We start from the raw sequence: 72,089 nt of genomic DNA on the forward strand, positions 1-72,089 counted from the left end.
TGGTACTTTGGTGAAATCTAAAAGAAGCAAACCTTTCCCGGCTTGAAGAATTTGTCTAAGAGGAGAGGATTTGATTGTTGAGATTGTTTACCGGGGAAAAATCGCATTTGTGTTGTGCCGAGAGTCCGAACACCTTCACAGACACCAACGTAATCATGTTGGGAAGTGTGCGTGTCCCGTCTGTGTAGATTAAATACACACAGACACACACACACACACACACACACACACACACACACACACACACACACACACACACACACACACACACACACACACACACACACACACACACACACACACACACACACACACACACACACACACACACACACACACACACACACACACAAATCCTCACTCCCATGGAACAGCTTTCCCCCCCCACCTCACAAATCCTCACACCCATGGAACAGCTTCCCCCCCCACCTCACAAATCCTCACACCCATGGAACAGCTTCCCCCCCTCACAAATCCTCACACCCATGGAACAGCTTCCCCCCCCCCCCCACCTCACAAATCCTCACACCCATGGAACAGCTTCCCCCCCCCCCACCTCACAAATCCTCACACCCATGGAACAGCTTCTCCCACCAGCAGAACACTCACCAAGGAGGCGATTTGAGAAGGGACAGAAGAAAGTGAGCCTCAGGGGCAATGTACACTAACATAGATGGAATTACAAATAAAGCAAATGTGCTTTGAGAATGGGTACTAGAGGAAAACCCAGACATAATAGCCCTCACAGAAACAAAGTTAACGAAAACCATATCAAATGCAGTGTTCCCTCAGGAATATTATGTTAATGAAAGAGAGAGAGCAGGAAGAGGTGGAGGTGGTGTAGCTCTGCTCGTAAGAAAAGGCTGGGACTTTGAGGAGATGGTCATTCAGGGCTGTGAGGGTTTCAGTGACTACATAGCAGGTACTATAACAAATGGAATGCATTAGGCTGAATGCATTATTAGACTGCATGGTTGACAAATGGAATGCATTAGGAAGTGATGTGGTGGAGGCTGACTCCATACACAGTTTCAAGTGTAGATATGATAGAGCCCAATAGGCTCAGGAATCTGTACACCAGTTGATTGACGGTTGAGAGGCGGGACCAAAGAGCCAGAGCTCAACCCCGCAAGCACAAATAGGTTAGTACAATTAGGTGAGTACACACACACACACACACACAAACACACACACACACACACACACACACACACACACACACACACACACACACACACACACACACACACACACACACACACACACACACACACACACACGCACACACACACACACACACACGCAATAAGGGGACCAGAGGAGCCTGCAGGTGCAGTAACACAGTAGAAGCAGCCCACTGGGACCTCTCGTTCCCAGCATCACTACATCTCCGGACCAGTCAAACATAATGAAGTACGGCAACACAGTGCTATCCCTCCAAGCCACCGCGTTCTATCTTCTCGACCTCCAATACCTCCCTGTCAACCGTACAGACCAACCACACACACACACACAAGTATTCCTACATTCACCAAACATTCGAGGAAAATTTCACTCATCATTTTCTTTTCATCGTGTCTTTTGGAATAATTTACATTTAAAATGTCTGGTGATACGACGAGATATTCAGTGCGACAGGTGAAGGAAACGTTTTGAGCGAGTATCATGGCAGTGATAACTCCTTCAAAGGAGCATCGCAATGATATTATTGACGCTCGATGGGCTACAAAGCTTGTTTACATCCTTGGGGGGGGTGTTTTTCTTCCCGTTTGCACATTTGGAATATATAATTTTTTTTGTTCTATTGAAATGCCTTTCGCTGTCTGGGAGTTTATAAATGCTTTGCTCTCGGGAGCATTGGTTCTATCGCAAATATAAAATTTTAAATAAATCATTTATAATTCTTTATAATTTTCTGTTTTCTACTGAATGACACAGAAAATAGTTTTATGATGTTAGGAATGATATAAATGTATACAAATAAAATATAAATATGTAACAACAGCCAATTTCTAAGCTGTTTATGATGCGTCTTAAAATATTAATGAATTAAAGATTATGGATGATTAAAAGCGTAAATCAGACATTTATGTAAATGATTTTGGGGGAATATCTACAGGAGCAGTCTGGTACTGGACAACAGGCCTTCTGCAGTGTCTTTAACGTTTATGCTCTTAAATGAGTCACAGTGATATCAGAAGGAACTTCGTCAGCTTAAAAATCTTAAATAAATGGAACGAATTAGATGAGGAAGTTATCGAGTTAAATTCAATAAACAGTTTTAAACCTAATTAAGTTTCTGACTCAGGAAGCAAAAACCGACCGGGATTCTTCCTCGTTGAGCAAAAACCCTGCTTGATTAGCTGTTCAACATTCAGACAAAATATCCAGATAAGCGACGAATTTTCCGGAGCGACATTAGCCCAAAGGTATAAAAGGTAGCAGAGTTAAAAATCCCACCAGTTATAACAGGACATGAGAAAAAAATCTGTTATTTTTCCTAATATCGATTACCTTCCAAAGCTGTGAAGCTTTGTCTCAATCACCTTCATAAGTTCTCAAAATCGTTACATTCCAATCATTTGGGCTATAATGACTATAATCCATGTTTCAGATATCAATATTGAGCAAAGATGTTGTCAAATATAAAGTAATTCAACATATGAAACCATTGTAGTAGGGACAGGTTTATAAATTTATTTCGCCATTTGGTTTCCTGTGTAAATAAAAATGCCGTGAGCGTAAGATCTCATTTCTAACACTGTTTCATGTTTGAGTTCAGCTCTTCTTGGAAGGCAGGTGATCCCTGAACACGTCATGACGAGCTGCGGTACTTCGTTCGTCCTGGAGACGTCGTTCATTCTAATTATCAGGTCTACCAAACTATTCATTGACCGTCGTTATCAGTCATGTGTCCGTTAGCCATAGACCTCTTGCACTAAAAGCTTCTGTACAATTGCAGTAAATATTTAACTATGGCTTTTTAGTCAGCCCGAAGATTGATGCATGATTAAAAATGCTGCCAAGTGAGGCCTGGGAGTCGAGATGGACCGCTGGCGAACGTCAATCACAGACAGACTCTCGATCTGTCTTCAACATCCAGTGTTGCAGAAAAGAATTAAAATATAGACCATTCGAATGTTCTGGCCGAATATAATCACATATAAAATATAATTTCGTAATTTGGTTTTCATTATTAATTAAAAAATAGTTAAATGCTTTCTGAATAATATATACAGTATACATTCAATATGAGAGAATGTCCTGTGAGTTTGTCTGTCTGTTCAAAGTTGGAAGCCACACACTTGAGGTTAGCTTTATCCAAATTTGTAGGAAAAAGGGTCAGGAGTCGGGACGGACACAGGCTGATCGGGGTAGGCCTAAGTTAAATGATTTAAGAAATATTATTATATATTCATATCCCCCCATCCGATCCCGGTCAAGTGCGATATATGTTATGATGTCCGAAGACCTTTTCATCAGAAAGGTGTGATAGGAGAAAAATTACTGACTCCCAACGGCCTAAAAGTACCAGTAAAAAAAAAATATGATGTATTCAGATCTGGAACCTATGTGGACCAGACCACACACTAGAAGGTGAAGGGACGACGACGTTTCGGTCCGTCCTGGACCATTCTCAAGTCGATTGTCCTGTGGACAATGATGGTGGAACCTATGTTTATAAGCAGAGCAAAACGTCCACCAGACTGTGGGACACATTGATTGCCAGAATCCGGTTGGGTTACCGTTACCTGTGGAAGGTGGCTACAGGTGACGGTTCTCTCAATCCTGTGCACTCCAGGTGCAAACTCTGTGAGCAGGAACATGTGAGAAGAAAATGTGAGCATTATCTTGACACTATATCACCGAAGCCCACTTATCAGTCCATTTAGACCCGTTGGCATGGGGTACCTGGAGTTTTGCAATTACTTTATTCCCTCTCTCGTGTTCTTGAAGATATCCTCATATTGCTCCCAGAGTCTGCCAGTGCAGTACTACTTATCACATGCCTCTGTATGACTAACCATCCTGTGTGATGAGGATTTTTAGCATCACGTAGCTAGTTTTTAACACACTCTGTACTCCCCTTCATGTAGTCTAGAGTAGCTGCACAAATGCAGATATACCTAAATCTGTTGATAATAATAATAGTAAAGAAACACTTCCTTATATAAACGCATAACTTTGTTTCATTTTCCATAATGTTATATTTTATGAAATACAAGAGGGCCTAATCATGGGAGGGACGGGAGAGGGCGATAACGGGGAGTTGGGGGGTTGGGGATGGGAAGGGGGAAGAAAATGACGGGAAGGGAGGGCGGAGGACGAGGGAAAGGGTGATCAGGGGTAGTGAGGACCAGGGGAAGGGTGAAGGGTGACAGCCAAGCTGGAACGCATGCTGGCGACGACAGTACTGAAAAAAATTATAAAGACAAGACGTCAGAAGTCAAAATAATGAGCAAGAACTAAATTGCATTTTGAAGAAACTGATAAAAGTTGTGATGACTAACTGGCTCTTGCTTCTCGGGAAGCACTCACTGCTCGACCTTCCCGTGAGACATAAATCATCTTTTATAAGTTCCCTTCTCAAAAGTTACTTTTTCTTGCTTCATCTTCTGTGCCTTGCTATTTCACTGCCTCTATTTTACGATTAAAGTTCACTATCTCTTGCGTATTTGCATTTATTCCTTTGCATATCCTTCAGCTACATCAAAGCTAGTGAGAATTGAAGCACCAGAGAGAGGGGAAGTTGTCCTCCCTTCAGAAATATCCGCTCGACTGAGGACACTACTGTGTAGCAATACATGGTCATCACAACATGAATAAGCTAATCTTCATACGCTAATGTTTTATACTATGATAAAGAAGAGAGAGAGAAAGAGAGAAAGAGAGAGAAAGAGAGAGAGAGAGAGAGAGAGAGAGAGAGAGAGAGAGAGAGAGAGAGAGAGAGAGAGAGAGAGAGAGAGAGAGAGAGAGAGAGAGAGAGAGAGAGAGAGAGAGAGAGAGAGAGAGAGAGAGAGAGAGAGAGAGAGAGAGAGAGAGAGAGAGAGAGAGAGAGAGAGAGAGAGAGAGAGAGAGAGAGAGAGAGAGAGAGAGAGAGAGAGAGAGAGAGAGAGAGAGAGAGAGAGAGAGAGAGAGAGAGAGAGAGAGAGAGAGAGAGAGAGAGAGAGAGAGATGAGTCTCGCTTGGAAGATACACTTCCCACAATGTTAAAGCAAAATCTCACCATTGGAAAGAAGAGTAAACCTACGGAAGAGGAGCGACCCACAATATGACAAGACAGTCCCATCATGGGAGGGGATTCTTATCATGGGAGAGGAGCCTAATCATTCGTGAAGAGTCCCACCATGAAATAGTAGTCTCATAATAGAGGGGAGGAGCGTGTGACGATGAGAAAGGAGCATCCCACCATGGAAAAGACGCGTGCCACCACGAGAAAGGAGCGTTCCCATCATGGAAAAGAAGCGTCCCACCGTGAGAGGATCGCCCCAGCCAGACAAAAAGATTAGGCCGGCAGCGTGTGACGGAAGGTGCTTGTTGACCCAGCCAGCTAATATGAACACACGCCCGCCAGACTCCGCGCTCGTCCTATCTATCAGACAGGTGAGGTCACTACGCTAGCCAGTAAGCTTTCAGGAATTTCTTATAGTTAGTGGTGGGAGGGGGGATTATCCCCGACTGGCTCGTTGATGAGGCTGAGTCCTTCATAAATCCAAAATGGAGGCAAAGGTCTGTCCATAGGATTGCAGATCGCAACCAAAAAATGATTCTTTCAGCGACATATAGTTCGTCATGGAGAAAGAGAGTCGCATGTACTGGAATATAACCGATCCATGGAAGTGTGTTGCATATACTGGGATATAACCGCCTCATGGAGCAGATGAACACAGGCTCAGTACCGTTCTATGGAAAGAACTAAAGATAACACAGTCTCAGTAAGGCACACAGTAAGGCAGTCTCAGGTACTGGGACGAAGCGCTTTGCGTTAAGATGTTAAAAGTTAAGCTTCCTGATTCTGACTACCGTCTTAAGGGAAGCCCATTCTCGGTTAAGACATTAATGTGACGCCTCTCGTTCTACCTGAGTGGATTCGGTTAATTATTAATCATTAATGCTATTCCGTTTTCTCGCTACCTGAACCGTGAGGTTCATTTGTTTATAATTAATGACTTGGATTCGCTGTTAATTACTTCTCAGTAGTTCTGGGTTTAATGTTATAGTTAATCACTTAAGTGAAGTCAGTTGCACAGCTCCAGAGCGCAAGTAACTGCATTAATTTGGATTACGTCACATGCTGCAAGATAATTATTTCCCGTCAGCTTAAGCACAACTGTTTGTAAAAGGAAAGTTCACAATTACCAAACCATTGACGAATGCAGCCCCAGTTTCTGGTTCTTAAGAAGTGACTAATTCAGACACCACTACATAGTTCCCCACTAATTAAATAGACAGCTCATTTGGCTGTCTCTCAGCCTCTATAACGCTTCATCTTTGTATGCAACTGAGTGACTATTCACTCTTATGTCTTTAAGTCTGCATGTTATTTCTTCAGTTATTTATCTCTTCACTTATTAGTATATTTCTCGGATCACCTAATCATTGACATATTGATCTAAACGTAAACAGCAGACGCAGATATACTCAGAGAGGTATACAGAGAGAGGTATACCCCGCTTCTCGGTGTATATATAGTTTACTTTGGCTCTGGACTACTGATCCGAACTAAAGTATTCTTGCTGGTTCGTTAAAAAATGTTAAAAATATCGGTAAAGATTAATTGTTCTCGTAGAAATGCTGATTCATCTTATCAACTTTAGTGTAACTGCAGATTTATATAATAATAATTTGAGTTTAATTTAAATTTTGCAAAATCGACTCCCAACTTACGTTTCGTTATCATCTGTCAGCTAACGATCCCTTATCAAGTGTCAACTATTAAATGACGTTTCGTTATCAACTGTCACCTGCTACATGGTGTTCTGCTGTCAACTGCTACATGGTGTTCTGCTGTCAACTGCTACATGGTGTTCTGCTGTCAACTGCTACATGGTGTTCTGCTGTCAACTGCTACATGGTGTTCTGCTGTCAACTGCTACATGGTGTTCTGCTGTCAACTGCTACATGGTGTTCTGCTGTCTACTGCTACATGGTGTTCTGCTGTCAACTGCTACATGGTGTTCTGTTGTCAACTGTTACAGGGTGTTCTGCTGTCAACTGCTACAGGGTGTTCTGCAGTCAACTGTTAGCTCATTTCATTATCAGATATCAGCTGCAAAGCTGACGTTTCTATATCAGCTGTCAACTGACGTCTCCTTGTCCACTGATAGTTGATGTTCCACCTTTATCCCGGTTGAACACCTTATAGCAGATCAACTTTCCCCTGGCACTTACTTATGAACTATCAGGATAACATTCCCTTATCAACTGTCACTGTGTTTGAGACCCCATGCAACCTCTGCAGCTGACAACTGCATCTCAACTTTGAAACTAAAAATGAAACTTGGTTTCCTGTTCGACTATCAACTCCACAAACTCTTACTGAGGCGCTCGTAGGAGAACTATTTTCGCTGTTTGTAGAAAGCTTGAGGTGTTTGATTTTCATGTTAATAATGTTGAAACCGGGTTTAAATTATTTTGTATATGTACTGACTAAATTATTTTTAATATTGTAAAGTTAAATTTCCAAGTGTCTGATTGTTAACATTTTGATTAGTAATATCTTGAGTGCTAACATATTGAGCGCTAATATCTTGAATTGTGATTCCTTGAGTGTGAATATACTTAATGATAATTTTTTTGGAATGTTAGTAACTTGAGTGTTAATAAATTGAGTGCAAATATTTTGTAAATTTTGTTAAGATATACTTATATTTATAGGTTTCTTAATACAAAATATGTGTTTCACTTTCATCTTTCTTGAAGATGATGTAAATGATCGTTAATGACTGACAACCTCAAGTCTTCCCATCTTTTAAATACTGTATTTAATTAACAATGATATCTAGAAACAGACATAAGAAACCAAATAATTCCTTGCACGTTCTCCTAATACCATTATCTCCCGAGACCTCTGTAGAGCACATTTCTCTTTGATACGATACCGACTTGGACTGGTCGGTACAGCAGCGGTTTAGCTTCATGCTGGTCGGCTTTCGATGACTGAAGTAATTGGGCACCATTTCTTTGCCCCGTCCTCCTATCCCAGCTTCTATCCTGACCTCGTATCTGTTCAATGTATTATATAGTCACACTGACTGAGCGCTTTCTGTTCCTCAGAATAATCATACGTGACCTCTTTCCTTTTCACTTCTTAGTGTCTGGCTCCCTTTAAACCCCAAACTCCAGACCCTTTCTCAGTACTCTGAACATGAGCTTCCAACCCCTATGCCTTTAAGCTTCATCCTTCAACCACTTGTCTCTTTAAACCTCAACCTCCACCCTACAGTCTACTTACATCAGCCTGGCCTCCAGCACCTATCAACTCCTTACATCTGAGCATTTTTATATCTCCCATGCCTTGAGAAGAGCAGACAAGCACGACAGAATTTTTTTAAAAGATAAGATTGAATGTTGCTTAAACACTTTTTAAAGGTTCACAAGTAACAACAAAAATCTATGAAACAGACAAGCGTATATAGTCCAAATAAAAATTCACTCAAAGAAACCAAACGCAAACTGTTAAAAGTTATATTAAATGGAATAGTCTCCTATGGCTGCCACATAATAAGGATAGGGAGACAAGGGATTTAGCCTTGCTAATCAGGGAGAACTGGAAACTGGAAGATATGTTACTATCATATTGTGGAGAGCTTAATAGCTACATATCCGGCACCATAATAAAACGAGGGCACACATTAACTGTCTTGATGTTATATAACTAGCAATATGTCAGGATGTTCAGTGTAACCTACTAGAATGGGTTCAGGGTCGGTAAATCTCCATCACAGTCGCCATCACAGAATTTCCTCTACGGCCAAAATGTCAGATAGGAGAGACAAGGGTGAGTAAACTGTCTAAATGCCTTTAGCACTGCTACACCTGAGTCTAGTCACACATTGGAGACACATTCTTGAGTGTCTGGGAAGATATTCTAATGAAAGATGAACTTCTTAAAATAATGAAGTGAAATAAAAATGCTTCTTAAAATACTGAATTATTTCCAAAATAATGCCATCAAGCCAATCCCACAGCTGAAGCATGAGCTATAATAAAACTAACTTCGCGTCACTGGAGAACAGAAAACACAAGGGTGACAGCTAAGACAAAAGCATTCAATTTGACATAGGAAGGACATCAACAAGGGCACATACACGGAAATCTTTACATCAGAACGAATGAGAGGAATGTTACAACTGTTTTCGCTTTCATTGTCAGAGAAGTAAAGAAATAGAATGAATTAGGAAGTGGAGGAAGCTGACTCAGTTTACAGATTCCAATGTACACTAGGCCAGGAGACTAAACGGTTGGTAAATCAGAACAGCAATCGATTGAAGGTTGAAAAGCAGAGCCCAAGAACTGAAACCCAGCTACGACAAGCAGAGTTGGATGAGCACAGCAAGGTAATCACAAACAAAACAAACATTTAGATCAATAAACTGCGCATTTCTGCTCATGATTTATAGACCGCGGCAAGCCACGATCCGCTAGATATTCATTATTTTACGTTCATGTAACGATGCAATATTTAATGCCAAGTTTTGGGTGCTACACACGCACAGAGTCGCTGCCTCGTGGACTTAAATGACCCAGTAAATCACACCTCTGGAAGCCATTGCGGATGTGCATTATGTAATGAACATAAAGCCTCACTGCCCGAGGTGTCGAGGGCACCTTATACAAAGGGTAAATACACTTTGTTTTATATTATATTGAAGTAAGAATAATATTAGGAGAGAGAGAGAGAGAGAGAGAGAGAGAAGAGAGAGAAGAAGAGAGAGAAGAGAGAGAAGAGAGAGAGAGAGAGAGAGAGAGAGAGAGAGAGAGAGAGGAGAGAGAGAGAGAGAGAGAGAGAGAGAGAGAGAGAGAGAGAGAGAGAGAGAGAGAGGGAGAGAGAGAGAGAGAGAGAGAGAGAGAGAGAGAGAGAGAGAGAGAGAGAGAGAGAGAGAGAGAGAGAGAGAGAGAGAGAGAGAGAGAGAGAGAGAGAGAGAGAGAGAGAGAGAGAGAGAGAGAGAGAGAGAGAGAGAGAGAGAGAGAGAGAGAGAGAGAGAGAGAGAGAGAGAGAGAGAGAGAGAGAGAGAGAGAGAGAGAGAGAGAGAGAGAGAGAGAGAGAGAGAGAGAGAGAGAGAGAGAGAGAGAGAGAGAGAGAGAGAGAGAGAGAGAGAGAGAGAGAGAGAGAGAGAGAGAGAGAGAGAGAGAGAGAGAGAGAGAGAGAGAGAGAGAGAGAGAGAGAGAGAGAGAGAGAGAGAGAGAGAGAGAGAGAGAGAGAGAGAGAGAGAGAGAGAGAGAGAGAGAGAGAGAGAGAGAGAGAGAGAGAGAGAGAGAGAGAGAGAGAGAGAGAGAGAGAGAGAGAGAGAGAGAGAGAGAGAGAGAGAGAGAGAGAGAGAGAGAGAGAGAGAGAGAGAGAGAGAGAGAGAGAGAGAGAGAGAGAGAGAGAGAGAGAGAGAGAGAGAGAGAGAGAGAGAGAGAGAGAGAGAGAGAGAGAGAGAGAGAGAGAGAGAGAGAGAGAGAGAGAGAGAGAGAGAGAGAGAGAGAGAGAGAGAGAGAGAGAGAGAGAGAGAGAGAGAGAGAGAGAGAGAGAGAGAGAGAGAGAGAGAGAGAGAGAGAGAGAGAGAGAGAGAGAGAGAGAGAGAGAGAGAGAGAGAGAGAGAGAGAGAGAGAGAGAGAGAGAGAGAGAGAGAGAGAGAGAGAGAGAGAGAGAGAGAGAGAGAGAGAGAGAGAGAGAGAGAGAGAGAGAGAGAGAGAGAGAGACAGATGTGTGTGTGAGTGGACAAATGTATTTACCTCACCAATATGCTCTGGTCTTAATTACAGTATGACATTACCTGATGAGCCGCACATAATGTTGCCACTTACTATGGTTACTCCTTGCCATATGACTGCTTCGGTTTCGTCAAGTAATAAGATAACTATCGTGGTTTACTTAACGAGACCACTCGCAAAATATTAATCAAAACCAGCAATCAAATGCACTCAGGTTCATTAAAATATTCAATTGTGATTCTCCAAGTTCAAAATGCGTTTTGATAACGAATTATATTATCAACCAAACATTAAGTTCTCGTTGTATATACGGCTGAGTCGGGGATTATATCATAGCAAGAATGGCCTGGTCTCGAACTTTCACAACTGCTATAAGACCAGTAGCGACACAATAATTAAAGGAACTAAGAACTCTGGTAAAATTTTAAAATTATTTACAATTGCGATTTATCCTTGCATGTATTGTTAGAATACGAAAACCGGTGTTATTTTCAACAGGAAGGATTAAAATACTCTCTCGATTTCCCTAAATTTATTTAAATTTTGTCAAAACACCAATAATATAATATCCTCTCTGGAACGTTAACAAACAAATAGTCTAAATACTTTTTTAGATTTAAATTTTTCTGTCCTGACCCCACACCCTCCGATTTGTCCTACACCCTTCCGATCTATAGCGCACTTCTCCGTTCTGTCCCATGGCCTTCTGCTCTGTCTCACATTCTTCCGTCTTTTCTTGCATGCTTCTATCACGTCCCACACCCTTCCGCTCAGTCCTACACTCTTCCGTTCCACCCTACATCCTTCCATTCTGTCCCACACCTTTCCGTCCTAATCCAGCACACTTCCGTCCTGTCCCACACCCTTCCACTCTGTCCCTTTAAGCCTGAATGGTGAATATTTCAGGCGTGAGTGAGAAAATGAGGACGTGATGAGTGCATATCTCCCAGTGAGCGTAGTGATTAACGCCCTGTTTCCCGTGTTTGTTCAGCATCTCTCACCGGTGGAGTGGTCGAAGTCCCTTCCCAGACCAGAGACGTGAAGACAAGGGTGATTCGGAAGAATCATTACATTAATTTAGCTGTTAATTAGCATAATGATCGTCGAGGCAAGTCAATCTTTCATCAGGAGAGGACTGAATACATTGGGATTTGGTAGAGCCGATTGTAAATATCAGAGAATCCATTAAGTTGCTTCTCGGCTGAGCTATTAAGCGCACCCGGAGAGGTCGTAGTTCTCCAACTGCTGCGAGGCACCACTGGCCTTAGTTTCACGTGGAGAGGCTTGGAGAATTCTGGTAGGCCTTAGTGAATCTTGGAGAAGCTCTAGCTATCACCACGCAGATTCTTGGAGGCATCTAAGTAACCCCTCACTAACTTGGACTGACTGTGGTATATTGTCTAGATAGCACGTCTTGGCAATCACTATCCCATCACCTAACATTCTGTCCCAGTCTGGTAATCTCCAGCGCACAAAGATTTTTTTCTTGATTACCGTGATTATATCCGGTGCAAATTGGCAATCTACGACTCGTATTGACTATATCTGGCATAGATAACTATAAAGAGCCATTGGCTATTCTGACACAACTTGCCTATCTCAGGTTAATATTGACCATATCTGGCTAAGATTAGCTATTGCATACTTTGACTATCCCTGACGCTCAGCGGTTACCTGTAGTTATCCTTGATTGATAGTCCCACTATAATCTCCGGGGCGTCTTAGCTTAGTCACGACTATCTGGCTCTTCTTGACTAAACCGGAGCTTTCTCTGGTTCTCCTTGACTAAACCGGAGCTTTCTCTGGCTCTCCTTGGCTAAACCGGAGCTTTCTCTGGTTCTACTTGACTAAACCACAGCTTTCTCTGGCTCTCCTTGGCTAAACCGGAGCTTTCTCTGACTCTACTTGACTAAACCACAGCTTTCTCTGGTTTTCTTTGACTAAACCGGAGCTTTCCCTGGCTCTCCTTAGCTAAACCACAGCTTTCTCTGCGTCTCTTTTGCTAAACCTTTACTGTTCAAGAAAGAACTTGGCTAACCTCTTGGTTTTAGGTTTTAACCTAACCTTGTTTCTAACCTTTAGCTAACTATCTCACTGACTGGTCATGCTTTGGCTCAGCCTGGCTTAACGGCAAGTCAAGTTTAGTGATCAAACTTAAAAAGAAAAATCTGCCAAAATTCAATGGAACATTTAAGTTATTGCATTTAATTAAGTTCTTTTGCTGTGCTCTGCTGCTAAAAGCAATGCAGAATTGACTAACCTTAAAGTATCCTGATTTCAATCTTTTTAATCTTTTTTTCTTAGAAAGAGTGAGGCTAACTTGGGGAATGTATTTTGTAATCATGGGAGGGATGTTGGATACAGCAAAATGAATAATGCATTGAAATGTTTTGTAAATGAAGTCAATTATAAGTATATAATCATTTATGAATAAGTATTTGTATTTGGATTGGTTTGATCGGTTAAGAGGAATTGTTCCTTGTGATTCATTTTATCCAATGCATTTAATTAGTTTCGTAGAAAATATATTAAAGGGAAAATTCCATTTATTTGATGGAATTATTTGTATTGATATTATTATCATTACTGTATTTTCATTTTGATGTTGCTAGACATAATTGTACGTTTTTGTACCGTTATCCGTAGCAGAGTTAATTTTGTTCTCATTTCTATATCGTTGTTGGTGCTTGTTTGTGTTTACTGAATACAATTTAGTTTCAATAACTGTTTATTGATGCTAGATTTTGTTGAAGAAACTGCATATTTCGGTAGCCAACCTCCTGCCAGAATAAGTTTCATAACTTTACATTTTGAATGTTACATGCGTCTAAACTGCTCCGTTTGTGCATAGGGAACGTCTCCTTGAAAGTCAGTCATGAGGCTCGCTGTTTGGTAGTTTACTATTGAGGGAGGCAGTTGCATCGAAGTTAAGGGAAGAGAAATATACATTTTTGTTGATTTTGTAAAAAAAGAAAAAGATAGATAAACCAGCCACATATATGTTTGAGAGTCTACATATGTGTCACTAAGATGGATGCTATATGATTGCTTCTCTCCAAGATATCTGCCGTGAATTTGATCTCAGATCAAATTCCTGTTCATAAGTCTATGAACAGAAATCCACATTGGTACATAATGATTGAAAGATAAAATATGCTAGTTTTTAAGTGTTGTTCACGCAGATATTGTCTTCCTGAGGTTAGTAGTCTGATGACCAATCAGCTGAGGAATAAAACATGAGAGTAGGGGGGTGGAGGGATGGGTTCATACACCAGCACCGGTGAAGAATGAAACACGTGAGGGACAGATATGGATATGTTTATTGGTAATGTTACATCACCTTACATCTTGTAAAGGAAGGAAGACACCTGTTCTTATGTACATATTGTGGGACCTTCACCGTGATTCTCGCCTGTGTGTGTGTTTGTGTGTGTGTGTGTGTGTGTGTGTGTGTGTGTGTGTGTGTGTGTGTGTGTGTGTGTGTGTGTGTGTGTGTGTGTGTGTGTGTGTGTGTGTGTGTGTGTGTGTGTGTGTGTGTGTGTGTGTGTGTGTGTGTGTGTGTGTGTGTGTGTGTGTGTGTGTGTGTGTGTGTGTGTGTGTGTGTGTGTGTGTGTGTGTGTATGTGTGTGTGTGTGTTTCCTTGTATATATGCATTTGAGTATGTACGTGCTCGTGTATTCGTGCATATACGTGAGTTTAAATGAGCGCATGTATGCTTATATGCGTGCATGCGTGGAATTCGTGTGCATGCCCCCCACAAAGAGGGGCCACCCCGACGGCCACTTACCCCCGGGTCCCATCAGGAATAAGTGGCCGGCGAGGCGGAAATTAAATATATATCATGGTGGGGTATAAAATTTACGGTTTTATTCCCGACATTACACAGTAACGCGGGAGAATGGCTGCCCCAGACCCTACTTTAATATCAGCCACAAATCGCCTACGTCTGGGATTTATTTCTTACAACTCCTGCCATAACCTGAGGCGCGAGATACCAAGATTAAATACAATGTTCCGGTCGAGGGTGAGGTAATGGGGAACTTTTGTGTTGCGCCGTGTTAACCTTAAGATAAATAGATATATATATTACATGTCAACCCTTACGGGGTGGGGCTCAGGGCTCAGAGAGGCTGTGGTGGATAGCGAGCGAGCAGAACTGTTTATATATGCAGCCCCAAGCTGTTGTACTCGTGCTGGTTGTCCAACCGAGCACAGGTTGAGCTGGCAACGTATGTTTTGCCATTGTCGTTATTTAAGGCTAATTACCTATGTGCAAAATTTAGTTTGGTGTGAAAACAAATAGGCAACAAATTAACGCTCCTTTAGAAATGATTTTTCCCAACACTTTCCGGGCCTGAGATCCTGTTTACAACCACGTCTAGAACTCTGCACACATGTGACATCGAGTCCCGTCATGAATGATATTAACAGTCACTTGGATTAATTAACCCTTTTATAACATTTGGTGAGTACTCAATATCTTTCTCAATAACCCTTCAATGCTTTGATTCATTCATGTGTATAAATCATCTCAATATACTCTACTATCCATAATTTCTGCGTGATTAATGCCACCTGGTGTTTCTGAAAAATATATATTGTAGGTATTTTCATTCACATATCATACCTCAGGAAAATATGTCCATTATACTTATTAAAAAAATATCCATATTTAAAAGAAGCGGCCATTTCTACAAGGAGGAAAGTTCATGCCATAGAGGTTCATCTAGCCACAAACATATTTCATGTACATTAAATTATATGAGACAGTTACACTTACACATATATGAGATGAGCTTAAGTGTGAGATATGACCTACACCACCTCCTCCTCCTCCCTCCCTCTCTCTCTCTTTCTCTCTCTCTCTCTCTCTCTCTCTCTCTCTCTCTCTCTCTCTCTCTCTCTCTCTCTCTCTCTCTCTCTCTCTCTCTCTCTCTCTCTCTCTCTCTCTCTCTCTCTCTCTCTCTCTCTCCCCTCACTCTTCTCTTTCCTCTCACAAATCTTCACTTTCTTCCCTCATTTTTTCCTTTGTCTCCCCTCTCCTGTCTCTTCCCTCGCTCACCGGCAGCCCAATGGTCACTAGAGATGAACTTCGTCTAAGATTAATTGATGACTCTAAAGTCCTCGAGATCAAGATAAATACCCAGCCTCGACCTTCCACGTTCTTGCATAAGGGCGTAATTTGCAATTAAATGTGATGTAATAAAAAATAATAAAGAATCTTAGATTCTTGGGTCCAATAACACACACTTGTTATAATCTTCATACATCCGATGACTAGTAATAAGAACACCCTCAGTATGACCCTAAATTACAGCAGTCTTTCTTGCAAGGATTCCAGAGTTTGTGCTGAGCTGGAAGAGATGAACACCAATGCATGCATAGGTCCAGTTAACCGTCATTGAATGCGCAGGTCCAGATCAAAAATGCAATTTCAAGCATTTAGTGTTACAAAAAGATGAATCAAGGGCTGAAAATACTAGTGCAATTCAAGTTGCATATCTGTGCATTTTTTAATCGTTCTAGAGTTTGAACACTTCTGCTGATTTCACTGAAAATTTATTTTCAGAGATCAATTATATATTTTGTCCTGAAATTTATTGTTTCTCTTGAGTCAAATAGACTGAAATATATATATTAAGATGCTTGAGAGATATCCTGGGTCGCCGTCAGACTATGTATAGCAAAGAGTTAAACATTACAAATAGTTAATTTTGACAGTATACAAATTTGTTTGTATAAAGATGGTAGAGGATTTCCTGTTATATTATTAATCGAAGTGTATACAACCACTGGTCAGTAGTCATATTACAAAACTCCGATGTTTTGTGTAACTTCCAAAATTCCTGCCTATATTTTAGATGAGCAATGCAAAGCACTTAGCGAAGCTAAATTAAGATTGGGCAGTAAAACATAAATAGAAGTATAAAGATTCACGGTTTTTATACCTTTAGGGTATGCCACATGATGAATGTAAGTTTTTTTGTAGCTCTCCGAGTAAATTACACAAGTTTCGCTACAGCTTTCCGTTTGTGTAGCATAGCCCCCTATGGCCCAATAACGAGCAATCCGATTAACATGTCATTGACTTATTTTTCAGCAACAGATCTTGCTAGGTCGACCCGAATCATCAGCGGGACTTTAATTAGTCCCATTCAGTAAACATTAAACTAAGAACCAAGAAGCTAAGTGTAGGAAATGAGCCTCATCTCTTAATAATTGTTTATATATTCATGATGGCGGTTCCTCTTGAGAATATTAATTTATTTTCGAACAGGATGACTATTGCCGTGACTAACATCTTCATAATGTAGTACCATAAAACCCATATTAAGTTTCGAACACTTCACGTGTTCATCATTACATCTAAGAAAAGGAACACAAGTAAACAAAAGATTCGCCAAAACTAACTCATTTAAATAAAATTCATCGAAAGAGGCAGCAAATTACAAGGAGTCCAAAATACATAAAAATTCAACTTACTACAATGTAACAGAAAGCATTGACACTTAAATATACAAAACAAAAATCACAAATGGAATCCTACTTACATGATTGATCTACCAAAGTAGGAATTGACATTTATGAAAGAAAAAAAAATACCACAAACACTTATTTGAAGTTGTACCTACAAAACTATAGCGATTTTAATTATTTATACAAAACCAAACGAAAATATATAAAATATAAACCTCTATTAAATACTTGAAAAAGTAAAATATTACACAAAAATTATATTAAATCGTTTTTTATATCCAACAGTCAACAAGATAAAGAAAAATGAACCAATTATTACATGCAAAATTAATTCCTGGCAAATAAAATACACACAAAAATAATCAAGGGGGAACTTTCATAACATATAAAGAGTGCACAGTTGCACCACTGAGGTACCGATGTTTAACAAAGGCCACTGATATTTGATATGTAAAGACTCCGTTATCCTCATTGATACGTGTTCTTACATGTATCAACATTTTTTAAATTAGAACCATGAAAACGGGTGGTTCATTTTACGAGAGTAATTCGTGATTTTAGAAAATGTTGACTTTGACAGCGTCAAACCTGTCCTAAAAGTCACCCATTTATGTTCCCATATCCTGATTAAAAAGTTCGTAATCGAGCTGTCAATATATCCAGCTTTGCAGCTGCAATAGTTGTATAAATATACGAAACTGGAACATAAATGGGTGGACACCTTGTCCTTAAATTTGGAGTCCGATTAAATATTATTCATAGTGATCAAAATATATCTAAAATCCACTTGAGGATAACATTGTTGCAGCAATTTCCTCAGTTGATTCCTGAACGAATAGCTAATAAAACTATAGAAGGGCAGCTTCATATCACATATCTTATTTTTTACCGTGGTAATCTAAATGGCTGGACAATTTTTTTTATATAAGTTTATCTCAAATGAAAAAGGGTAGCCATTGTCTGAAGAGAATTTCGTCAGGGAATTTATCTCGAAATCAAAATGGGACCAAGTGGAACATAAACCAAAGACACAATTTGACTAAGTATTTTTTGCATTCTTCTTTAAGATCTAGGTTAAAAGTTAATGGAAATTTAGACCTACACCCGTGAATGTTGGTTTTCTTTACACATAACTGCTAAAACATATAATATTGGCTATTTTAACACGGAGAAATAACAAAGAGTTTGTAATTTTCTCCTCTGCAGTGAAATTTATATTGTGGTGTTGTGCATTTAGACAGTCATTAAATTTATGATTTCGAGCAATATATTTAACTAATATAAAGTGTCGTTAAAATATCTTTTATAAAAAACGGGTTTAAAATCAAGAGGATATTCCAGTCACCTCTTCTCGTGAAAATATAAAACTATAATAGCAAGTATGGGTCACAACGGAGACCCCATTGCAAATCCATCAATTTGTTTAAAATATTTGTTGTCCAACCTAAGGACTGAGTCTTGGAGTGACAGATCCAAAGTATTCCTAAACTATTTTCTATTGAAACCTGAACAAATGTTTGTATTATCAAACAAGTGACCAATGCCAATTGGACTATTTACAATTTGCTTCCTTGTTTGATATTTTTTGAAATAAGTTAATTGTTTAGAATCTTTTGTTTAATTGTATTCAAAGTTTTAGGATCTGATGATGAACACGTGAAGAGTTCGAATCGTAACGTGCTGTTTTAAATTAAGGAACTAATTTAAGACGTTCGCCACTGCAATAGTCATTCTTTTCATAACATATATATATATATATATATATATATATATATATATATATATATATATATATATATATATATATATATTATATAATATATATATATATATTATATATAATATATATATATATATATATATATATATATATATATATATATATATATATTATATAATATATATATATATATTATATATAATATATATATATATATATATATATATATATATATATATATATATATATATATATATATATATATATATATATATAATATACATTCATTGAGCAAAAAAAAAACAATTTACATCTGTCTGAAAGACCCTGACACTGTACAAGAAAAACTAGTCCTGAAAGTAAGGTGGATCTGAGGAAACGAACAAATCCTCAAGGGCCGTGACGAGGATTCGAACCAGCGTCCGGGAGCATCCCAGACACTGCCTAGATCTGAGGAAGTAAGTATAGGAGAAGAAAGTAACGAAACACCAAGAAAATAAAGTTAGAGCAAGGCTCTAAACAAACATGAAATATAAAAGGGTGAAATAAGAATGACAGCGAACGCAGTGAAAATAAAACAAAGATTACAGGAAATGCATAAGAGGTAGGTGGCGGTGCACAGAGAAAGGAGGGACATAAGTCTTACTCATTTAGGAAGTGTAAGAAAAGGAGAAACGCAGCGTACTGTCACTGAGCAACGGACACTCAAGCGTTTACAACAGCGTGTTGTGAGGCGGAAACCACCGTGACGTCAGGCTAAATTATGAAGTAGGAGCACACGCGAGAGAAAGAGAGGCTGAGACAGACACGAAGAGAAAGAGACAGACACACAGACAAAAAGGAACTGTCACAGAGACAGACTCAAATGGCAAGAGAGAGAGAGAAACAAAGACGAAGAGAGAGACAAAGTGAGGCAGACGCAGATAGACAGATAAAAAGGAATACTAGCACAAAGAGACAGAGACAAAGAGAGACAGACAGACGCAAAGAGACAGACAAAGAGAGATTGAGAACGATGAGAAGAGGCCAATTAAACGTGGGGTGAAGGGGACGATAGAAGGATTAAGCAAGGGGAGAGAAATAAAACATTAATATTAACTGGTATGACAGGGAGTCAGTGATTATCATTAGATTAGTAAAGTCTTCCATGTTTAGAGAATTTGACTACTGCAGCAGGAGATGAACACGTGTTCTGGTATGCAGAGTTCTGCAGCAGGAGATGAACACGTGTTCTGGTATGCAGAGTTCTGCAGTAGGAGATGAACAAGTGTTCTGGGATTCTCAGTACTGCCGCAAGGGATGGAGATGTTCAACAATGTGACTCGACAGTTATGTGGGAGACAATGAACAACGTCAGTGTAAATTATTATAATCTCGACCCAATCATCTCATGATCTTCTATGTGTTTCAAGCTTCAACATTTGTAAACTAACATTGTAACATCCCATCACCATTATAACATCAATGCTAATCTCTCACCGTTAAGCCAAATGTATTTCTAACCCGTCACAAAACTGCTATATCATCACATCACACGGCCCCAGCGGACAGAAACCCTTATTAATCGTCAATTTGTCTTCATAGAAGTTGACGCAGACCAGTACCGTCACTCAGGAGATAATGGCAATACACTACCAACATCACTTCACGTCGCTCTCACGCCATGAGACTTAGCACTCCATTGGTATTAGTATAATATCAGTGCCGCTACACACTCGACCCCACGCTAGGTCAAGGAATGTCAGAGGGGGTACACTCCCTATAGTCTCCAGGGGGTACGCTCCCTATAGGTGCCAGGGGGTACGCTCCCTATAGCTGCCAGGGGGTACGCTCCCTATAGCTGCCAGGGGGTACGCTCCCTATAGCTGCCAGGGGGTACGCTCCCTATAGCTGCCAGGGGGTACGCTCCCTATAGCTGCCAGGGGGTACGCTCCCTTGCCGCCAGGCCGTTATATAATTCATTATAGTATCGCACTCCCCTACCCTGCCGGAATCTCAGGAGAGAGAAGCACCACACAGCGGCTCAGCAGGAAGAAAAGTGCCATTGGAAACGGTGTCACGTCAGGAAACAGCAACTAGAAAACAAAATAACAGGAGACAAGAGACTGTCAGAGCATGCAGCACCGAAGCAGGGAGCGCTGCGTTTACAGCAGACAGAAGAGCTTCATATAAGGCAGCAGTAGGCGGAGGGAGATCTGCGTCACGATGCTATGTCAGAGGGGCTCTGTTCTCATCGTCACCGTAGCCAGAAGAACGTCACAGCAGACAGCAGCAGCAGGGAGCAGTAAATCACATGTCAGCGCAGACATAAACAGTAAGGAACACAACGTCACAGCAGACAGGAACAGTAGGAAGCACAACGTCACAGCGTCACAGCGGACAGGAGCAGCAGTAGCAGCAAGGAGCACTGCGGAGATGAACCTGTTGAAGAGACAAAAGAGAACTAATTACTGGCTGCAGAATTATGTAGAAGGAATTTTATCCATTGGTACACGTGGACGACTCTCGCCACCCAATTTATTTATCCTTTCTCGCCAGAAAATTCAATTAGAACCTCACAATATTGTCGTCAGCCGCCGCCTCTCACTCCTGACCCCCCATCCTCCACCCCCTCCCTGGTCGTCAGCTGGGGGCTGAGCCCTCCCTCTATCCCCTGGTCGTCAGCTGGGGGCTGAGCTCTCCCTCTACCTCCCTGGTCGTCAGCTGGGGCTGAGCCCTCCCTCTACACCCTGGTCGTCAACTGGGGCTGAGCCCTCCCTCTACCTCCCTGGTCGTCAGCTGGGGCTGAGCCCTCCCTCTACCTCCCTGGTCGTCAGCTGGGGCTGAGCTCTCCCTCTACACCTTGGTCGTCAACTAGGGCTGAGCCCTGCCTCTACACCCTGGTCGTCAACTGGGGCTGAGCTCTCCCTCTACACCTTGGTCGTCAACTGGGGCTGAGCCCTCCCTCTACACCTTGGTCGTCAGCTGGGGCTGAGCCCTCCCTCTACACCTTGGTCGTCAGCTGGGGCTGAGCCCTCCCTCTACCCCCCCTGGTCGTCAGCTGGGGCTGAGCCCACCTGTCCTTTTAGACGTGCACAGACATTGCGGCTTGCAACCTTCCAGTTTAGGATCCAAGTTGCTGCATATTTGCATATCACGACTGATTTGCAATACTGATGATCATTTTTGTTTTAAATTACTATTGGGTTTCAGTTCCTGAGCCTCTGTCTTTGGCATGGAACGTGTTTCAGATCTTGGGCGACAGCTCGAACCTTTCACCAGCTGGTATGAGAGATAATTTATACACAATGAAGAAGCTTTATTGTTGGTTGTCAATTGTAATATTATTGCTGAGCAAATCTACTGACTCTCAAGCTTAACATTACGTTGGGTTGTATTGGTCTTCAGTCCCTGGGACCTCAATTTCTTCACAACAATATATATATATATATATATATATATATATATATATATATATATATATATATATATATATATATATATATATATATATATATATATATATATATATATATAAATATAACCCACCTCTTCGCCCCCTCCTACTATGTACCAACAGCTTCCTTCCCCAACCATTCCCCTTTCCCCCTCCCCAGTCCTCCCTCATTAAAACCCTGTTCATGCACCTAAGGTAATCCCTCAGATTAAGGTAACTCCTGCTGTCAACGATGACTGTCCTTCCAATTAAACATCCAGTTACGAACAGAGCTTCTAAATCTAAACATCTAATTAACAGCCAATTAAGCCCTTAGTTAATTATCAAGTTGAACATCGCATTAAATATTAAATTAAACATGCCATTAAGCATCCACTTAGGCAGTCAGATAAACTTCCAGTTAAACATCCAAATATAACATGCAGTTCAACTTTCAGTCCAACATTCAGTTCAACAGCCAATTTAGTATTGCGTTAAACATCCAGTTAAACATACAACTAAATATCCTGATCCTGGGTCGAAATGTCACAATAGGACAGAAGCGTTTAGGTAACGTTTCCCTTCACCAGAAACCTCTTTTTTCCCCAAGCCATAAATATACACCCGGGTGATTGATAACTGGTGTAAGGTAAATCTTGGGAAAGTCAGAAGTTGGTCTGTTAGCCCCTCGAGGAGCAGCCTAAAAGCCTACCTGTTCCCGACAATCGGAAACAAAACAAATCAATAAATAAAGAAATCGCAATAACACGAAGGAGAAATATTTTGACATTAGGTGGGATACGCAACAATTAACGAATATTTGAAGGAGGTGAGTATCTCAGCGCAGCTCCTCCTTTCCTCCATCTCTCCCTCCCTCCTTTCTCTCCCTCTCTCTCCCATGCCTCGACCCGTGACTTGCAGACAATACCCCAACTATTTGCTATTTGCAATATTACCAAATTAAGTTTCGTTGCCTCTTTAAGAAAAAGGGAAATTGTATATTCACATTAATTCATTCGCTTTGAAAATATTTTGAGAGAAGAGAAAGAGCATGTATGGAGGGGTAGGGACAGATGCTCTATCAAGGGGCAGGTGATATAACTAGGGGCCAAGTAGCCAGAGGTTTTATGTATATACACGTGAAAGTCCTAGTTAGGGGGCAGGAGAAAACCAGGTGGCCTAAGGCTTCACCTACCCGAGGAGAACTGAACTACACTAATGGGCCCAAGGGGCTTCGCCTCCTAGAGAGGATCTCAGCTAGAGCCAGTGAAAAGGAGCAGGCGAAAGCCAGGGGGCTTCACCTACCTGAGGAGAACCAGCCGAACTCAGCGGGTTGGGGCCAGTCAGCGTGGATGAGCGTGACGTTGGCTGTCTTGTGATAGATAGAGGAAACCTGCACCTGGCAGGTGAGGACCATCGCCCCGCGAGCCAGCCACTCTTCCGTCACCGTCACCTGCAGCTCCTGATGGGGGAGTGAAGGAGTATGGGGTAAGTAACAGGTAACACAAGACAAGTATTAAACGTATCTCTCACTGGCACCATTCCTTAAAGGTCTTCAAGTGACGCTCCTGAGTGTTTAGGTGAACAGTGAACAGTTCCTCCTCTTGTTACAGTAGCTATAATGGGAAGAGGAACAAATAACAATGAACAAGTAACACCAATGACAGGAAAAATAAGTAACAGTAAATAAACAATAGTGGCGAGAGAAGGTACAAGCTACATTGACAGGTAGAGGAACGAGCAACGATCACTAAACAACAGTGACGAGTGGAGGACCAAGGAAGAGTTACTAGAGGAGGAACAATAAGTAACAGTACTGAGTATAAGAACAAATAACAGAGACGAGAATAAGAGAAAAAATAACAGTGACGACATTAGGAACATGTGACAGTGAGGAGTGCAGAAAATGAATGATAAATGGAGGACTCAAGAGTTGAACACATCTTAGGACTTAAATAGAAAGTTTGTCTTGTTCATCAGAAAGAAAAACATTGAAACAAAGAATGAAATAGGTTGCCCCGAAGACCGGTGCTCTCACTGACCATCCTCACAGTGTGTCAGTCGTAACATTTGAAGTGGTTTTGTCTCCTTAGAAGCGTAAGAAACCGAAAGCTAAATACTGTAATCATCAAACTAATGCCCTAAGCGTCAGTTCTATGGTGTTCTATGTTACAGTAGACAAGAGTAAATTCAAACGAGCTAATTGATAGCATTAACATTGATGAGTATTAAGTGAGGAGAGGTTTGGTCTTTATGAAGTATTCTCTTAGCTCTGACGTCGGTCAATCGGTCCTGTCAACTAATTAGTCGGATTTTGTACGTTATGGCAATTAGAGTTACAGATGGAACTTACTATTACAAGTAAGGGCCTCGGTTGACGTGGAAGGAAGCTTCAGTTGATGAGGAGGGAAACTTGTGCACCATTTTGAACGCAAAACTTTACTTGTATTTGAGATTTGCAAATATTCGAGTTTACGAGGTCGTTAATTTTTTTGTAAGTTCAGAAAATTGCCTGAGAAAAGTTATGAGGCGAGGTTTAGATGGAAGGAGAACGAAGGTCACAGGGACAAAGTTTGGTAAGAAGAGCTTAATGACAAGAACATAAATTCCCCGAGAAATACACCGTCTGGGGATATGATGAGTGGTTGACAAATACTTTCTCAAGGAGAGCCCGAACGAACCAATTGGGACTTAATACTTTTTTTCGGGGGGGAGGGGGGGGGGCGTTGGATGGGGGGAATGAGAGGTAGCGTGGTAGAGAGGGAGGGGGGGGGGGGGGTGAATGATGGTGGGGCGGAGAATATTCCATTAATTACTTACAGAGACTTGAATTCGTTCGCCGCGTCGGTCAGTCTGCAGGGAGCGATGGTGGGCCAGGGTGGGTTCCCTCCCTGAGTTGACGATCCAGGTGATGTCGGCGGGTGGGTCAGACTGGCCCACCTGGCACCGGGCCACCACCACCTCCCCGGGCCGCACCCTCTCGTTCTGGGTCACCCCCCAGACCTCAGGGCCCCAGAGAGGCACGTCTGGAGGGCAAGATGGTTAGGGTACAGAGGGGAGAGAAAATTGAGGTCAGTCGAGAATTGTGTAATATAAAATAATAAATTCAATTAATAACTCAGCGTTAATTATATATATCTTTTGATAATTACTTGATATATACTGTACAGTGTTAAGTTAATATGTTCTCTCTTTCTCACCCTGCCTCTCTCACTATCCAACACTATCTTCATTCTGTATCTCTTTCTTCTTTTCGCTTTCCAATTTCGTTCATTCGTTTTCTTTAATGGCGTCACACTCAGAAATCCTTGTCATGTTCACAGCGTCACACTCACCCACCACCGTCATGTTCACCGCGTCACACTCACCCACCACCGTCATGTTCACCGCGTCACACTCACCCACCACCGTCATGTTCATCGCGTCACACTCACCCACCACCGTCATGTTCACCGCGTCACACACTCACCCACCACCGTCATGTTCACCGCGTCACACTCACCCACCACCGTCATGTTCACCGCGTCACACTCACCCACCACCGTCATGTTCATCGCGTCACACTCACCCACCACCGTCATGTTCACCGCGTCACACTCACCCACCACCGTCATGTTCACCGCGTCACACTCACCCACCACCGTCATGTTCACCGCGTCACACTCACCCACCACCGTCATGTTCACCGCATGGTCGTCCGTCTCGAAGAAAGGTTTATCGCCCATCACCTCACACCGAAAGTTGCCGGAAGTCTCCTTCGACACCTTCGTCAGCGTCACTATCTCTCGCGAACTGCGGCTCTCCTGCGGGAGGTACAGAGTCTTATGGCTTCCCTGAAGGAAGGATAGAGTCTAATTACCTACCTGAAGGAGGAAGTTTTACATAGATGGTGAAGTCCTAATCACATTCTGAAGGAGACACAGCTATTATTTACCAGCATGAAATAAGAGGTTTCATTGATTTCCAATAGAATGTACAGAGTTTATATGCTTCCCACACACACAGGGGGTACACAGTCTCAATGCGTCACACACACACAGGGGTACAGTCTCCATGCGTCACAGACACACAGGGGTACAGTCTCCATGCGTCACAGACACACAGGGGTACAGTCTCCATGCGTCACAGACACACAGGGGTACAGTCTCCATGCGTCACAGACACACAGGGGTACACAGTCTCCATGCCTTCCACACACAGGGGTACACAGTCTCCATGCCTTCCACACACAGGGGTACACAGTCTCCATGCCTTCCACACACAGGGGTACAGTCTCCATGCGTCACAGACACACAGGGGTACAGTCTCCATGCGTCACACACACACAGGGGTACACAGTCTCCATGCCTTCCACACACAGGAGTACACAGTCTCAATGCCTTTCCCACAAATGAGGCCGAAGCTCTATCGCCTGGGCTATGAGACATCTAGCAGGAGCCTATGAGACTTCTTGTAAAAATTGTACTTCTACACGACAAAAGGATCTGTACCCGGTTTCACAAAGCAGTTACGCAAGTACTTACGATCGTGTACATCTTTCCCCAATTTTTGACGGCTTTGTCTACATATATTAAACAGTTTAGAAGCATGAAAACTCCCCAATCAACTGCTGTTATTGTTATAAACACCCTCCTGGTGCTTCGGAGTTCATTAACTATTTAATATTTCTAAACAAAGCCGCCAAAGATTGTGAAAAGATGGACCGGTTCGTAAGTATTTGCGTAACTACTTCGCGAATCTGGCCTCAGGGCCTTATAATATTCCAACATAATGTTCAGAGTTACACCGCTTACTGAAGGTTCGGGGTCTCAGTGCTTGCCTTCACGTGTTCAGTTTTAGACATTTCTCATTGAGAAATATATGTGTGAATTTTGTTGTCTTCTATTGACTGGTCAGAGTTTTATTTGTTTCCTTCAGGTTACCAAAATTTATATATTTAGGTATTTATTTGAAGCTGTAAGTGATACTCAATGAAACGACAGTATCATTATATATATAAATGAGAAAATATTTGGAGTAGGGCAGTGGAATCGAACTCGCGTCTTAGATCATCGCAGACGCACTTATTCTCGTACAGGTGATAAATATTCTTGCAACGTTCTTGCCGGAGACACATGTTCATATTTTTTTTCAGAGAGGCGCATAATAAAAAAAAATCTTTCTATATAAGATACGTAAAACAATATATTTTGCAATTAGTCAAGACTTAATAATAAATTTACAGATACTGTAAAACTTTTTTACAGGAAGCTGAGAATTCTATCCCCTACAAAAGTCAAGTTTATATATCCATTAAGCGGTGAACAATATTATAAATTTTAACACTGATTATTATATATTTGACTTTCATGGGGTAAATAACGGTGAAATCTGAGCATTTTCAGCTAAGATGATAAATTGTTTAAGTGCAGCTGGAGGAGGAATCATCATTGGTAAGGTGGCTGCGCGCCCTTTTAATTCTCCAGGAAGAAGTTCCCACCTTAATATTATGCTCGACAGACACAGGCTCTCAGATGCATTGGGCGAAAACAGGTACCGATGGCACAGTTGCCAAACCTCACGGTAGTATTTAAGTATATTTGAATACTACTGTGAGGTTGGCTGCGCCACCTGCCTGATCAAGACTGAAGGAGATGTAGGTACCAGCCACACAATCGACTTGAGAATGGTCCAGGACGGACCGAAACGTCGTCGTCCCTTCACCTTCTAGTGTGTGGTCTGGTCAACAGAGTGGATATGTATGTGTAGTGCCACACCAGTTGTCTATCATTCTTTCAGGGGAATATTTTGATTCCATCTGGAGAACGTGTATGACTGTCAGAATTATGGGCCTGAAGTCTCCTTTTCCCTACTACCGGGCACTGACTTGTGCCAGCGCCCAGTCGTGATATCATTACTTAGCATTGATTTGCATGCGAAATCTTGGAACCTATGCATTACAGACAATCGAAGGCATAGACCTCATGCAGATATGCAGATGCCGGGCAGAAACCGCGAATAAAGTGTCCATTTGTTCACTATTAAGTCATACTAAGGCGTTGGTAAAGATAGCTGTGCAGATCATGAAGCTATCATTATTTTTATGTGCCTGAAACTTTGATCCTTGAGGATGGCTATAGTGGTAGTTGGCAAAATACTCAACTCAAAATCAATTTACAGTTTAAATAACATTTAAGGAAATAACATATTTATTTCTAAAAAAATAATTAAACAAAGTACCGAGAGAATTATTCAGCTTGGAAATACTAATTATTACATTTAATACACTTACGTCGACATTGATATGAGGGAGCGGATAGACCCGGATGGGCGGGGTCCTCCTGGGGATGTACTCGTAGAACTGGTTCACATCCCTGTACCACTTGACCGAGTAGAGCGGGTCGGGACGGTCGGTGCTGTGGTGGTATTTACACTCGAGCTTCACTGTCGACCCAGATATCACCACCGGCGGGACCTGTACTCCAGACACCCGCAAACTCCAACCTGGAGACACACGGGACTATGACCTGTCATTCATGTTTATAAATGAAATACTTAACGCGTGACAATTAACGTCTTTAACAGGTGAAATAATAATTTTTTTTTAAGCCGGGCTATGGTGCGTACATCTTAAAAACATCAGTACAATAAAATAAACTTCAGAAGATCTATTGGTTCATTCAATTCAGCTGCTATTTATATTCATCCAAATTCACTGAAGTCTATGCTTGACACATTCCAGTGATCGTACGTCTATTATGCTATCTTGTAATTTTAATTAGTACCCTATTTGCACACCAGTATTTACTCAGGTAAATACCTGAATCTAATACAATTAATATCATTATTTCGCGTTATATATGGATTGATTAGTTTAAAACCTTAATTATATCTCTATTTTTATACACTTTTATCCATTTATACAATTCTTCGTCCTAATATAGAGTAAATAAAGCTTTTTAATCTCTCTTCAAAAGAAGGAGTTTAATCCCAGAGATTAACTATGTCATAATTCACTGTATGTGTTTAAGTTAAATTATGTCCGTTCTTTAGTACAGAGACCAAACTGATATACATTATCTAAATGGGCACAAACAAGGAAGCTAAAGCGGAAAAAATAATATTACAAGTTTTATGGTAACGCTCCGTACGCAAATTAAGCATCATTTTCTAAATTAAACGAATAAACTCTATTACACTAATGTTTTTTGTTTATACAGCGATAGAGATAAATCAATCGATAACTTTTTCATGAGAAAATAACCGAACATTATTGATTGAATGAATGCCGGTTGAGAGGCGGGTTCAGAGAGCCGAAGCTCAACCCCAACATGCACAAGGAGGTGAGAACAGTTAACACCGGGGGATGACTGGTCGCTCGCCAATGCCCGTCTTATAGCGTGCCATCCTGATCGATCTGAATAGAACACTCAGACGAAGGTCATCCGGGACTCACCGTTGGCAGCAAGTCCCACAAGGAGCAGGAAGAGTCGCAAGGCCGCGGCGCCCCACTCGTGATCCAGCGCCATCGCGTAGTTGACCACTCTGGAGCAGCGGCCTCGTCTCCGCTTGCACATCACCGTGCTTGCCTCGCCCTCCTGCTCTCCTGCAGGAGTTTGAGGAAGGAAAGGGCATGGTGAGGCATACATAGTTAGAACATGTTGTAATACTACATAATAATTGCAAGGTGTGAAGGTTATACGTAATTAATAATATCAAACTCCACTGAGATCTGATTAAGACCTTTTGGCTCCCTCTGTAAGCCTTTTTTTGCGCTTCCGCTCACAGGATGAGTACAGGATACACAATACTCTAAGCCGCCACCAGCACCAACAGTCATAGTGCCAGACACAAGGCACAGCTCTTCCCGCAGAAGTGTGAGAAAAGAGGGAGTAGGGAATGTTGAGAAGCAAGCAAGAGCACCTCTGTGGACGTCTGGGTAGGAGGCATTATGGGAAGGGTCGGGAGTGTCTGGAAAGAGGAAAAAGCAAGTTACAAGTTAAACTTTAAGAAAGCTGCTCAAGGCGCCTGAGGCGGAAGGCGTTGCTTGGAGAGAGTTGTGGGAGGAGAGCTGGAAAGGTTTAATGAAGTATGAATGAAATATCCTGACAAAGCAATTATATATTAGGCATTATATCTGCGCAGTTAATGGGTTGAAAAAGAGAAACATATCTAAAATATTTATATATTTTTAATGGAAAGCAGTGCTTTTTCTGTTTATATATAACAAGACCTGTATTAATGTAAGGTTGCTCTATGTTTAATTTCGAATTATTAGTAGTATAATAACAAGACGCTATCTCTCAATTACTTTTATTATAAGTTACAATTAAAATTTTGTATTGAGTTAGCTTCAATTATTTCTTCAAGCTAATTTCATTCATTTGCAACTCCTACAGAATTAAGTTCTTTCTGGCATCTCAGTGACAAATGTGCATATTGTTTCAATCTGTGCCCCCCACCTCCAAAAAGGATTGCCCAATCTGGCATTTCTTTTTGACATCCTGGTAAATTCCCATAAAATTTCGTTTGCTTTTATCAAATTTTCCCTGTTCCTCACTTCCTCCTGTGTGGTGAGGACTGAATCCATTGGTTCCCCCAAAACCTCTGTTCTCTCATGTCAAGAATGAGTCTCGTTGAATGTCTTTCCACTTTTAAGAATTTCCTTTTGTATTTTGTTCAGGAAGGAGTTCAGTGCCGTGGCAAGATGCTCAAGAGATGATGTCACATGGATATATATGGTTTGACAGGATTCTTTGATCAAATTACTGAAGTCTTTTCACTCGTTGTCAAGTTCGAATTTTGCTTCCACCGTTGTTCTCCTAACGTTCCTAATCCTCTGGTGTTAGATTTTGAGGTTACATATATATCCCTTTCTCTCCTGGGGCCAGATTCACGAAGCAGTTACGCTAGTACTTCACGAACGTGTACATCTTTCCTCAATCTTTGACGGCTTTGGTTACATTTATTAAACAATTTACAAGCATGACAACTTCCTAATCAACTGTTGTTATTGTTATAAACAGCCTCCTGGTCTTCGGAGCTGATAAATTGTTTAATAATTGTAAACATAGCGACCAAAGATTGTGAAAAGCTGTACAGGTTCGTAAATGCTTGCGTAACTGGTTCGTGAATCTGGCCGCTGGTCTTTCACATTATCAGACACTGGAATCTTCATTTCCTACATTCTTTAGCTAATGAACGGAAACCAACGATCCATTTGAGTAATATGAAACGTAACACTGGCGAGTTTGAGAGGAAGAAATGTAAAGTCGATGTGCAGAATACTGATGGTATAATTTCTTGAAGGTTCACCTTAATTAATGGGGAAGGATCATTAGTTACGAGACCCTGGTTAACCATTAGGAGAAAAATCCTAATTACATTTCACAAAGATTATCAGTTAATTGGATGCATTATATTATGTATATGATTATGTATATGTATACATTTAATAATCTAATAGGGATCATATATATATATATATATATATATATATATATATATATATATATATACATATATATATATATATATATATATATATGTATATATATATATATATATATATATATATATATATATATATATATATATATATACATATATATATATATATATATATATATATATATATAACTGAAAACTCACACCCCAGAAGTGACTCGAACCCATACTCCCACAACTGGTATGTACAGGGACGCCTTAATCCGCTTGACCATCACGACCGGACATAAGGAAGTGATAGCCGAGGCTATATGAACCACTTCATATTTGATAAAATGCTATGCCCAAGATTACCATCCGAGTGCCGGCGGGGAAGTGGTTCATATAGCCTCGGCTATCACTTCCTTATGTCCGGTCGTGATGGTCAAGCGGATTAAGGCGTCCCTGTACATACCAGTTGTGGGAGTATGGGTTCGAGTCACTTCTGGGGTGTGAGTTTTCAGTTGTATATAGTCCTGGGGACCATTCAGGCTTGTTTGCATATATATATATATATATATATATTATATACTTATATATATATATATATATATATATATATATATATATATATATATATATATATATATATATATATATATATATATATATATTAGTATATTTTGGTAGCAGTCTTTCCTGTAGACATATATTATTAAATATGACCGAAAAAGTAAGATTAATAATTCTAACACGAATTTTCTCAATCTCTCGTACATTTCTTTTCACTGTTGGAGGTAAATCAAAATATCAATTCTCCAAAATTCATTTTTATTTCTAGTCTGACGCGACACGAGCGCGTTTCGTAAAACTTATTACATTTTCAAAGACTTTAGTTTACAAATACACAACTGAATAGAACTTACGCATCTCCGATTTTATATCTACATTTGAGTGAGGTGGATGGGGTGAGGTGGCATTAATAGGGTATTAATTTCATCAACACAAGACAGAACAAGAGGTGGCATTAATAGGGTATTAATTTCATCAACACAAGACAGAACACGAAACAATGGGTATTGAATAGAAGTGTTTGTAGAAAGCCTGTTGGTCCATATTTCTTGATGCTTCTATATTGGAGCGGAGTCTTGAGGTGGGTAGAATATAGTTGTGCATTAATTGGCTGTTGATTGCTGGTATTGACTTCTTGATGTGTAGTGCCTCGCAAACGTCAAGCCGCCTGCTATCGCTGTATCTATCGATGATTTCTGTGTTGTTTACTAGGATTTCTCTGGCGATGGTTTGGTTGTGGGAAGAGATTATATGTTCCTTAATGGAGCCCTGTTGCTTATGCATCGTTAAACGCCTAGAAAGAGATGTTGTTGTCTTGCCTATATACTGTTTTTTTGGAGCTTACAGTCCATTTGTACAGTTTGGAGCTTATATATATATATATATATATATATATATATATATATATATATATATATATATATATATATATATATATATATATATATATATATATATATATACAGAGAGAGAGAGAGAGAGAGAGAGAGAGAGAGAGAGAGAGAGAGAGAGAGAGAGAGAGAGAGAGAGAGAGAGAGAGAGAGAGAGAGAGAGAGAGAGAGAGAGAGAGAGAGAGAGAGAGAGAGAGAGAGAGAGAGAGAGAGAGAGAGAGAGAGAGAGAGAGAGAGAGAGAGAGAGAGAGAGAGAGAGAGAGAGAGAGAGAGAGAGAGAGAGAGAGAGAGAGAGAGAGAGAGAGAGAGAGAGAGAGAGAGAGAGAGAGAGAGAGAGAGAGAGAGAGAGAGAGAGAGAGAGAGAGATATCCACATAAAATACCTAACAGAGAACCAAAAATCTTTAGAATATAGCAATGGTCGTAAATTTGGCTGCTAGTGGCACTCACTGTTGGCCTCATAATATCCCGCAGACGCATTATGAAGACGTATTTTGTAAGCTGAAATACGTTCGTAATTTACCCAGGAGTAACTTATGCTCTGTTGAGACTTTCTGACGCAATTTTTACTATTTATCTCCTGCTTGTGGTTCCTGTGATATTTATGCGAGCAAGAAATTTTTAGTGCATTATTTCAACTCAACGGAATTAACTTACATCATTTTTCACTTTGTCTTGCCAGATCTAGTCGTTTCTAAAATTAAAATCCAACAATAGTCCCCACCAGCATATTGTGGCAGGAGTTGATAGAAGTTCTGTGTATTGGACATCAACAATATATAATGTTTTTTATGGGAAGTGTTTAATATGACAATCATAAATGTTATTAAAATTTATTATTAACAATATCAGTTGTAGCAGTTGTAGTATATCTTGCAGCAGTAATAAAAACAGCAGAATAAATATTATCACTGGTACCAATAGTAGTAGTAGCAGTCGTGGGGTAGTAGCAATAATAGTAGCTGGGAATCCGCAGGTATTGAAGTATTTACAGAAATAGTAAAATATTACTGTCAGTATCAAGTTGCATCATAGCTGTAAGATCAGCTAACGAACACTGCTTTCAGGAAATTAGACAAAGTTTTATTTAAGAGGAACAGTTAACTTGGTGTGTTAGGTCAGTCATTTAGCATGCACATCTAGTCTAGAAAACTGAAAAAATTCCAAAGCTTCTTAACAGAGCCGAAAAATGAACTAATAAAAATAGTGTATAAATAGGCAAATAAATCCCCAATCTAACATCCCTGAAGGGTAATAGTGCTGGCGGAGAAATTGCTGAAATACAGACCAGTAAGAGGCTCAAGGATCAGATAGGAAACAAGAGAACCTGAGCTTGTGATTCTGGTTCTCTTGCCGCTTGAATTACAAGTTATTCGAGAGAATTATTACACCTACACATATACAATCATAGACACAGAGAGAGAGAGCGAGAGAGAGAGAGAGAGAGAGAGAGAGAGAGAGAGAGAGAGAGAGAGAGAGAGAGAGAGAGAGAGAGAGAGAGAGAGAGAGAGAGAGAGAGAGAGAGAGAGAGAGAGAGAGAGAGAGAGACATACACACACACATATGTGTGTGTGTGTGTGTATGTGAGTATCTCTTAACACATACACACACACACACACACTCTTAACACTTAACGTATGTATGTATGTATCTCCTAACAAACACACACACACACACACATACTCATGGGTCTCGCGGCTGAGTGGACAGCGCTCGGAAGTCATAGACCTAAGGATCCGGGTTCGATTCCCGGCCGAGTCAGAAACAAATCAGTTTCGTTTACCTGATTCACCTAGCAGTAAGTTGATGTCTTGGAGCTCGATAACTGGTACGGGCTGCTTCCTGGAAACGTGTGTGTGTGTGTGTGCGTGCGTGTGTGTGTATGTGTGTGTGTGTGTGTGTGTGTGTGTGTGCGTGTGTTAAGAGACATATATATGTAGTAGACATAACAGAGAAATAAATCGACTAGATAGATAGAGTCCAAGAGCTAATAGCGCGATTTTGTAAGCACAAGTAGTAAATGCACACAAACACACTATTGCAAGTTTTATATCAGTAATCACCAGTAATAATTGGGACTCGTTCATATGTAAATTCTCAAATCGACACATTGCTAACTAAAAACAGCGGCATTTTATCAGACGACCAATCGCAATTATGAATAATATATGAATCCACAGACTGGGTTTTCAATGACGTGAAAATTAAATCGGCTGGTTTTTTTGTCTTTATAAATCGATGTGTCAAATAAATAGCGAATCCATTAACAGTGTCACATCACTTGCATGGTGCGTTATCACCCTAGTATCATTCACAAATTTTGAAATATACAAAACAGGAAGTCGACATTGAGAGAATGAACCATTTGTGAATGATGTTAATTGTCTTTATTCTGTGGTTATTTGTTAAAGGCGTGTTTATATTTACACATTTACTTAATTGTCGGTGTATCATTTATGTTTGGTTCGTTTATCTTACGCGAAAACAATCGTGGGAACTGATTCATCGCATTAAACTAAGAATATTAGGCTATTAGCCGAGCATGTCCCTGTAAGAAAAATCTAGGTGAATACCTCTCAACCCCCGCCCCCCCCCCCCCCAAACACACACAAACACCCACGCACACACACACACACACACACACACACACACACACACACACACACACACACACACACACACACACACACACACACACACACACACACACACACACACACACACACATGCAGGAGTCTAGCGGCTGAGTGGACAGCTTTAGGGAGTCGTAGTCCTAAGGGCCTGGGTTCGATTCCGAGCCGAGGCGGAAAGAAATGGACAGTTTCTTTCACACCTGATGAGCCTGCTCACCTAACAGTAAATAGGTACTTGAAAGCTAGCCAGCTGCTACGGGCTGCTTCCTGGGGATGTGTACTCACCTATTTGTGATTGCGGGGGTTGAGCTCTGGCTCTTTGGTCCCGCTTCTCAACTGTCAATCAACTGGTGTACAGGTTCCTGAGCCTACTGGGCTCACCTCACACACACACACACTACTGTGAGTGTGTGTGTGTGTGTGTGTATGTGTGTGCGTGTACTCACCTATTTGTTCTCACCTATTTGTGCTTGCGGGGGGTTGAGCTTTGGCTCTTTGGGCCCGCCTCTCAACCGAGGTGTACTCACCTAATTGTACTCACCTAACTGTGCTTGTGGGGGTTGAGCTCTGGCTCTTTGGTCCCGCCTTTCAACTGTCAATCAACTGGTGTACAGATTCCTGAGCCTACTGGGCTCTATCATATCTACACTTAAAGCTGTGTATGGAGTCAGCCTACACCACATCACTTCCTAATGCATTCCATTTGTCTACTACTCTGACACTGAAAAATTCTTTCTAACGTCTCTATGGCTCAATTGGGCACTCAATTTCCACCTGTGTCCCCTAGTGTGTGTGCCCCTTGCATTAAATAGTCTGTCCTTATCTACCCTATCAATTAATCTGAGAATCTTGTATGTGGTGATCATGTCCCCTCTAACTCTTCTGTCTCCCAGTAACGTGAGGTTTATTTCCCGTAGTCTCTCCTCGAAGCTCATACCCCTCAGTTCGGGTACTAGTCTGGTGGCAAATCCTTGAACATTTTCCAGTTTAGTCTTATGCTTGAGGTGTTTATGTGTGTGTGTGCGTTCGTGTATTAGAGAGAAGTATATGTAGTTGATACCTGTTTGATGGGGTTCTAGGAGTTCTTCTACTCCCCAGGCCCGGCCCGAGGCCAGGCTTGACTTGTGAGAGTTTGGTCCACCAGGCTGTTGCTTGGAGCGGCCCTCAGGCCCACATACCCACCGCAACCCGGTTGGTCCGGCACTCCTTGGAGAAAACTATCTAGTTTTCTCTTGAATATGTCCACGGTTGTTCCGGCAATATTTCTTATGCTCGCTGGGAGGATGTTGAATAACCGCGGACCTCTGATGTTTATTCAGTGTTCTCCGATTGTGCCTATGTCACCCCTGCTCTTCACTGGTTCGATTATAATAGATATAATAGAGGAAAAATAGATTGTTTAGAAAGGCGGGGTCCAAGAGCTAATAGTTCGATCCTGCAAATACAAATAATAAATACACACACACACACACACACACACACACACACACACACACACACACACACACACACACACACACACACACACACACACACACACACACACACACACACACACACACACACACACACACACACAAAGACCAAACGGACCAAAGGGACCAAAGACCAAAGACTGCAGGACCAAAGAACCAAAGCTCAAGCCCTGCAAGCACAAATAGGTGAGTACACACACACACACACACACACACACACACACACACACACACACACACACACACACACACACACACACACACACACACACACGTATAAATTATGTGGCAGAGGAAATATGCCTAATTATATAACAATAAAAGAAGATGATTACGGGAGACTAACGAGATACATGAAAGCGCTTCAAAGATAGTCGGAAAGATGTTTGCTGGACCTCAACTGATAATTAGAAAATAATTAAGACAGAAGCTTGTGAAAAATAAACCTCTGGAACATTACCGGTTCATAGGACCAGGATGCTCTTAGAAAGTTATTAACCACCTATGCTAGAATGTTTGTACTAGATAATGCTATGAGTCGGGAATTGAAGTATCCATATATAAACAATACAAAATACAAAAGAAAGTTCAAAGATTTTTCCAGAAAACTGAGTGGACACGCATGTACTGCGCAATGTAAGTAGAGGTCTAAGAAAAGACATGTTTGCAATATATAAAGAATCTGAAACATGGACAAAACGTTAAAAAAATTAGATTTTTAGAATTTAGAATGATAGGTCGAGAGAGCAGAGGTAGAAAGAAGGAATTCAGATGAGTCACAGAAATGTGAGAAAATACCTTCTTCAGTGTAATGAAGTGCAAGTTGGGAAGCATCATGAGAACTTGTGGTCAGAATCAAGTATTAAATGAGGCAATTGAATAGCGAATTGCAACTTAAATACTGTTTTTCAGTATATTTTCAGTAGGCTCAGGAATCTGTACACCAGTTAATTGACAGTTGAGAGGCGGGAGCAAAGAGCCAAAGCTCAACCCCCGCAAGCACAAATAGGTGAGAACAAATAGGTGAGTACACACACACAGACACAGACACACTCACACACACACACACACACACACACACACACACACACACACACACACACACACACACACACACACACACACACACACACACACATATACACAATGTTGTGTGTATGTGTGACGTGTTAAAAGCGAGCAGACGCTTTTCCTTTACATGTTGTATGCACACACATTCACATACAAACACACCTGTTTTGTATTTTATATTTTCTGCTCGATTGATTATGCTCTTCACTGCTGAATATATAATATTTTATATAGGCTTCACATCAGTACTGGTTGAAACACCAAAATATATAAAATGAATAAAACTTTTTTTTTTATTTTACCAAATTAATTAATATCCTTTTCAAAAGCTCATTACAGGTTCCAATTTAGAAATATTCTTGATTTCGTAGGAGAAAAGGAGGTTTGAATTTATTCCCAACATAATAAATAAAATATTTTATAATATAAATGCATTGGGAGATTATATCATGTTTAAAATTCTTAAATACTGGTTTTACATCAATGTAGAACAATTATTATGAAAATGGAGCTCATTATTATTACTGGAGAACTAATTATGGGAACTTTATGCCTCACTGAAACAAATAATGGCATTACTGAATAGGATTCCACGGCCATTTGGTTTGTTCGTTTAGTATTGAAAACCCCCTAAGAGATTCTCGCCACCATAAGTGCACAACCCTCCAAGTGCACACCCCTCAGAGGTTTCCTTACACCATAAGTGCATAATACTCCCAGATTTCCTTACACCAAAAGTGCATAACCCTCCAAGACTTCCTTACACCATAAGTGCATAACCCTCCAAAATTTCCATACACCATAAGTGCACACCCCTCCAAGACTTCCTTATACCATAAGTGCACAACCCTAGGAGATTCTCCCCATTATAAGTGCACAACCCTCCAAGATACCACGGTGATGCAGGGCGAGCACCAGTGATATTGAAAGAGATGGAAGATAGATATAGAGACAAAGGGATATAGGGTGAAGGCCGATTGAGGCAAGATGAGAGCAGGGTGATAGAGAAACGCTGGGTGAGGCAGAGTGAGATAGAGTGGGGCTGGGAGAGGAAGAGTGAGGCAGGGTGAGGTAAGGTGAGGCAGGGTGAGACAGGAGAATCAGGTGGCAGCACACTCCCAGGCAGGTTCAGCTGCTCTGAATAACTCATCATTGCTACGATATGTTCCAGTTTTTAGTAGCGAAAAATTCCTTCTCTGAAATATTAAACTGGGGAAAGGATCTAGAGCAAGGGTCTGGGAGAATGGTCTGGGGGAAGAACCTGGGGAAAATATATGTTGAAATGATCTGGGGGAATGATTTGGAGGAATGATCTGGGTGAAGGATCTTGGGGAATGATCTGGGGGAAGTATCTTTGGAAAAGATCTGGAGGAACGATCTGGGGGAATGATCTGGGGAGAATGATCTGGGGAAAAGATCTGGGGCAATGATCTGGGGGACTGATCTGGGGGAAAGGATCTGGTGGAATGATCCTGGGGAAAAGATCTGGGGGGAAGGATCTTGGAAAGGATCTGGGGGAAAGATCTGTGGGAAGGATGTGAGAGGGGTGAATCTGAGGAAGGATCAGGGTGGGAGGTAAGGGGTCTTACAAACTACAACACGACAACTGCCTAAGTCAAGTGAAGGTTCACTACTACAAGCCATCTCTGTGAACCCTTCATGGACGCCATATGATCCTTTAGACTTGCATCTAAGACAGTGGAACAAAACTATCAGCTTCATTGGACGAACCAAATGAAATACAAAAAAAAAGTTATTGATGAAGGAAAGTTAGTAACCTTACCCCAATAACTCTAATGACCTTCTAAAATACTTGAATGATGTCTTCCAAATATATATATATTCTCTAACAAGGACTCAGAATTCCCCACTGAGTTATATCTTCTGATTCTGCATCCTCAGCAGCGCATTAGTCGTCACTGGAGGAGGAGGGGGGGGAGAGGGGGTGGAGGGGGGGAAGGGGGGGGGGGAAGTTGCGGTGCAATAAGACAGCAGAAATAACACATATATCACCGTTCTTGTTGCCAGATCCCGGTGACGGACTGCTTGAACCTCAAGTTCCATAATTATCCGCACAGCGGAATTTATACTTTATGTTGGAGTAAGATGGAAGGCTTTCTTGTCTTATAAGCACGGATGTGACAAATATATATATGAATGTATATATATATATATATATATATATATATATATATATATATATATATATATATATATATATATATATATATATATACCCCCTTCTCCATTTCCCTACATTGCTTTAACAATCACTAATATGCACTGTCTTCATCACTGTAAACACTGTCTCCTTATCTACAATCTCTGCCACACCCTCCCCATTCCCTCTACACACCTGCCCTCTATCCCACCTACACATTCTCTTGATATCCCCACCACAAACTCTCCCTAAGTCTTGTATACACAACACATTCCCTCCGTTTCTGCCCCCACATACGACCTTTCTCCCGTCACTTCTTTCCTTCCCCACACACGCACACCCATTCCCCAGTCTCCTCTCTCCCTGCCCACACACTCCCTTCTCCATCAACGTAACCAAAAAGTTGCACCTAGATTGCAAATCTGTTATGTGAACATTTGTTTTGAAAAATCAATATTTGAATTTACTACTAGTTTTAACTAGTGCTCGACACCATCTCGACTGAGGTCTCTGGGTAGCTAAAACTTGACCTGATTGACCTGATTTTTTAAATGACCTGAACGTCTTTGGACGTTTGGCTAAACATTTGACATCCACAGACTTCTTGTAGGGCAGACATTCTCGAACATCGAACAGAAAGGCATACTCTCTTATAAATTGAGAAACAGCTTTTCAAAGACCCGCTTAACTAGCTCTTGTGTTATGAAAGTTTTGGTGTAATCATCCATTTACCTGTGCAACGGTTACGACTGCTTAAGGAGTCATCAACTCACCTGTTCAACAATTACGATTGCAGGTGTCATCAATTCACAAGTGCCACAGTTACAACTCCTCAAATATTCACGGCATCCCTTGGGGAAATACCTTGGGGGAGCATAATCATAACGATGTCTAATGATTTACGCCACGTGAGGCAATCTGCCAGACATATAAAAGTATGCTATAAGAATCTTCGTTTAGAATATTGTTTAATACCACCTTGATACAGGGTGTTGGTTTCATCCGAAAATTTGGTGCAAATTATAAACTTACACATATATTGGGTCGTTTCTTCACCTTCAGTCATTCATGTATTATTATAATTTCAGCTTGAAAATGTTCAATGACACCACTTCTATTGTATTATCTATAAACTAGTATTTACCCATTTTTTCCCCCAGTGCTCACTTATATAAACACTTAGTACAAGAGAACCACTGAACATGACTTTTGATAACTAAAAGGCGGAGCCCCGAAGCTGAAACTCAGTCCCTAAGGTCACACACTGGTAAGAAAACACATACTCACAAAGGCGAAATTAAGAACCGCTTTTGGCTCTCATGCGAACAAAAAATGTGGATGGCTTTTTGCCCAAAAATTTAACTTTTGTGTCCGATTTGTCACTGCCTTGTGTTTCCCATTTGCTATTTTTCCTCACTGTTTAAAAGTTTTTAATTTAGTTTTTATTCAGTGTATTTACGATAATATACAACGCGGCCCATTTTAATTACATTTTTTCCTACAATTAAGGAGAGTAATTATGAGGAAATAAATCAAATTAAACTCTGAATGAGCTACACACATGCCTCAGTTATATCATATCTGTGATACACTTCTCTATACTATCTCTGGTATCTCTGCCTGTCCCTCTGTCTGTATCTCTGTCAGTATGACTGTCTTCGTTCTCTCTGTAAAATTAAGATTATGTTCATTAGGAATGGTGCTGAAGGTCCCAATGATTCTAGTATCTACGGGATAAAACAGGAGCCAACTGTGTCTTTCAGAGCTTCCATATGTTAAGTTGACGATCCTATTTGCGTATATATGTGTTTTTGCAAGACTGTTCGTTCCCAATACGTGACAGCCTAGGAATGGCTGGAGTGCTGTTCTTGAGAATGGCACAGTCAGCACAAGGCTGCTGTCAGCAGAGTCTTGTGACTCTGCTGACACAGTCAGCAGTCTGACTGTAATGAATCTTCTCGCCCCATTTTCCAACTTGTCCAGAATTCGTATGTAAAGGGAAGAGGAGAGGATAAACCATTCCTAAGAGAGTTACATAACTTATATCTACTAAGCACAACAAGAGAGTGAACGACAATTCGTTTATTTATGATATCCGACACCAAACGTGAACCAGGAACACTGATTCTCTGAACAAAAATGCTGATAACTGGAGCCAAGAGTGCTGACTCCCTAAGCCTGGAGTGCTGACATCTTGAGCAAGGAATGCTGACACCCACTTTACACAAAGTTCCTGCCTCATTAAGGGGTTAAAGACATTCAATCTACGAAATTAAAAATGTGTATACATGTTTGTTAAAAAATGTTTACACGCATCAAATAATTCGTGTCTTGATTTATTAAAATATTTTTTTGTAGACTTTCATTGGGATTCGCTTTGCACTGGTCCGAGTAGAAAGCGAGTCCTGCTCGGGACTCTAAAATTCCGTGAAGGAAGTCTTTTTCCTTCTCTAAAAGTCTCAGGAAACGGTAACATGCAATCGATAGTCTTACCGTAATCCACTAACTTGTCGTAGAATCCCAAACGGTTTACAAAATATTTAGTAAGAAGAGGAAGATGAAACTTCTAATCTCACTCGGTCTGAAGTTTTGGCTCTAGACAAATGATGAGGTTGGCCCCGGACTCACGAATGAAGTTACCCCAGACCTGTTAACATGGTGGCCCCAAGGTCAATAAATATAGTTGCTCCAAATCAATGAATGGGATGGCTCCAGATTCACGAATTGGGTGGCTCCAGACTCACGAATAGGATGGCCTCAGACTCACGAATGGGGTGGCCTCAGACTCATGAATGGGGGCCCCCAGACAAATGCCTGGCATGGCCCCCAGACCTACAGACAGGTAGACCAGAACTGCGAATGAGGTTTTGACAAACTCTCCTCCAGAAGTCCAGCCACTTGGGCTGGACGGTAGAGCGACGGTCTCGCTTCATGCAGGTCGCCGTTCAATACCCGTCCGTCCAAATGATTGGGCACCATTCCTTCCCTCCGTCCCATCCCAAACCCTTATCCTGACCTTGAATATGGTTCTATATGTGAGAATAAGTGAACCAATATGTAAGAATAAGTATTATATGAGAATAAGACACTTGGCAATTCCAAGTGCTATATAGTCGTAATGGCTTGGCGCTTTCTCCCTGATAATTCCCTCCCCCTCCTGCAGCACCCGCACTATGAATAACCATGGTGCCCTTGGATGCGACCTAGTGAGTTACGATTCCTTGTCTGCATATGCGGCAAGGTCACTCATGTTCGCTTGCTTCCATATCACTCGCGTCCACATGAAGTGTACTTACTCATGTGCACGTTCAGCAAGGTCATGGCGTTTGACTCGTAATCTTACTAAAAAATTATTTTCTACTATTGTTGAACAAACAAGAGAATTTTTACATAGTGTCGGGGGGCACTAGAGTTATTTTGAGCTAATTTTTTTGTTAATATTTTTATTTTATTTTAATCCGGAATGTTTTTGTCCTTGATGGAGAAACTGTGATTTAAGATTAGTGCACTTCCATTTGGCTAATAGCTTAAGGTTTTGGTACAAAGACCAAACACACACTTGAAAATTATATGGAGATACGAAGGGAGCAAAAATCAATAAACAGGAGGATTTAGAAGAATGTACTTAGATGATTTCGACATATTGAACACATGGATTATGATAAACTAGTAAAGAAAGTGTATATGAGTGAATTCAAGGATAGAAACAGAGAAAGACCTTGAAGAACGTGGCTGTATATGGTGGGTGAGTGCAGGCAGGCGGGAAGTGAGTAGCCTGTATGCAATAAACATGGCAATTCACGAGGAGCACTGCACTTCTCATCTTATTAAGCGGTGGGTGCTGTATTGGACGACTGCGGGAGGTTGTTATTGCCTGTTTGTCTCTGGTGCTGTACTTTATTGCAAAGGATAAATGTCTGGAAGAGAGTGTTTTTTTATATATATTTTAATATCTATAGTGTTCTTTTACAATATTTTTCCAATTTCCTCCTGATTCATGTCTTTCCTACTCGATGAACGTGGCAAACGATGCAAACGGAGTAATGACAGAGCTTTTATGGATGAGTACAGGACCGAAGGGAATCACAACACCTAACAAACTCGAGAAAATGGTATATAGCAATCAGAAGAACAACAGAGAAGCATTAAGATATTAATATAGTATTCAAAATCAAAAGCTAGCCCAAACTGCTCCATAAACACGTCAGTAGCAAGGTGTATATAAGTGACCAAGTGATCTGACAACACAAGAGATCCGGAGAGCGCATTGAGAATAAGAATGAAAATAGTTGATAAAGACCAATATGAATGGTTTTCCGGAATCCCTCAAGGAAAACCTGTCTAGCACTTAGATCTAAAACTACAACGTGAATAGAGTCATCCCAAATGGGAAGCTTGTCGAAACAGAAGTGACATCAGAAGAAACTTGGAAATATCCTGTGAAAGTGAATACGATTAAAACTACAGATAAGATTTAAGAATTGGTTACAAAAGGAGGCAGTTGATACTGCCTCTATGTGTGCCAATACATGAGAGGTTCACAATATGAATCAATGACCTACTGGCCTCAATCGCAAATAATCATTCCTTGTAAGGCATCAAAGGGAGACTAACCTGAAGCAGGATCGTAGAACACTTAGCCGTAAGAGAACATGAAGAGGCAGTCCCACGAGTTAGAATTCAACCACGGGAAAACTGAGCTATGTGATAACACTTCCCCGCCGCTGTATGAACCCACACACACACACGCACACACACACACACACACACAGAGTCTTAGAGTATGCCGCCTCATCATGGAGTCCCCATCTGAAGAAGCATATAATGAAACTGGAAAAGGTTCAGAGGTTTGCAACGAGACTCGTCCCAGAGCTACGAGGGATGGGGTATGAACAGCGCCTGAGGGAACTGTGCCTTACGACACTAGAAAGAAGAAGGGAGAGGGGGGACATGATAGAAACGTATAAGATACTCAGAGGAATTGACAGAGTGGACATAGACGAAATGTTCACACGGAATAGTAACAGAACGAGAGGACATGGATGGAAGCTTGAAACTCAGATGAGTCACAGAGATGTAAGGAAGTTTTCTTTTAGCGTGAGAGTAGTGGGGAAATGGAATGCACTTCAGGAACAGGTTGTGGAAGCAAATACTATTCATAATTTTAAAACCAGGTATGATAGGGAAATGGGACAGGAGTCATTGCTGTAAACAACCGATGCTCGAAAGGCGGGATCCAAGAGTCAATGCTCGATCCTGCAAGCACATATAGGTGAGTACACACACACACACACACACACACACACACACACACACACACACACACACACACACACACACACACACACACATATATACACAATGTTGTGTGTATGTGTGACGTGTTGACTTTCTAAGTCAACACGTCAAGGGACCGACAAGAATGAGAGGAGAGGATGAACCAGCTTTGCTTGATCTGATATTTACCCTAAATGAGTCGGATATAAGGGAAGTTAAGTTGGAAACCACCTTGGGAATGAGTGATCATAGTGTATTGAGCTTTGAGTACCTGGTTGATCTAGAAATTATCTCCCCCCCAAAAAAAAAATAACTGGGAAACAAAGGGCTAGCGTACTGAAAAGGAAACTATGAGGAAATGAATAAATTCTTATGGGATATACAATGGGACACAACTCAGAACCAAGTCCGTACAAGACATGATGGACTATGTTACCCAAAAGTGTCAGGAGGCTGTAAGCAGGTTTATCCCGGCCCGACAAGAAAAAAATGAGAAGCAAAAAAATAATCCAGAGCTAAGAGGCATGAGTTACGAGGAAAGGCTGCGAGAGATGCACCTTACGACACTGGAAGACAGAAGAGAAAGGGGAGACATGATCACTACCTACAAAATCCTCAGGGGTATTGACAGGGTAGACAGGGATAAACTATTTAACACTGGTGGTACACGAACATGGAGACACAGGTGGAAACTGAGTACCCAAATGAGCCACAGGGACGTTAGAAAGAACTTTATCAGTGACAGAGTAGTTAACAGGTGGAATGCATTAGACAGTGACGTACCTGCTTGATGGAGTTCTGGGAGTTCTTCTACTCCCCAAGCCCGGCCCGAGGCCAGGCTTGACTGGTGAGAGTTTGGTCCACCAGGCTGTTGCTTGGAGCGGCCCGCAGGCCCACATACCCATCACAACCCGGTTGGTCCGGCACTCCTTGAAGAAAACAATCTAGTTTTCTCTTGAAGATGCCCACGGTTGTTCCGGCAATATTTCTGATGCTCGCTGGTAGGACGTTGAACAACCGTGGACCTCTGATGTTTATACAGTGTTCTCTTTGCCTATGGCCCTCTGCTCTTCACTGGTTCTGTTCTGCATTTTCTTACCATATCGTTCACTCCAGTACGTTGTTACTTTACTGTGCAGATTTGGGACCAGTCCCTCCAGTATTTTCCATGTGTACACTATTTGGTATTTCTCTCGTCTATATATATATATATATATATATATATATATATATATATATATATATATATATGTATATATATATATATATATATATATATATATATATATATATATATATATATATATATATATATATATATATATATATATATATATATAGGTGGAGGCTGACTGCATACACAGTTTTAAATGTAGATATGATAGAGCCCAGTAGGCTCAGGAATCTGTACACCAGTTGATTGACAGTTGAGAGGCGGGACCAAAGAGCCAAAGCTCAACCCCGCAAGCACAATTAGGTGATTACACACAAATACACACACACACACACACACACACACACACACACACACACACACACACACACACACACACACACACACACACACACACACACACACACACACACACACAAATACACACACACACACAAACTTGTTTCAAGTGTAGATATGATAGAGCCCAATAGGCTCAGGAACCTGTACACCTGTTGATTGACGGTTGAGAGGCGGGGCCAAAGAGCCAGAGCTCAACCCCCGCAAGCACACCTAGGTGAGTACACACACACACACACACACACACACACACACACACACACACACACACACACACACACACACAACGGTGTGTTGACAGGGTTGACAAGGATGGATTATTTAACACGGGTGGCACACGCACAAAGGAACACAGGTGGAAGCCGAGTACCCAAATGAGCCACAGAGACATTAGAAAGAACTTTTTCAGTGTCAGAGTAGTTAGTAAATGGATTGCACTAGGAAGTGATGTGGTGGAGGCTGACTCCATGCACAGTTTCAAATGTAGATATGATAGAGCCCAGTAGGCTGGAATCTGTACACCATTAGAATGACTGTTGAGAGGCGGGACCAAAGATCCAAAGCTCCACCCCCGCAAGCACACCTAGGTGAGTACAACTAGGTGAGTACACACACACTCTCACACACACACACACACACACACACACACACACACACACACACACACACACACACACACACACACACACACACACACACACACACACACACACACACACACACACACACACACACACACACACACACACACACACACCAAAAACATCATAGAGGAACTTTTCAGATTAAGCCATGATCAGTGATGGAGATTTTTCCAAAGTGAGAAACTCTTGGATATAAATTTTAATAACATCGTAAACGAATCTATTTCTGTCAGATTAGCATATATTAACTAACAGAATCAAGATCTAACAAATCTTCCTTAAATCTTAGACAATTATTTTAATTTGCCTCCGCTAGATTGGAGATCTTTCATCAGGATTAACTATAGTTAATATACAATAATTTTTAGTATGATAAGTAATCATGTAATACATTTTTATTTGAAGATGAATTTCAAATATCACTAGAGTAACTGTCGTCTTTTATTAACAAATTGACATTTTTATCTATATATTTAGGCAAATGTGTCAGCTACCTAATAAATCTTTTTAACTCTGTTAATGACTAACATTTGTATCACAAACAGTTGACTACGTGATGTGTGATCTGAAAACCAAGCAAAGAAAATGTTAATTGTAAATTAGTCCACTTTGATTTATTCAGTTTGTCTCGGTTATCATGTAGTGTCTTGCTTGTGTGTGTGTGTGTGTGTGTGTGTGTGTGTGTGTGTGTGTGTGTGTGTGTGTGTGTGTGTGTGTGTGTGTGTGTGTGTGTGTGTGTGTGTGTGTGTGTGTGCGTGTGTGTGCGCGCGCGTGCACATAACAAGTGAAAAATCAGTGTTATCATATTGATAACGCTCTCACAGATCCTTGCGCTTCAATAGCAAACTATAACAACACTACGATCAGATGGAAGTGATATCAAAGCAACATTCCCGGCAATAAATTAAGTACGAACACGAAGAGACATTTATCGATAATTACTCGTATATCTGTTGACATTTAGCGAAGGTTGTCATTACCGTCCACTAGTCGTCACCCTCTCTGTATTGAACGCTGCCACGGGAGCTGAATGGGTGTCGCTATTGTCTCTACCAGAGAAATTATATTGTAGACTGATTGGGAAATAAGTCAGTGTGTGGCCCTCGGGTTTCTTTCAACATTTTACTTCGGTGAATTGTTTTGCGTCCATAATCACCGAAGGATTGCACAGTGAAGATCTTTGCATGTAAGGTAGGGCAATTATTAGGAGAAAGATCTTTATATGCATTCAAGATAGCTATTTTTATCTTCATATCGCTTGGGGGAAGGAAATGGTGAAACTAATAAATAATAATGAGAGTTAAGACATCTTTATACAACAAGAGAGATGCAACATGCTGGTCAGTGTTTGTTGGATCTCTTGTTTGACTTTTGCCAGATGGGAGATGTTTCGTTCCAATCATATTTCACACTACATATAGAACAAGTTTTATGTTCTTCAATTCACAGAACACTATTACTCAGAAAACATTAATAATTTTTTATGTCATATGTGTATGTTGTCTCTCAAGGTGGACATCTGAACCTTACTATATTCGAAAGACTGCAGTGAAGGCTAGGAAAGGATTCAATACCTATTCCCCAAGTCTGATATGGATCGGTATTTGATCCCATTGTGAGCTTTTCAGGAAATTGAACGCTTTCATGACACTCCGTTTCTGGCGCTTATCGAATTCGCTTTGTCTTATAAAGGTTGAATATCCCGGAAGTAACATTGCATCGACTCATCAAAGAGAGTGAATAGGAAAGATAACATACTGATATAATTAACTAGAGTAAGTAAGTAGTCAACTAATCAGTCATTCAGACAGTTCAACGTTTGCTAGCAATTTTCCTTCTCGAAAGCGTCCAGTGGTTCAGGTCAAAGATAAGAGATGAACTTGAAGCTGGAGTGAGGCGCAGTGGAACGCCGGAAGCCCGCAGGCCGGCTGGTAAGGTAACTGTGAGGGGAAAGCTTAAAGCCAATATAACTACGTAGCACTTGATAGGAATATGAAGACAAGGCTCTAGGATAGAGCGGAGGAAAGGAATGGTGTCCAACAGCTTGAACCATCGGGAATCGAATGCCGACCGGCAAGAAGCGAGACCTTCGCCGTACTGGGGTTGGTTAATTAAGCCAAATAAAGTTAACAAGCATTAAAAATCCCCTGAAGCGCTGGAGTGCTTATTGCTGAGCATATTTGGTACATAAATATCTTATTAATATCATGGCTGTGTAAAAGTGGGGGATATTAAAAACATTTTTGGTCTAAATTCTGCATGTGATTATAATAGGTTCACAAAAAATGTTAGACCATACATTAATTAATTAGCACAAAATTATTATTTAGCTATGTAACGTAGTATTACTGGGAAATTCATTACAAAATTACGCTACGTAAAATTCCCGCTGGTATAGAGGAGTGAATTCCATTCTAGTGCATTATTATTTTTGGTCATATCGTTCAGTATTTTTTGCGTTAATTAATGAGCGTCTTTCTCTATATAAGTTATCAGAAAGGTACCTTGTTGGTGCTATCTGGAACTTCTGGTACCTTGTTGGCACTCCTGGAAAGTTCGAATACCTTGCTAATACCCGCAGAAACTTCAGATACCTTACTGATACCACCACGAACTTAAGGTATCTTACTGGTATCCCTGAAAACTTCAGGTACGTGGCAGGTACCTCGGAAACTAGGGTACCAGCATGAAACCAAAAGTTATCAGAGATACCAGCAAAATACCTGAAATTTCTGAAGGTACCAGCAAAATACCTGAAGTTTCTGAAGGTACCAGCAAAATGCCTGAAGTTTCTGAAGGTATCAGCCAAATACTTAAAGTTTCTGAAGGTACCAGCAAAATGCCTGAAGTTTCTGAAGGTACCAGCCAAATACTTAAAGTTTCTGAAGGTATCAGCAAAATACCAGAAGTTTCTGAAGGTACCAGCAAGGTACTTCAATCTTCCTGGGAGTATTTATTAGCAAGGAACCCGAAGTATTTTTTTTCCATAATTTTTTCTTTACCCTATTTCCAAATTAGATTTACACAGGTCTTACCTGAATATAAATGTATATCATGTCTGCAGAGGGACAGATCGATGTTGGTGGTGGTGAAAAAAAGTCAGTTGACTAATTTAGTGGACACTTGGGAGGAAGTTGTTAAACAAAAATTAAAGCCCAACAAACCAATTTGTTTCATTATAAGAAAGATTAATATCGAGAAAATGTACATCATCATATCTGCTCAAAATGTATTTCAAAGAATGACAAGGAAGACCATTGAGGAATTAAAAATTTAAGGTAAAGAGTTTAGGTGAAACTGTTAATGTAAATAAACTACTGCCCGAGCCGGTCAATAATATATATCAGCCCATCCTTCTTTTTTGGTTAGTACTTATAGTATCAATGAGGACCATAGTATATATACCGACGAACAACGAAACTAAGAAGTAGAAATCGGCTCTATTGAGTTGGACAAACCGGAAAACTATTTCTTACTTGTGTTGCAAAGACAAACTAAAGTAACCTAACCTAACCTTCCTAGGTCTAATACACGATATCCGAGGCCTAATATAGTACATATGTGTGCTATACTAAGCCTAGGAATATTAAAGTATGTTCTTAGATGCATTTTTTTAAAATTTCCAACGAGTCAGTATACTAGTATCTATAAACTAAGTATGTACGAAGAACTTAGTACGCACTAAGTTCACAGAAGAACTTCTGCAGAAAGAAGTTTGTTTGCAAACTTCTACATGGGTAACAACGAACAAAAGGTCTTAGTTGACATGAACTTGAAACCTGCCATATACTGCAGGTATGTTGACGACATTTTTACACAAGAACCTGATGTCGGACGTCTGCAGGAGCTGAAGGAGGCATTCGAGTGGAATTCTGTGTTGAGTTTCACTTACGAGATGGAGAAGGATGGGAAGCTGCCCTTTCTAGATGTAACAGTCACGGAAAGGAACGGAGGCTTCCACACTGCAGTCTACACTGAGGAAACAAACATAGGAATATGCCTAAATGCCAATATTGACTGCCCAGACAGGTACAAGAGGAGTGTTGTCAACGCTTATGTCAACCGTGCTCTCAGCCACAGCTCAGGATGGAAACAAGTCGATGAAGAACTCAGTAGGGTAAGGCAGGTCCTAGTCAACAACGGCTTCTCCAATGGTTTCGTTGAAGACTTCATAAAAAGAAAGGTGAAACACCATGCAACCTCTGAAGAGTCAACTGACACAACACCTGTACCCCCTATTAGACTATTTTACAGGAACTTCTTTTCCACAGCTCATAAAACGGAGGAAAGGGTCCTGAAAGATATTGGATATTGTTAATAGGAACGTTATCCCTACAGACAAAAATCAGAAGATACAATTGAAGATTTACTATAAAACCAAAAAAAGGCCCACCAACTCATGAAAAACTCTCCAGACACAAAGCAGAACGCCTTAAAGGAGACCAACGTCGTCTATGCCTTCAAGTGCCCACTTGGGGACTGTAAGCCCCAAAGAACTCAGTATATAGGCAAGACAACAACATCTCTTTCCAGGCGATTAACAATGCATAAGCAACAGGGCTCCATTAAGGAACATATAATCTCTTCCCACAGCCAGACCAACCCCAGAGAAGTCTTAACAAACAACACAGAAATCATCGATAGATACAGCGATAGCAGGCGGCTCGACATCTGCGAGGCACTACACATCAAAAAGTCAACACCATCAATCAACAGCCAATTAATGCACAACTATATTCTACCCACTTCAAGACTCCGTACCAATAAAGAAGCATCAAGAGGAAGTATGGGCCAATAGGCCCTTTGCAGTTACTTCCATTCTTATGCTCTCATATCCAATTAATACCCCCAATGTTCCGTGTTCTGTCTTGTGTTTGTCACAAGTTTGTTCACCTCATCCAAAACTCTTGTACCATATCACCTCACCCAAATGCGAGTATAAATATGGAAGCAAATGGCTGTTTACAGGTTACAGTTGTGTGTGTAAACTAAAGTCTTTGAAAATGTAATGGGTAATTACGAAACGCGTTCAGGCGTCGCATCAGACTAGAAATAAAAATGAATTTTGGAGAATTGATTTTTCAATTACCATCGACAGTAAAAAGAAACATACGAAATATTGAGAAAATTCGTGTAAGAATTATTAATCTTACTTTTTCGGTCATATTTAACAACATATGTTTAGAAGAAAGACTGCTACCAATATATATATATATATTCACCGTCCTAGTCATATGAACTGCTAAGGGGGTTTAAACAAGACACTAAGGAAGATTGACAAAATAAATATTGAAGCAATGTTCAAGATTGCAGTAAAGTAAAGAGAGGACATGTTTGGAAACTGGAAATACAGAGGAGTCACAGAGAGGTCAGAAAGAACTTTTTCAGTTTAGGAGTCGTAAATATGTGGAACCTACAAGACGAGGAAGTTGTCGAAGCTAATTCGATATATAGTTTTCCAAGTATATATGAAGAGACTAACGAGAGAAACGAGTCACTGCACTTAATTAATAACGACCGAATGACGATATCCTAAAGCAGATGCTTGACCCTGCAAGCAAAACTAGGTGAAGATAACCAAGTACTTACACACACACATACACAGGCGGGACCAAAGAGCCAAAGCTGAACCACAGCAATCACAACTAGGTGAGTACACACACACACACACACACAAACACATTCCGGGCCTGATAGCTGAGTGGAGAGCGCTCTGCACTCTTAATCCTAGGGTCCGGGCTCGATCCCCGGTGATGGCAAAAACGAAATGGGCAGAGTTTCTTTTACTCTGAAGACCCCTGTTACCTAGCAGTACATAGGTACCTGGGATTTAGACAGCTGTTAAGGGCTGCTTCCTGTGTGTGTGTGTGTGTACTCACCTACTCACCTAATTGTGCTTGCAGGGGTTGAGCTTTGGCTCTTTGGTTCCTCTTTGTGTATGTGTGTGTGTGTGTGTGTGTGTGTGTGTGTGTGTGTGTGTGTGTGTGTGTGTGTGTGTGTGTGTGTGTGTGTGTGTGTGTGTGTGTGTGTATGTGTGTGTGTGTGTGTGTGTGTGTGTGTTTGTGTGTGTGTGTGTGTGTGTGTGTGTGTGTGTGTGTGTGTGTGTGTGTGTGTGTGTGTGTGTGTGTGTGGAAAAAAAATAGTAGTTTGTAACAGTTGATTGATTGACAGTTGAGAGGCGGGCCGAAAGAGCAGACCTGAACCCCAGCAAGCACAACTAGGCGAATACAACTAGGTGAATACACTCACTGGACACACACTCCATCTGATTTTCATGAAGTCTAGTCTGAAATATTTGTTGTATTATCCAAAGAGTTTTTTAGCAGTTTAGCACAATAAATTTTCTGACAGTGGAAGAAGAGAGAAAAGAGTGGGGTAGAGATGAAGGAAAGGGGAAGGAGGAAACGATGAGAAAAGATGGATTGAAGCGGAGGAGACGAACTCAGAAAAGTTGTGGAAGAGTGGGTGGGACGAGTGTGGAAGAGACCCAGGCACAACTGGTCCGAGTTTAGAAGCCATTCGTTTTGGTCAAGCCTCATCCGACTTTGCACGATGATTATTATGAGGCATGTGCCCAGCATGGTCGAAGCGGAGTCGCCCGAATGCAAGAAGGAACAGCGTTCCAGGAAGATTTTTGGCACTAAGCCCGACTAAATATACACTGAAAACAAACGTTTTATAACAATTATATTTTTTAAGAGTAATATGCAACATTAATCATTGATGTCAAGAAAATTCACGGAAATTTTCTACAATTCATATTTTGGCTGTAGTACTAGAAAACACGTAACATCAACACAACCAACTTTCCTTCCATTACACCATCATACCGTAGGTCAACGATTCAAATTATTGACCCACACCTAAAAAATGGCATAGATGTAAAACAAAACTAATGACTGAAGAAAGAATTTCAGGGAAAAACCAAGACTTCTAGACCGCCACAAGATGGCCCAGGTCGTCTGGAGTTCAAGCCAGCCATCAATCTTCCTCATCACCAGCAAGTATTGACCCCCAAACAATCCCACGGGTATGAAGGGATCATGACACAACGCTGAAGAGAGAGAAACAAAGCGGAATTCCTTACAAGCCACTTCATATTGACGCCTTGATATATATATATATATATATATATATATATATATATATATATATATATATATATATATATATATATATATATATATATATATATATATATATGCAATGGTTTGTATACTAAAATCAGAACTACGTTATGAAAATTTCCCATGCATGGTTAGGTGGTAATGAAATTTCAAGTTCCACTACACATACTTTCAACAATTTGCATATGTAAAAGCCAGGACTGAGCTTCAGATATTACTATGCAGAATGTCTTTTTTTAATTTGCAAATATTTACTCGTAATACAGCACATTAAGTGACTTTATATATATATATATATATATATATATATATATATATATATATATATATATATATATATATATATATATATATATATATATATACATATATATATATATATATATATATATATATATACATATATATATATATATATATATATATATATATATATATATATATATATATATATATATATATATATATATATAAACGCTTTCTTTAATTTTCATGGAATTAAATACAACAGCATTGTTACGAAAGAGGGAAGAGAGAGAGAGTATATTTTGCTTCGGAGAAAAAAAAAGAGATGGAGAGATTGAGAGATGGAGAGAGAGAGAGAGAGAGAGAGAGAGAGAGAGAGAGAGAGAGAGAGAGAGAGAGAGAGAGAGAGAGAGAGAGAGAGAGAGAGAGAGAGACAGAGAGACAGAGAGAGAGAGAGAGAGAGAGAGAGAGAGAGAGAGAGAGAGAGAGAGAGAGAGAGAGAGAGAGAGAGAGAGAGAGAGAGAGAGAGAGAGAGAGAAGAGAGAGCGAGAGAGAGAGAGAGAGAGAGAGAGAGAGAGAGAGAGAGAGAGAGAGAGAGAGAGAGAGAGAGAGAGAGAGAGAGAGAGAGAGAGAGAGAGAGAGAGAGAGAGAGAGAGAGAGAGAGAGAGAGAGAGAGAGAGAGAGAGAGAGAGAGAGAGAGAGAGAGAGAGAGAGAGAGAGAGAGAGAGAGAGAGAGAGAGAGAGAGAGAGAGAGAGAGAGAGAGAGAGAGAGAGAGAGAGAGAGAGAGAGAGAGAGAGAGAGAGAGAGAGAGAGAGAGAGAGAGAGAGAGAGAGAGAGAGAGAGAGAGAGAGAGAGAGAGAGAGAGAGAGAGAGAGAGAGAGAGAGAGAGAGAGAGAGAGAGAGAGAGAGAGAGAGAGAGCGAGAGAGAGAGAGAGAGAGAGAGAGAGGGAGAGAGAGAGAGAGAGAGGGAGAGAGAGAGAGAGAGAGAGAGAGAGAGAGAGAGAGAGAGAGAGAGAGAGAGAGAGAGAGAGAGAGAGAGAGAGAGAGAGAGAGAGAGAGAGAGAGTGACATCTGAATAATGAGAAAGAGAGGTGAATATACACATTATACATATACATAGAGAATTAACTACTTACATGAACACAGTTCACATTTTTACCCACACCCCCGAAGAAAAGGTCTCTACTAACATTAGACACGAACTACTTCATTTTATCTCTACGTCTCTCATTATAGCTCACTGAACACCGACTCAACTCATGCACACACATCATGCAACAACATCTGCAGCGATGCACGCTGGTCAGGTTATTATATCATTCCAATGGTTGCTCTGTCACTAAACTAGTATTGATCACCTGTTATTATATCATTCCAATGGTTGCTCTGTCACTAAACTAGTATTGATCACCTGGAACTACTGTTAAACAAAGAATTCATTAATTACAACCAAAGTGCATACAAACAGACCCTAATAGCGCCTGATGAGGGTCTACTGCGCACAGGAAGGTGCGAGGGAGCATAAGAATAAGAAAAAAGAAGACGCAAACGATAAAATAGGATTGGGAAGAATAAGAATCGGAAGAGGGAGACACAGATGAATTAGAAGAAAATGGAAACGAATGAAGAGGAAGAAAACAAATCTTATGATAATTCGCAAAAAAAAAAATACATTTAATCTCCTATAACTTTTAGAAACTTAACTCATTCAATGAATGAGAGATTTATTATGTTCATGAAGAGGAATAATCACCTTGCCTTGTTGTTAAATAAAACAAATAGCGTAATACACACGTCACCTTTTAAGGGTAACCAGTTGCTGCTGTACAAAACTTCGCCGAACCGTCAAAATAACATCAACACTATATCTATATTTTAAGGGTTATACATCACTCCTGGAGGACTTACTTTACGGGATTGAGGAGGCACGAGCCGATATGTTGACCAGACCACACACTAGAAGGTGAAGGGACGACGACGTTTCGGTCCTTTCCTGGACCATTCTCAAGTCAAATCGACTTGAGAATGGTCCAGGACGGACCGAAACGTCGTCGTCCCTTCACCTTCTAGTGTGTTGTCTGGTCAACATAATTTAGCCACGTTATTGTGACTCATCGTCTGCATGAGCCGATATTATCTCTTGATGATGTAAAGACGTTGATTGGATCTCTGTTTAATTTGTAGTAAATTTGTACTCATTTTGTGTTGGATTTAATAATTGCAAAACTCTTGTTAAGCTAAAAGGCTTCTCGGAAGTTTAGTATCTATTGAAGGAGTTCGACAGGGATTAATATGTGCTGTATTAGTCCCGCTCCGCCGCCTACCACTGTCCACTAGATAAAAACAAAAAGTTTTGAGACTTGTACATGGTCAAGTTGAACTTCACAATGCGTGATCTCTGCATATATCTCAATCTTATATCAAGTATCTGGTGTACGGTGATTCAATCCGCAAATAAAGTTCTCCAATCAAATAATCTATCTCCTCTCAAAACCTATATATCTCTTAGTAAATGTACAATTACCAATAATGATGAGCTAATAAAGATTTCCTTTTGGTATTTCTTTGGAGGAAGCTGATGAACTTATTAAGTATTATACATTCAATAACCATCAAAAAATAAACATTGGCAAGCTTAGTTCAGAACAATTATGAATAAGTTAAAGGACAAAGAAACGTTTACATCTGTGATATCTGGAAATAAAAGTGTAATAAAGAAAGTGTCAACGTGTTCCTAAATCCCCTCAATCCAATACGTTGAGGAAAACAGTAATCTCCGACACAGGAAACCCCCGTGAAGTCAAGATTAAGGGAAGCTTAATGACCTGTAGGTGAACTTTACCTGGGAATCAGTGTCTTAAGGTTTGGCCCAGGTGCTGAGCTTCCTTCTGGCGCCGCCTCTTAATAGTCATACTTTTATTGTCATGAAGATCACATGATCACTTTTAGAAAGTTCAAAGTTATCACTTTCATGACATAACACTCAGAGGTACTAGTTCGTGGGTCTGGTGGCTGGCATGGCCTGTCTTATGATGCCAAAAAATATAATAAACACAAAATAAAAACCAGTTGGTAATCACTGTCACTGAAGCTCACATTTATTATTGAGTCTTTTCCTTGTTTCATTAACTTCACTTTGCTCGCCTGGGATTACTGTGCTCGAGCCTTCAGTAAGGGCGAGACGTGGTGGTGGTGGGGCGCCAGGGAGCGAGACTGGTGGTGGTGGTAGGGTGTTGGAGAGTCACATGGTGTGCGCGCCACAGAGCGGCGGCCGCCTCACCCTCACCTCCAACGTCACCACCAACACTGACTCCCGCCCTCAACGCTCACCTCCCTCCGGCCTCCCCCGCCATAACCCTCCACCCTGCAAGCCCGCCCTCCTCCTCCATAACGACCCCTCTACAAGCAAGCCCGCTATAACGACCCTCCACCCTGCGCGCCATCTACCCTGGCCACCATAACAGCTCTCCACTCTGATCACACAATCCACATCCTGCCATCACTCACCCCCCATTTCCCCACACACATAAATATTAGAACTGATTTCCGCCATCTTCCAGTATTCTCACTCCCACAAGACTGACTTTCACCTTCAGACTTCCTTCTGGTAGAACGTCTACCAGAAATACTACCAGTCTGGCAGAACTTCTGGTGGAGATAATATTAAGCTCAGAATGGCCTGGGGTGTCGATGGACGCGAGTTCTATCCGATAACAGTACCTCATCAATTGCTCACTGAACCCATCCCTTCTCACAGAAAAAAAAGACTCCAACCATCTAAGGTGTTACAGTTTTATTCTGCACCATCTTCAAAGACTGATTTCTACCATCCATCACTGCCATAAAGACTGACCATCACAAACACTAACTTTCACTTTCTACGTTATCACAAAGACTTACTTCGACAGTGTTCACTGCAGCATGCGCTGACATCTTCTATACCAGGACACTAACAAGCCTCATCAAATTACATCTATCTCTACAATTGTCCCCCCCCCCCTTACCCATCATGACAACTGCTTCTGTAACTGCTCAACCACAGCACCTCCACCTCACACTACCATCTATCACAATAATCCATGAACTTATACATTAGTTGTTTCATGATCAAAGAGATGAAAATCCTCTGCAGACACAATGCCACAATGCATATTATGATTCCCAAAGCTAAAGAAAGAAAGCCTATGCTGGACAAATCTCGCCGTGGATATCAAATAAGGGGTTCCAATGCTGTAAAGGAAATTTATTAAAATATATTAAGACAGTAGTCAAACAATATGGACAATATATATATATATATATATATATATATATATATATATATATATATATATATATATATATATATATATATATATATATATATATATAGAGAGAGAGAGAGAGAGAGAGAGAGAGAGAGAGAGAGAGAGAGGAGAGAGAGAGAGAGAGAGAGAGAGAGAGAGAGAGAGAGAGAGAGAGAGAGAGAGAGAGAGAGAGAGAGAGAAGAGAGAGAGAGGGAGAGAGGGAGAGAGAGAGAGAGAGAGAGAGAGAGAGAGAGAGAGAGAGAGAGAGAGAGAGAGAGAGAGAGAGAGAGAGAGAGAGAGAGAGAGAGAGAGAGAGAGAGAGAGAGAGAGAGAGAGAGAGAGAGAGAGAGAAGAGAGAGAGAGAGAGAGAGTTCTCACGCTTTCTTTCTCAAATTTTAAGAGGATGAGCCGTAAATCTGTGGCTGAGCGAGGAAGCTCTCACACAGTGCGATTATACGTGTCTTCCTGCCTTAATTTCCCGAGGTGACGAGACCCCCGGAGCAGGTCTGCTGTAAGAGTCAGAGTTCCTCTTTAATTTTTTCCCTCCTTATTCCTTGATCTCATGTTAAGGACACGTACCATCCCTTCATTACGGAATAGTTATCGTATCCCTTCCAAGGGCTGTAAAGTTACACTAGTTTGGCGCCTTCTGTTGATTCTTATTGTACCGTTCCTTCTCCTTCTCCATTATGAGCTACTAGCGAGTTATTCTCAGCCCGTTCTTTTTGGTTTGCCACTCAGTAACAAAAATCAACGGTTTTGTCTAACTAGAAACGTACGAATCTAAACAACTCACCAAATCTATCGAGGCCGATGCATAGTAAACATCAATATTAATGTGTTTGACGTTTATCAATATGACGCATTTTTTAACTGGTTGGTCGAGTCACTAAAATCAACGACGTATTTGGTAAGAAAACGAGTTGTCAACTTCATACGAAAACGTACGTAGCTCGTATATCGAGAACACTCTAAAGCAGATATTTTTTTAATCTTTTTAATTTGTTCATCCAACTCTTGTGTTTTAAAAATAATGCAGTCATGCGATTTCTCTGTACCAAATATATTTTCATAGTTTAGGTGCGTGAGTGGCTTTATGTTACAATGAAAATATATTGAGTCAATAGTTTAAAATAATCCTGTTTTAACTTTGGTCCTGTTATAAAGAATTGGCTCTAAAGATAAAGTGATATGTGACGATTTTCTTTTTTGCATGCGACCTGCTGATGGTGCAGTTCCTTGGAGAGTTATAATTATTATAAAAATAATTAACAAAAAAAGTTATAATTAAAATCTAATACAAATCAAAACTTTGTTTTCATAAATAATGAACTCATATGTAACGGTTTCAAACGCGTATAAATATGCAATAATAAATATTAATCCACGAGAATTACAAACATATTGACAAGAGGTTTTAACACAGAACAACAGTGGTCACATATGTAGGTGGTTATAACAAAGGCGATCTATCTTGAGGTTATCTTGAGATGATTTCGGGGTTTAGCGTCCCCACGGCCCGGTTCTCGACCAGGCCTCCTTTTTGTTACACAACCCCAGGAAGCAGCCATTAGCAACTGTCTAGCTCCCAGGTACCCCATATTTACAGTACCCCATATTTACTGCTTGGTAACAAGGGCATCAGTGTAATAGAATCTTTTTGCCCATTTGTCTCCGCCTCCACCGGGGATCGAGCCCGGAGCCTCAGGACTATGAATCCGAAGTGCTGTCCACTCAGCTGTCAGGCGCGATGTCAATAGATGTGACATCAGAGCTATAATATGGCGCCATCTTGTCCGACCGAAATAATATATTAAAATATATAAACGACCTAACATTAACCTCGTTGCATCAGTTTAAACATTCTAACATAAATAAGATATTCACAGATAGTCCTTCATTTACCTAAATTTACCTGACGGCACCATATATCTAGTGGCCTCGACGAGGACAGGAAGCTGGCGGCTTGTCAAATGTTCTACTTTGAATCCCTCCCCTAATTTTTCCTGAGAAATTTTTCCAATTGGTGATCGTGGGTGACAATGAATGTTACAATAGACTATAACGTTGTAACAAGACCTATAACTGTCTCTTATCATTTCTACTTTTAAATTTGAGATTATGAATGGAGTTATCTTCTACTTCTTGTTTAATTTACTCATTATCCTACTATTCTGACACACCATAAAAAGAACTTTCTCCTATCGTTATTGCTCATCTGTGTGAGTATGTTTGTATGTATTTACATTTTGTGCCTGCAGGGTTGAGCTCCTAGCTCTTGGACCCCGTCTTTCTAACCATCAGTTGTCTAATGGACTGACTCCCGAACTTTTTGTCTGTATTATATATGTTCTATATATTTGCACACACGCACACATACACGCACACACATACACGCACACACATACACGCACACACACACACACACACATACACACACACACACACACACACACACACACACGCACACATACACGCACGCACACACACACACACACACACACACACACACACACACACACACACACACACACACACACACATATCACACATATCACACCAAACATATATCACACCAATATCACACCAAACACCATGGTTTGATATCACACCAAACCTGTCTCCTGAAGCCCACATAAAGAGAATAACGTCTGCGGCATATGCGAGGCTGGCTAACATCAGAACGGCGTTCAGGAACCTGTGTAAGGAATCATTCAGAATCTTGTACACCACATATGTAAGACCAATCCTGGAGTATGCGGCCCCAGCATGGAGCCCGTACCTTGTCAAGCACAAGACGAAGCTGGAAAAAGTCCAAAGGTATGCTACTAGACTAGTCCCAGAACTAAGAGGCATGAGTTATGAGGAAAGGCTGCGGGAAATGCACCTCACGACACTGGAAGACAGAAGAGTAAGGGGGGACATGATCACAACCTACAAAATCCTCAGGGGAATCGACCGGGTAAACAAGGACGAACTTTTCAACACTGGTGGGACGCGAACAAGGGGACACAGGTGGAAGCTGAGTACCCAAATGAGCCACAGAGACGTTAGAAAGAACTTTTTCAGTGTCAGAGTAGTTAGCAAATGGAATGCATTAGGAAGTGATGTGGTGGAGGCTGACTCCATTCACAGTTTCAAATGTAGATATGATAGAGCCCAATAGGCTCAGGAATCTGTACACCAGTTGATTGACGGTTGAGAGGCGGGACCAAAGAGCCAGAGCTCAACCCCCGCAAGCACAATTAGGTGAGTACAATTAGGTGAGTACACACACACACACACACACACACACACACACACACTGGTATGGGGGCTTGGTAGCCTGGTGGATAGCGTGCAGGACTCGTAATTCTGTGGCGTGGGTTCGATTCCCGCACCAGGCAGAAACAAATGGGCAAAGTTTCTTTCACCCTGAATGCCCCTGTAACCTAGCAGTAAAGAGGTACCTGGGAGTTAGTCAGCTGTCACGGGCTGCTTCTTGGTGTGTGTGTGTGTGTGGTGTAGAAAAAAATAGCAAATAAACAGATGAGAGGCGAGCCGAAAAAGCAAAGCTCAACCCCCGCAAACACAACTAGGTGAATACACACACACACAGACTCACACACATCCGCATTATGCTGCCCATAACAGCTGTTTCCCAGATACCTAGTTACTGTCAAGTGAACAGAGGCATCGAATGAAAGAAGCGCTGCCCAATTGTTTCCGCCTCAACAGGAAATCGAACCTAGTCCCTGGATTGTGAATCGTGGACGCTGACCACTCGGCCGCGCGTGTACGTAAATGTGTGTGTCCACAGCAATACCTAGAAAAAAAACATAACACGATGGCAACACATTTACCAACTTCCATCAGAAAATAACCTTAACCCCACATTTTAAAAAATCTTTTAAGATCCTGATGCCCCGGGCGCTGCCAACCAAAGCAGTATATTCATCCACAGTCACTGGCAAATGGAAGCCCTGACCAAATACTAAATGCCTGGGCGCAGGAAGACCCAACTTGAAAAGTTCACTTCGTGTCGTGCAGTCCCATTACTTTCTTGGTTGGAGGAATTATATTCATTGTACATCTTTTATTTAAAGACGATATTTTCATGATCAAGTGAACTAGGTTCTCATGTCTGAGTCCCTAATTAGCTACATATCTCTTTACAAAGTTCAGCGACAAGAACGTTAACTCCAAAAGATGCTGCAGGAAATACCTTTGAAGTACAATTAGCTTTGCTATAATGTTGTTCCTTAGAGCGAAGAGGCAGCCTTCTGAGAAGTAAATGCACAAAATACCACCACAAGATTATGATAATGGTCTTGTGACAATGCATCTCATAGTAAAGTTATTGTAAACAAGAAAGCTTGCTACGAAGTACCTATGGCAGCAGATTATTACTCATTAAATGTCGTGTTATCCTACGTTATCCACCTAGTACAGTGAACATGTGTGGATAATCCTGTAGGAAGCGGGGGTTGGTTAGAAAGTTACCAGTAAATGTAACCAATTATGTTGACCTAACTATGTTAATAATAAAACCAATTATGTTAACCAATTATGGATATAATATATCACAGAGATTAAAGAGGCGAACGTATATAGTTCTCGTAACTAATAAACTGTTAGGGCTTGACTGGTCATCTATTCAAATTTTAAGTTTGCAAAGGAAACCTACCAAGCCTGCTGTTGTGTTGTACAGATCGTAGTGAGTGTTTCTGGAAGAAAATTATTCAGTAAAGACAAATTAAAAGTGGAAAAGGTACCCAATCAACAAGACTTGACTTAGTTTACAAGATTTATGCACAATTTCAAATATTATTTACAGGTAAAAAAGGATTCAAGATAATATACATGTACCTGGTAAATAAAATTACGTTTACTATATAGTAGGCTTTATATTATCTTAAATAAATTGAGAACATAGTTTTCTTAATATAAGTAATTGGTATCTCAATTGTGTGTGCACTTGAAAAGTGATTGGAGCAACCTAACCCTATTATTAACACATTAATTTTGGATAATTGTAAGGTTTAATGATCTAGATAAAAACAAATTCCTATTTAAACTGGATAACTTCTCGATTGAAGATAAATTACTAAGTGGTATATCAGGTGTTTAGTGCTCCGATATCCAGGGAGCCCATACATACCCAGGACACCTTAGAGGGAGACTGTGCCGCTGGAGAGTCAGTCATTATTACATTAACATTTAAGGTGTGTTGTACCCGAGTGATATTACGTTGATTATTCTAATGCTCACATTTCTGAATATTCTCATATAAATATATAAATGATGTATATTATATAATGTGCTTTGTGAAATTTTAATGCTAGGAATTTCAGCTTCCTTCAGTTATTTATAACGTTAGTTTTTTGTAGTATAAATGCAGGTTTTTATATCATCTCTTGGTAGTACGTACATATTTTGTTCTCGTTTTTACATCATATATAACTTCCCCTAGACCACGCCTGAGATTTATTATAATTCCTGAATTATTAAAATAACCTTATAATTATGTCTTGTATTGAAATCTTAATATTGTTACTATGAAAGAGGCTTAACAGCTTTATATAAACATGAGGAACAATCATTAATCCAGACACAGAACTGATCTATAGTCCAATTCTGATAGTTTGGTTAGGTGCTGGATTTAACGAAGACTCGTCTCGTGATAACCACTCAGTAATGACATGAAGATAACTAACTCCCGAGCAACCCAACGATAGTCAACCTGGGAAGGACTCGTTGACGATCAATCAGGGAATTACCGGATGATAGCCAATTCCGGATCGACCAATCGAAATCCAGCCCGTGGACGCCCCGACGACAGTCCAGTAGAGAACCATAGCCAACACAGGCACCCACCATCCCATCACCGGTAAGGAAATAAAATAAAATAAAAATCCAGACCGTCATCTTTTGCGGTGGCATCAACACCAGCGCCTGATGACATTTCGAGGAGAAAATTGCCGGCACTGGTGATAAATAAGGATATAATTTCCTGTAGAGATCGTCCAGTGAGGAGGGTGGCACTCGTGGAGGATGGGGGGGGGGGGGGGGGGAGGAGAGGGTCTTTGAGTCATGTCTCTGTATTTTTCTGTCCGTTGGTCTGCCGGTCTCTGCTCTGCCTGTCTGCCTCTGTCTATGCCTGTCTGCCTCTGTCTATGTCTGCTTGCCTGTCTCTCTGCACGTCACTCTCGCTCGCTCCTGGCTACCAGTTTTTCTGTGTATTTTGAACATCTAGGAAGGTGAGTTAACTGGCCGTCGACACTCAGCTGTGAACACCAACGCCAGTGTGTACGACTTACTATTTGCTTTATATGCAACAGCCGCGCAACGCAACCACAACTCTGTCTTACTTCGTAACAACGTAATAACGTCATTACGACGCAGTGGTTACGTTGTGTGTGTGTACTGTGTAGTATGCAGAGGGCTGTTATGCCTAATAGACAAATAGATAATGGTTATATCCATTTTTAGATGTTAATCAGATATACACATAATATTGACAACATTAATAAATAATTGATTTAGATCTTCATTAGATATTTTTTTTAGGAATAATAAGTACATTGAGGCAACCATCACCTCGACCTCGAAACTCTTCTTGAAAAACTCGAAAACCCCCTCCCCTCTCCACCCTTCACTCACTCACCCCCCCCCCCCCCTCACCCACTTAAGGCCTCTCAACTTCTCGAGGATTATCAAGGCCACTTAAGTGTTTGCTGACCCACCAGCAAGTATACTTTAGCTCTGGTCATTATCCAGAGATAAAGTAAACTCACAGTTCATGTACAAGGAAAAATGAGGTACACCTCTCGATGTATACCACTTTGAGCTGGGAGATCACTTGACGAGAAACTCTACCGTGATTGTGATCAGTGCTCGTACAACCAAAAATAAATAAAATAGATATACCTACAATATGTAAGCATTTTAAACAGAACCTATGAAATACTGTACTTTTAATAAAATATTAGTATTATGTATTATTTGAACTGGAGAAATAGTGACAACAACAATTTACAAACAAAAAATGTTTTTACATCAAACACAAGATACTGTGAGAAGTACGTAAGAGTACATCCTGCCTAGAGTTGTTTTTGGTCAAAGTCTATACGTGCTCTAATATTGCAAGGGGGCCCTGGCCAGAGTTTAATGAAGTATTCTACCATAAGGCTCCACAAGAGAATTATTTGACACACAAAAGTAATGAACAAAAATAGTGTTACGTCGAAGAAGCAACTGGAGGATAGAAATAGGTGAATCTGAGTTTCCACAAAGAAAATGTGACACATAGGCAGATAAAAACTCTGAGGGAACTTAGGCAATACTGATTTGGATCGATTCTGCCTCCCGCTCTTGACAATTTCTAGTATTACAATTTCTGAAAAACGCAAAAACTTTTGACCCCACAAATACCCTGCACGCTTGGCTCATAACTAGAGGGAGGGGGGGAGAGGGAGGGGGAGAAAAAGAAAAAGTGACAGGGGTCTCTCACCCTCAAAAGTGAGAGGGAGAAAATGAGAGGGAGAAAGTGAGAGAGAGAGAGAGACTGAGTGAGTGAGTGAGAGAGAGAGAGAGAGAGAGAGAGAGAGAGAGAGAGAGAGAGAGAGAGAGAGAGAGAGAGAGAGAGAGAGAGAGAGAGAGAGAGAGAGAGAGAGAGAGAGAGAGAGAGAGAGAGAGAGAGAGAGAGAGAGAGAGAGAGAGAGAGAGAGAGAGAGAGAGAGAGAGAGAGAGAAAGTGAGTGTGAGAGAGAGAGAGAGAGAGAGAGAGAGAGAGAGAGAGAGAGAGAGAGAGAGAGAGAGATTTCTACCTGGAGAAGGAGATGACAGATCACATTTGCCATTTGCGGCTGAGAAAATACACGCGGTGGTGATAATTGGACTGCGTATTGAAAATCGGGCAGGATTGCAAATGGGTGACAAAAACCTTATCTTCAGAGATGAAATTGACCTAGTGGCAATGAAGTTTGACTCTTCAATAACACTAAAGAGCCACAAGATTAAACCATAAAGCAGCCAGGAAACTCACAGCCATTCGGCACATCTCACACCTTGACAGCAGAGATTGCAAAACCTTATATGAAGTACAAGTTCGCTCCCATCTTCAGTATGCACCCGTTTGTTGAATTGCTTGTCGTTCATCATTCATCAGAATTTTGGACAGAGTGAGCAGTGCAAGGAGGCTCATCTCTAGTCTTGACCAAGTCTGGCTAGACTCGTCTGAACATCAGAGCCTCTAACACCGTCAAGATGATAAGGAACTTACTGTTATGTACAAGGCCAACATTCTCAAAGTTCCTTCCCAGGCCGAACTTCGTGGACAACCAATAGTTGGCACCCGTATCACTAGGCTCTCAATCTTCAACAGCCTCATGCTGGAACTGACATTCTCAAGAACATCACACCATCAGCATGATGTTCTAAGCTGGCTCGCATCAGAAACATGTTCGTTCAACAGGTTGATGCTCAGGCGATCAATTCCTCCGATAGCATGAAAGCTCTAGTACATAGGTGGCTTCAGTTTCATCCTGTTCCTTATTATTGTTACATAGATTTAAATAAGGCTAATTACTAATTCAAATTATAATATCATGAAATAAATGAATCTCTAGGGGCAGGTTTCAGATGAGCTGAGGAAGGATAACAGCTCTTGTTTGCAGTTTCACTAGGAACCTCAATTGATAGGCTCAATGAACCTTAGCATTGATTAATAATAAAAAAAATAGAGACGAACAGACAGAATGTCAGACTTATAATCAGATGGAAATTCCGACACAGAGACAGGCAGAGAGACATAAACAAACAGGCAGAGAGACCAGTAGAGATAGAGACTAAGGAAGAGAGATAAAGATACAGAGTCTCTTATTTGTTATGCATTTAAAATATACATCTCTAGCCACATCTAATAATATTGGTTTCAATATAAGAAAAATTTACCTCTCAAATATAAATTTGAATAGCTGCAAAATACTAATTTTTTCCTTTTCCATAAAAATCTTAACTCGTTTGAAGTAGAAGAATATTTGAGAAAAGTGAGAAATGTTAAAGGAAGCTTCCCTTTTTGTGGCTGAGAATAATGCATCATATTATAAAATACGAAAGGCGAGAGAAAAAAAATACATAGAGATACTGCGAGTTTTGTTAATTTCAGTAACTTACCTGCAAGACCAAATCGAAATTTTACTGCGTCAGGGTAACCGAGCGTAAACTTCAATATGCAGTAAGAAACGATAGTAATCTTTACTTCCTCTATATACATTAGCTTACGGCAGGGGCTGAATCAGCGGTGGGCCTCGCCCCAGGTTCCTTGCTGCCCACCCGCACCCATATCTTTACCTCTGCGTTAACCAACTTGGGGTATAGTGCATGGTAAAATTACACAAGACGACTCAACAAAGCTCGTTTTCTGTTCATTAAAACCGAATATAATTCTAGCTTAGATTATGTTGTGATTGGCTCGGTTGGTTTAGGTTAGGTTGGTTTGGGATAGGTTAGGTTAGGTTGGGTATGGTTAGGTACGTTTAAAAATCCAAGGGCGATCTGTCATCATGTGGAAGATGTGACTTATATATATGAACTAGAGTAACTGTGCTGGTGTTGTGTTTTGTATCTATAACTCAGCTTGGCAGTGGACACTTTAGTGCTTCATGAATCCTGGCCCTAATACACTGTAGTGCATCTTTCACTCACTTTACCTGGTGCACTCTATTGTATCCGCGTCCCAGCTGATCTTGCACCATATATTCTATCCTTAACTCGGCTGACTTGGTGCAAGAACCAGCTTGGTGTAAGTTCCTCCATCGTAGGTATCTTAGTGCACAGAGTAGGTATCCTATGACTCAACTAATCTGGTGCTTTTTTGACACTTCAGCTGTCCTGGTGCTCTGTTGTGTTCTCACAAATACAAATCACTACAAAAGAGTTACAGTTGTTTGCGAAGAAACCTGCTGTTGTTCTGCTAGCAAGCAGAAGGAGAGAGACAGAGAGAGAGAGAGAGAGAGAGAGAGAGAGAGAGAGAGAGAGAGAGAGAGAGAGAGAGAGAGAGAGAGAGAGAGTGAGAGAGAGAGAGAGAGAGAGAGAGAGAGAGAGAGAGAGAGAGAGAGAGAGAGAGAGAGAGAGAGAGAGAGAGAGAGAGAGAGTGAGAGAGAGAGAGAGAGAGAGAGAGAGAGAGAGAGAGAGAGAGAGAGAGAGAGAGAGAGAGAGAGAGAGAGAGAGAGAGAGAGAGAGAGAGAGAGAGAGAGAGAGAGAGAGAGAGAGAGAGAGAGAGAGAGAGAGAGAGAGAGTGTGAGAGAGAGAGAGAGAGACGGCTTTCAACACAACCGGTTTGGTGTACATGCCCGAGGTTAATGTCAGGATTACCGGCTACGAAGTCGGATACCGGTGGGATTACCTGCAAATTGGATGACTGTTGTTAGACTTTAGGAGCATGGCGAAGGCAGTTATTGAAGCTCACACTTATTTTACATCGCAGGTGCTTCAGTTATTGCGGAGTGTTTTTATTTGCAATTTGTTGTATTTGTTTGAAAAACCTCGAGAGCGCTCTGAGTTATTTTATTGCGTTGAAATTTATTTCAGAGCGCTTTTCCCCCCTTGTTTTACAACACCAACACTGACTCAATGGCGCTTACTGCTATTGCATACCGCTAGTTATTTGGCAACACTGACGCTCATAATTACTGCACGATGCTGGATAATTGGCAACACTGACGAGTATGGTTACTATATCCCGTAAAGTTATTTGGCAACACTGAGGATTATGGTTAATACATTGCGCTAGTTATCTAGTAACACTTTTTAAATTTCTACGACATTTATGTAATTTATAACTGTGTCCACAGTGAAAACATTTCTGCAAATTTAATTTACCTATTCTTACTCGAATTTTAATGAAGAATAAAATTGTGATTAAACATTTCATAAAACAATAAATAGTATGCAATGCTACAGAAGCCGAACAGAAGCTGACGAAACGACAGATTAACATCAAATATCAAACAATGAATAGTCAAAATTAGAAAAAAAAGAAAAATTGACCCTAATACTTGCTAACATAATCCATTATTGTGACTGAATATGAAAATCACAAAAACACATATAGCAAGATCTAGAGTTTTACTGAAATTCATTAAAATCACAGGAGTTAAAATCTACAGGATTCAGGTATTAACGTCCAGACGTGGAACGGCTGACTCAGCGGCGTTCCAGAAGCACTTCTCTCCCTGGGGGCTCACCAGTGACCCCCCCAAAGTGAGGGGAGGGGGGCGCCTGGGGGTGTTTATGGAGGCAGCAGTCGTAGCCGGGTGTTACACAGGGATAATGAAGCCTGCTACACGATCTCCGGCTGCTGCTGGATCATTATGGATCCAGAGTGTGTGTAGTAGTAGTAGTAGTTACTTTGTTTGGGCGTAAACACATTTTTGGACTCTGGGACCTTCCGGCCCACTCGTGGCAGTGGCCTTGCGGCTCTAGTTTCTTTACCTTGCGGCATATTTCATGTGTAGACTTCCGGCTATTTTCTTAGTGCTGTGCCTTGCGGCGTTTGTGGGGAAAATTCGAGTATACCTTCGATATATGCAGTGTTTGACCATTCCCCAGGATGCCACCCACAACAGTCGACTAACATCCAGGTTCCTTATCCCTGTTAGGTGAACAGAGGCAACAGGTGTAAGGAGACTTGCTCATACGTCGTCTCGCCCTTCCCGGTATGTGTATGTACTCACCTAGTTGTACTCACCTAGTTATACTCACATAGTTGTGCTTGCGGGGGTTGACCTATGGCTCTTTGGTCCCGCCTCTCAACCGTCAATCAACTAACGTACAGATTCCTGAGCCTACTGGGTTCTATCATCTACATTTGAAACTGTGAATGAAGTCAGCCTCCACCACATCACTTCCTAATGCAGTCTACCTGTTAACTACTCTGACACTTAAAAAGGTCTTTCTGACGTCTCTGTGGCTCATTTGGGTACTCAGTCTTCACCTGTGTCCCTTAGTTCGCGTACCACCCATGTTAAACAGTTTATTCCTATCTGCCCTGTCAATTCCTATGAGAATTTTGTAGGTAGTGATCATGTCTCCCTCTACTCTTCTGTCTTCCAGTGTCGTGAAGTGCATTTCACGCAGCCTGTCCTCGTAACTCATGCCTCTTAGTTCTGGGACTAGCCTAATGGCATACCACTGAACATTTTCCAGCTTCGTCTTGTGTTTGACAAGGTACGGGCTCAATGCTGGGGCCGCATACTTCAGGATTGGTCTTACAC

At 40.9% G+C, this 72,089-nt stretch overlaps 1 protein-coding gene across 1 annotated transcript; it reads right to left on the bottom strand.

Annotated features, from left to right (window-relative positions):
* Window positions 1–20,900: 20,900 nt before the first annotated feature.
* LOC123749630 (uncharacterized) lies at window positions 20,901–58,840 on the bottom strand. The gene is made up of 7 exons (XM_045731745.2): window positions 58,390–58,840; window positions 29,968–30,117; window positions 28,804–29,015; window positions 26,200–26,335; window positions 25,353–25,558; window positions 23,838–23,994; window positions 20,901–21,538 (listed from the first exon to the last, which is right to left on the bottom strand). Exons 2-7 carry the CDS (start codon window positions 30,086–30,088, stop codon window positions 21,480–21,482), a joined length of 891 nt encoding a protein of 296 aa, XP_045587701.1. The 5' UTR covers window positions 30,089–30,117; window positions 58,390–58,840; the 3' UTR covers window positions 20,901–21,479.
* Window positions 58,841–72,089: the final 13,249 nt, after the last annotated feature.

The sequence above is a fragment of the Procambarus clarkii genome, chromosome 18 (assembly GCF_040958095.1).
Source record: "Procambarus clarkii isolate CNS0578487 chromosome 18, FALCON_Pclarkii_2.0, whole genome shotgun sequence".
NCBI lineage: Eukaryota > Metazoa > Arthropoda > Malacostraca > Decapoda > Cambaridae > Procambarus > Procambarus clarkii.

Bases quoted from the DNA above. Each gene is read 5' to 3' on its own strand.
- LOC123749630 (XM_045731745.2), bottom strand. From the start codon at position 30,088: ATGTGCAAGCGGAGACGAGGCCGCTGCTCCAGAGTGGTCAACTACGCG. The intron at 29,016-29,967 runs GTGAGTCCCGGA...GTGTGTCTCCAG, and splicing joins TGTGGGACTTGCTGCCAACG to GTTGGAGTTTGCGGGTGTCT. The intron at 21,539-23,837 runs GTAGGTGAAGCC...TCTCTTCAACAG, and splicing joins GTTCGGCTGGTTCTCCTCAG to GTTCATCTCCGCAGTGCTCC.